Source organism: Oryctolagus cuniculus, chromosome 1 (genome assembly GCF_964237555.1).
Source record: "Oryctolagus cuniculus chromosome 1, mOryCun1.1, whole genome shotgun sequence".
Taxonomy (NCBI): domain Eukaryota; kingdom Metazoa; phylum Chordata; class Mammalia; order Lagomorpha; family Leporidae; genus Oryctolagus; species Oryctolagus cuniculus.
This window is the reverse complement of record NC_091432.1, coordinates 7,718,568-7,781,378: the sequence shown is the minus strand read 5'-3', so window position 1 is coordinate 7,781,378 and position 62,811 is coordinate 7,718,568. Positions and strand designations below refer to the sequence as shown.

General features: G+C 43.7%; 2 protein-coding genes and 2 long non-coding RNA genes across 5 annotated transcripts in view; 2 read left to right on the top strand and 2 right to left on the bottom strand.

Moving 5' to 3' along the window:
* Positions 1 to 2,096: 2,096 nt before the first annotated feature.
* Positions 2,097 to 3,361, bottom strand: LOC138848653 (uncharacterized). The gene is made up of 2 exons (XR_011386735.1): positions 3,233 to 3,361; positions 2,097 to 2,381 (listed from the first exon to the last, which is right to left on the bottom strand). It is a non-coding gene; the product is annotated as an uncharacterized lncRNA (long non-coding RNA).
* LOC100359247 (organic anion transporter 7) lies at positions 3,274 to 29,446 on the top strand. The gene is made up of 10 exons (XM_002721038.5): positions 3,274 to 3,675; positions 4,377 to 4,480; positions 17,094 to 17,248; positions 17,354 to 17,522; positions 18,999 to 19,122; positions 24,073 to 24,188; positions 25,554 to 25,768; positions 27,141 to 27,249; positions 28,066 to 28,269; positions 29,028 to 29,446. The coding sequence occupies exons 1-10, from the start codon at positions 3,274 to 3,276 to the stop codon at positions 29,086 to 29,088; spliced, it is 1,659 nt and encodes a 552-aa protein (XP_002721084.1). The 3' UTR covers positions 29,089 to 29,446.
* Positions 29,447 to 34,331: 4,885 nt separating this feature from the next.
* LOC138848656 (uncharacterized) lies at positions 34,332 to 39,333 on the top strand. Its single transcript, XR_011386738.1, has 2 exons — positions 34,332 to 34,508; positions 37,744 to 39,333. It is a non-coding gene; the product is annotated as an uncharacterized lncRNA (long non-coding RNA).
* A 12,478-nt stretch (positions 39,334 to 51,811) lies between these two features.
* PLAAT5 (phospholipase A and acyltransferase 5) overlaps positions 51,812 to 62,811 on the bottom strand; it is a 21,630-nt gene continuing 10,630 nt past the window's right edge. The window contains exons 4-6 of one of the 2 annotated variants that reach the window (XM_002721037.5): positions 57,252 to 57,360; positions 54,341 to 54,603; positions 51,812 to 52,505 (exon numbers count right to left, since the gene is read on the bottom strand). In XM_002721037.5, coding sequence (XP_002721083.1) covers positions 52,413 to 52,505; positions 54,341 to 54,603; positions 57,252 to 57,360 — 465 coding nt within the window. In that variant the 3' untranslated portion in view covers positions 51,812 to 52,412. Of the gene's footprint in view, positions 52,506 to 54,340; positions 54,604 to 57,245; positions 57,361 to 62,811 lie in introns of both variants that reach the window. The other variant, XM_008274340.4, reaches the window with a different exon arrangement.

Sequence of the window (62,811 nt, the reverse complement as noted above, 5' to 3'; positions counted from 1 at the left end):
TTATGACAAACCCACAGCCAGCATCATACCTCATGGGGAAAAATTGGAAGCATTTTTACTAAGATCTGAAATCAGACAAATCTGCCTACTTTCACCATTCCTATTCAACATAGTCCCAGAGGTTTTAGCCAGCACCATTAGGCAAAAAAAAAAAAAAAAAAGAAAAGAAAAGAAATGAAAGATACAAATTGAAAAGGAGGAAGTCAAACTATCCTTGTTTGTATATGAGAACATTGGAGAAATCCTGTAAGACACTGGCACAGGCAAAGAGTTGGAAAAGACCCCAGAGGCACAGGCAGTTAAAAATTGACAAATCGGATTACAGAAAATTGAGAATCTTCTGCACTGCAAAAGAAACAATCAGCAAAGTGAAGAGGCAACTGACAGAATGGGAGAAATTACCTGCAACCACGCAACTGATAAAGGATTAATAACCAGAATATATAAGGATATCAAGAAATGCAACAACAACAAAATAAACAATCCAGTTAAGAAATGGGCAAAGGACTTCAACAAACATTTTTCAGAAGAGGGAAAACTGTGGACACAGAGGAAAAGCAAAAACATACACAACAATATGGAAACACAGCAAAACGACAACACGCAGGGCAAAGATCAAAGCCCAGGAGAAAACAATCCTACTAACCTTGACCATGGACCACTGGCCTCCAAAACTGAAAGAAAACACATTTGTGCTGTTTATCACCCCTCAGTATGTGATATTTGTTATGCAAGACCTAACATCTTCTGTGTAAAAATCCTGAAGAAACCACTAAAATGTATTAAAACGAATGAATGTATTAATCAACATTTCAGGATTCCAGATAACTTACAAAAATTCATTGTTTAATATATACTAGTAATAGACAAATGGGAAAAAAAAACATGGAATAAACAAAAACATTTTCAACAGCACCAGAAAGAATAAAAAATTTAGGAAACATTTGCTAAAAGGGATGCCAGAATTTCATGCTGAAGACCATGGGGCCAGCACTTTGGCACAGTTGGAGAAAATGCTGTCTGCAGTGCCGGCATCCCATATGGATGCCAGTTCAAGTCTCGGCTGCTCCACTTCCAATCCAGATCCCTGCTAATGGCCAAAGCAGTAGAAGATTTCCCAAGTGCTTGGGCCCCTGCACCCCCATGGGAGATCCAGAGGAAGTTCCTGGCTCCTGACTTCAGACCCACTCAGCTGTAGCTGTTGTGGCCATTTGGGGAGTGAATCAGCAGATGGAAGATCTCTTTCTCTCTCTGTAACTTTGCCTCTCAAATAAATAAATAAATCTTTATTTTAAAAAAAAGCCACAAAGCACTGTTGAAAAAATCATCAATCTCTAATTAGTTGAAGAACTATCTCATGATCTTCTTTCAGAAGGTTTAATATTGTTAAGATAGCAACATTCATTATTTTCTTAAGGTTCAATACAATCTCTCTCAAAGCCCTTGTGGATATTTCTACAGAAATTTATAAGCTACATTCAGAATTAATATAGAAATTCAAAGATAAAACATAAACAAGCTTGAAAGAGAATATAATATAGGGTGGACTCATACTAACCAATCTTAAATTTCCAGCAAAGTTACAGTAATCAAGACTGTGGTTCTGTTGTAAGGATAGACATAAGAAAAGACACAGAATTAAGTTTCAAGAATTAACATTTACACATGTGGTGTTACATAACGGCATAATAGAATTTAGAGTAAGTTTATCTTGGAGCCAGTGCTGTGGTATAGCAGGTTACACCTCTGCCTGTGGCGCCAGCAACATACATTCATGTCCCAGCTGCTCCTCTTCCAATCCTGCTATGGCCTGGAAAAGCAGCGAAAGGCGGCCAAAGTGCATGGACTCCTGAGCTCATGTGGGAGACCTGGAAGAAGCTCCTGGCTCCTGGCTTCAGATCAGCCCAGCTCCAGGCTGTTGAAGCCATTTGGGGAGTGAACCAACATATGGAAGATCTCTCTCTCTCTGTCTCTGTGTGTGTGTGTGTGTGTGTGTGTCTCCCTCTCTCTGTCTGTAACTCTGCTTCTCAATAAATAAATAAATCTTAAAAAAAAAGAAAAACAGTTTATCTTTGACAAAAGACCAAGGAAACTCATTGGTAGAAAGAAAAGTCTTTTCAAAGAACAATTTAGATCTGTATATTACACCATAAACCAAAATGAGCCATACACCTAAATGCAAAACTCCATAGTCCAAAATTTCACAATTTGCTTTCCATAAAATACCCAAAGCAGGCAAATCCACAGAGACAGACAGTGGAAGTGAGGTTTCCAAGGACTAGGTGTGGGGTAGGAAGTGGAAATCACTGCTGATGGATGTGGAATTCTTCTGCAGTGACGAAAATGCTCCGTGGGGAGATCACGATGCTGGTTGCACAACCCTGTGAATGACCAAAACTCACCAATTAGTACATTTCCAGGGGGTAACTTATGTGATACACAAGTTGTATCTCAAAAATGCTGACAAAATGAAATTCTGATGGAAGTTTTGGCGCTAATCAAGGTGACCTATTCTCCCAGATTTCCTCTCCAATTCTTTCATAACACACTGTGCACCTGCCATAGATATTTTTCCAAATATCAGAGTGTGGTTAATAATGTACCTTTCCCTTGTACAGCTGTGGCTCTAGAATTAGCCAAGAAAAAGTCTCACAAGTGCTGTTTGAATGAACCAGTAGACCAGAGTCCAGGATATCAACACCCCATCACTCTGCACCCAGCCCCTCTCTCTGAGCCACTCTTTTTCAGGGTGAGTTAGTGTGAGCAGATGGAAGGATTGCATCATGCTCCATTTGCACTGATGTAACTCGGGACTGTGTTCATTAATTATCCTTTTCAAAGTCAGGACTAAACAAACAAATCACTTCCTACAAGGAAAAAAAATTTTTTTAAGCCACATCTCACAGATCACGGCTTCTGGAAGGGCCTGCACGCTGCGCAGTGGCTGTATTCCAGTTTATTTACAAAGAATGCACAGATCAATGTCCAGTGACCTTGGGGCATTGCTGAGGACAGGATGTTAACAAAGTAGATTTTTAACAGACTTAATTGCAGGCAGTATCTCAGAAAAACGATTTCTCTCCGTGGCTTTAAGGAAGAGAGCTGCCTACCTGATCTGAAATTACGAAGATATCGCAGTTCGTGGCCCAGCTGCAGAGGGGAAAGTGTCAAGGTCAACACCCCGCGTGTGACTCGGTGAGCGGAAGCATTTTCTCTCTCCCTCTGAACTTACGTAGCTACGTCCGCTGGATTGCGAATGATCACTCAGCCCCGATGGCGTTTCAGGACCTCTTGGATCAAGTGGGCAGCTGGGGAAGATTCCAGATCCTGCAGATGATTTTCCTCATGATCTGCAATGTGGCAGTGTATCCTCACATCCTATTGGAGAACTTCACTGCTGCTGTCCCTGACCATCGCTGCTGGGTCCCCCTCCTGGACAACCACACCACCTCTGACAATGACACTGGACTCCTCAACAAAGATGCCCTTCTAAGAGTCTTCATCCCGCTGGACGCGAACCTGAGGCCAGAGAAGTGCCGTCGCTTCACCCGTCCCCAGTGGCAGCTCCTTTACCTGAACGGGACCTCCCCGAGCACGAATGAGCCGGACACAGAGCCCTGTGTGGACGGCTGGGTGTACGACCGCAGCTCCTTCGTCTCCACCACCGTGATGCAGGTAGGAGACCCTGTTTTCTGGCCTGGGGGTGAGACCGGGGTGGTTGGAAATAACACGTCGGGAGCGTGCTGTGCAGGTGCCAGTTGTTCATTCCATCAGCAACTCTGAATCGCTCCTCTCCTGACGTCAGGAGACTACATAGGTGAGAGACTGATGTATCCAAAAATGGCATGAACCGTGTTATCATAGTATTGGGGTTTTTTTGGTGGGGGCGGAGAGACCGAAGTTTATGTAAGAGACCAAAGTTTATGTAAGTACTTTATATAGTTGCTTAAATATGCAAGATAGCAATGCTCAACTTCTGGTTGCAAATTATGTAGGAGAAACACTTAAAAATAAAAAAACCCTATGCCCAGCCTGCATCCCACAACAGTCAGATGAGAAAGTCCTGGCATGAAATTCAGGCATCTGTACGTTTTTAAAGATCCCTAATGACCTCACTGCATGGTCAAGGTTGAAAACCAGTTGGTATGGAGTAAAACGGGACGTTATTAAAACCCATGTGTTTAGCAGAGGCTTGCAGGAGGAAATTGAGTTTAAGCTAAGACTGGAACAAGAACAGTCACGAAGTGCTGAAAAGGGAAGCTAGTGGGGAAGATAGAGGGCAGACAGACTGAAACTGGCAGCTCGGATGAAGGGGCTCTGATCTGGTTGCACTGTGAATTTCTAAGCTCTGCTCTCCTGGCTTCCTCCTCTTACAGTGGGACCTGGTTTGTGACTCTCAGTCACTGAATTCAGTGTCTAAATTCCTATTCATGGCCGGAATGGTAGTGGGGAGCATCGTATTTGGCCATTTAACAGACAGGTGAGTGGTGCTGGTTTAGCAGTCCCTTTGCTATTGTGTGTTTTATTAAGCTTGTGGGTCAATCATCCACTATAAAATGCAAATCACAAATGGCCCTGTACTGCAGCAAATTTGCTCCCCAGGAAGCTCCAAACACAAATGGAAAATTGCAGTCAGCGTAGTGAGGGCTGCTTTCTGAAGTTTGAACACTGTGTACAGTGCGGGACGCAAAATGACATCTCTGAGATACTGGGGATATCTTAGGAGAAGGCTTAGACAGAAGGTACCACGGCGCTTAGTTTGGAAAGATGAGAAAGAGTTAATTATGGGAACAGAAAGAAGATGTTGTACCACTTGGACTTCAGCTTTTTGAAGATACCAATATGGAAAACAGGGTGGCCAGTTGTGGACAGGGGTACCTCATTCAGTCTCTCCTAGACACAGTACACTGAATGTTTGAGAATGGGCATCGTGTCTTAGTTGCACAAGTATGATGAGTAGACATTGCTACAAAACCTGCTGGGTACATTTTGAGATATCATTGGTGGTATGTTGGAAAGTGTATGGCAATAATCTTGACTTTTGCTTTTGCTGATCTTAGATTAATTTACTGAGCTTTTCACTACTGAGTATGATGTCAGCTATAACATTCTGTTAGATGTCCTCAATAAGGTTTCTTATACTTTCAGTTTTCTGAATGTTTTCCTCATGAAAAACTTAAATTTGATATATAGGGTGCTTTGGAAAATCATGTGTTTTAGTCAGATTTTCTGCTCTAATGAAATATCTTAGGTTGGGCAATATATAAATAAAAGAATTTTATTTCTCACATTTCTGGAGGTTGGGAAGTCCAACATCAGGGTCCCAGAAGTTCTGGCGTCTCGGAAGGGCTCGCTCTCTGCTCTGCGGATGGCGCTGCATCCTCTCCTGGTGGAGGGGTAAACGCTGCTTCCTCACACCTCCTTTATAATGTCATCAATTAGTGTCACTTTCTGAAGGTCCCATCTCTCACTTCTGTCCAACATATGAATCTGAGGAAGACATTCAGACCATAATCACATGTGTTCTGTTCTTCATAGAAGTAGCGTTCTCATTCATATATTCTAAGTTTGTTGTGATATATTATCTACTTGATGCATTGACTACCAAAAGAGTAATGTTCAAATCACCCGATCTTTCCCATGGGATTTTCTGTTCCTCCCTTTAATTCTGTATTGCTTTACTTAATAACTTTTTAAAAATATTCCCCCTATCACTCACCATTTATAAAAGTTAGTTCCAAATGCATTAAAGACCTACATACAAGACCTGAAATTTTGAGGCCATTAGAAGAAAATCTAAGGAAAACACTTCAGGACATTGATTAAATGGGCAAGGATTTTCCTTGATCAGACCCCAAAAGCACAGGAAATATTTTTTTTAAAAAATCAAATGAGATTTCATACAACCAAAGAGCTTTGCACAACAAAGGAAACTGAAGAAACAACCTAAACCACATAAGAAAATATCTACAAGCTATTCATATAACAAAGGGCTAGTATCCAGAATATATAAAGAACTCAAACAACTCCATAGCAAAAAAAATCCAATTTAAAAAATGGACAATAAATCTAAACAGACATTTCTCAAAGAAATACAAATGCCCAACAGGTAAATAAAAAATGTTCAACAATGTAAATGTAAATCAAAACTATAATGAGATGTCAAAACTATAAAGAAGAGTTCAGTGAGTACACAGAATTAACATTTTTTCATATGCAAAGTTTTTTGCTACATATGCAACATATACATATATATATACATACATACTATTTTTCTTGAAAGTAGGAGCGAATATATTAATATAATATAAATAAGATTCATAACAAAGATCATAAAGGGAGAGAAGAAGGCTATATTATTATATAAAGAGTGTAACTCCATGAACACAATATTTATAAATGTCTGTATATCAAATAATATAGTATCCACACAAGTTTATATATAGTTATCTATATATTTATATATATATATATAAATGAATATCCACAGATGAAGGAAAACATGTAGTATTTGTGTTTCTGTGTCTGATTTATTTCATTGAGCATAATAATCTATGGTTACACCCATTTAATGCAAATGTCAGGGTTTCATTATTTTTTAATGCTGAATAATATTCCATTGTGTATATATACCATAGTTCCTTTATCCGTTCATCCATTGATGAGCATCAAGGTTGATTGTGTATCTCTGCTATTTTGAATTCGCTATAATAAAAATGGGAATGCAGGCTTCTCTTTCATGTGCTTACTTCATTTCCTTTGGGAATATTCTCAGAAGTGGAACAGCTGAATCCTCTGGTAGATCTATCTTCAGCTTTTTGAGGAATCTCCAAACTGTTTTCCATAGTAGCTGCATTTATTTGCATTCCTACGAACAGAGTATTAGGGCTCCCTTTTCTCCACATCCTTGTCAACATTTGTTATTTTCTGCTTTTTTGATAATGGCTATTTTAACTGGACTGAAATGAGACTTCATTGTGTTTTGTTTTGTTTTGTTTTGTTTTGTTTTGTTTTGACAGGCAGAGTGGACAGTGAGAGAGAGAGACAGAGAGAAAGGTCTTCCTTTTGCTGTTGGTTCACCCTCCAATGGCCGCCGCGGCCGGCACACCGCGCTGATCCAATGGCAAGAGCCAGGTGCTTCCTCCCGGTCTCCCGTGGTATGCAGGGCCCAAGCACTTGGGCCATCCTCCACTGCACTCCCTGGCCACAGCAGAGAGCTGGCCTGGAAGAGGGGCAACCGAGACAGAATCCGGTGCCCCGACCGGGACTAGAACCTGGTGTGCCGGCGCCGCAAGGCGGAGGATTAGCCTAGTGAGCCACGGCACCAGCCTCATTGTGGTTTTTATTTGCATGCCCTGATAGATAATCATACTGAGCATTTTTTTTCATGTGTTTATTGGCCACTTGTTTTTCTTCTTTTGAAAAATGTCCATTCAGACCCTTTTCCCATTTCTGCATTGGATTGTTTGCTTTGTTGTTGAATTTCTTGAGCTCCTTATGTATTCTGGATGCACAGTTTACAAATATTTTCTCTCATTCTGTCCATTGTCTCTTCAATCTGTTGATTGTTTCCTTTGCTGCAGAGAAGTTTCTTAGTTCAATATAATCCCATTTGTCAATTTTTGTTTTTATCGTCCTTGCTTTTGGAGTCTTATCCAAAAAATCTGTCCCTAATCCAATGTCTTGGAGAGTTTCTCCTATGTTTTCCTCTCATAGTTTCATAGTTTCAGATCTTAGATTTGGCTGCAAAAATCTTCAACAAAATAGTAACAAATCAAACCAAACAGCACACCTAAAAATAAATAAATAAAAAATAATTCACTCAGCCTGACCAAGTGGAATTCATCCCAAGAATTACAGGACTGGGTCAACATATGCAAATCAATAAATATGATAAATCACATCAACAGAATGAAGGATAAAATCATACTATCATTCTCAATTGGTGCAGAGAAAGCATGCGATAAAATACAACATCCATTCATGGCTTTAAAAAAAGAAAATTGTGCACAAATAAGGTGTAAAAGGAACACACCTCAACATAATAGAGGCTGTATGTGATGAACCCATGGCCAACATCATATTAAATGGGGAAAGACCTAAAGCATTTACCCTAAGGTCTGGAACCAGACAAGGATGTTGACCCCCATCATCCTCATTCAATATGGTTCTACGAGTTTTGGCCAAAACTATTAGGCAAGAGAAAGAAATCAAAGGCACACAAATGGAAAGTCAAGTTATCCCTGTTTGCAGATGACACAGTTCCATCCGGATCTCCCACGTGGGTAGCAGGGGCCATCTTCTGTTGCTTACCCATGCACAGTAGCAGGGAGCTGGGAAGGAAGTGGAGCAGCTCAAACCAGTGCTCACATTGGATGCCAGCATGGCAGGCAGCAGTGTAGCTCACTGCCTCGGTGCTGGCCCCACCTTTTAATAACTTTTTAAATTTTTATTTTTAACTGATAAAAATTGTGCTTATTGATATAGTACTAAGCGATGTTTCTATACATGCATTTTATTTATTTGTAAATGTGTTTGTATACACACAGCTTTGACATTTTACCATGATGATGTGTCCCTCCTTATCTCGACTAATTCACTTATGGCTAAGTCCATTTTTATCTGATAGTAACACAGTCTTTCTGCTCATATTATTATGGCTTGCATGACACATATGCAGCCTTTCATTTACTTTCCATTAACCAATGAACTGTGCTCAAATTTGGATCTTTGTTTTTAATTCACTCTGATATTCCCTACCATATTCTTTTTTAGTTTTTTATTTTTATTTTGTTTAAGAGTCAAAAAGGGGCCAGTGCAGCAGCTCACTAGGCTAATCCTCTGCCTTGTGGCGCCGGCACACCAGGTTCTAGTCCCGGTCAGGGCGCCAGATTCTTTCCTGGTTGCTCCTCTTCCAGGCCAGCTCTCTGCTGTGGCCAGGGAGTGCAGTGGAGGATGGCCCAAGTGCTTGGGCCCTGCACCCCATGGGAAACCAGGAGAAGCACCTGGCTCCTGGCTCCTGCCATCGGATCAGCGCGGTGCGCCGGCTGCAGCTCACCGGCCGCGGTGGCCATTGGAGGGTGAACCAATGGCAAAGGAAGACCTTTCTCTCTGTCTCTCTCTCTCACTGTCCACTCTGCCTGTCAAAAAAAAAATTTTAAATTTAAAAAAAGAGTCAAAGAGACAGGAAGAGAGACAGAGGCAGACAAAGAGCTGCCATGCACTGGTTTACCCTCCAAATGTCCCCAATGGCTGAGGGTAGGCCAGGGAAAAGCCAGGAGCTGGGAAACCAATCCATGTCTCCATGGGATTAGCAGGCACACAACTGCTTGAGCCATCACCTGCTGCTTCCCAGAGTATGCATATTAACAAGAAGCTGGAATCAGGAGCAGAGCCAGTACTCAAACCCAGGAATTCAGGTATAGGATGCAGTAGTCCCAACTGACAACTTAGCCTCTAGACCAAATGCCTGTCCCTAATCCCTTCCTTTCAGTTGGATATTTTAGCACATTCACATGTGATGTAATTATTGATATCACTTTATGCTCTATTTGCCATCCTCTGTATTTATTTATTTATTTATTTATTTATTTATTTATTTTGATTTTATGTTCTTTTTCTCCCTTGGAGAATAATTTGAATATTTGACCATTATAGCTTCATTTCCCTGTTGACCTGATCTTAATTGTTTATAATTATAGTGGTTTCCTCAGAGATTACAATGTATATCATTAACTTTTCAAAGTTAAAAATATACTTTTGAAAGTAACAAAATGAAAACTAAGAATCTCCAAGTAAATTCCTCTATAGAAATATTACAAAACAGTAAATAAAACTGCTTAAACTAACACTGTTGGTTCTGGAAAGCAGTCAAGGCACTACCTCAAACAAGTGAATACCCACTTGAGGAAAGAGACACCCTCAAATTGATTTTTTTAAAAAGAAAAGACATTGTGTGGCATTTTTACTCCTTCTTGCCACACCCCCATCTTTGCACATTAGCAATCCTGGTCTTGAAGTGGCAGCTCAATTTCCAGTTTCCTTCCTCACACTGGGAAGAGCAGAGATCATATTTGCAATCATCACATACATCAATAACATAAGGCATTCATTTATGCTTAAACTGAGTTGGATCCATTTTGCACACTGTTCCAAAAAGTTTCTAGATGAATACAGACCCATAGACACCTAAGAGAAGAAATTTGGGGTGGAGATATACAATATATATCTTCCAAGACCCAGAGGAGAAGCTTACGTGAAACTTCTTATGAAATTAGGATATTCAAAAGGAGCAGAATATGTAGATTAATACAGATGACTGGGCAAGAACATGTTCAAAAAACCCAAGATCCTAAGTTTGCACATGAGGCTGACCCCTAGCCTCAGAGTAACATGATTTTAATATTTAAGGAGCGCCATAGTAAAAAAACTGATCTGCAAAAAAAAAAAAAAAAAAAAATAGGGAGCTCCTAGCACTCAAGGAAATATGTGTCAAAACTGTACCTGAGCATTATCTAAATGAAAAATGACTTCAACGACCACACAGGATGAAAAATAGAATAGTTTGATAAACATTCAAAAATATGGACTACTATACCCTTCAACAATTAAAAAAATAAAACAGAAATCCCTATAGATTTTGATGGAGAAAGGAATTCCAGAGTGTCCATGCAGTAACATTCAAATGCATAATTTTTTACAATGACAAAAATTACAAATTATCAAAACAAATTAGGGGGCCGGTGCTGTGGCATAGTGGGTAAAGCTTCCACCTCCAGTGCCAGCATCCCATATGGGTTCAAGTCCCAGCTGTTCCACTTCTGATCCAGCTCTCTGCTATGGCCTGGGAAACAGTGGAAGATGGTCCAAATCCTTGGACTCCTGCACCCAAGTGGCAGGCCCAGAGGAAGCTCCTGGCTCTTGGATTCATATCAGCACAGCTCTGGCTGTTGTAGCCAATTGGGGAGTTAACCAGCAGATGGAAGACCTCTCTCTCTCTCTCTCTCTCTCTCTCTCTCTCTCTCTGCCTCTCCTTCTCTCTGTGTAACTCTGACTTTCAAATAAATAAATAAATCTTTAAAAAAATTAGGGGCCAGCACTCTGCCTTAGTAGGCTAAACCTCTGCCTCTGGTGCCAGCATCCCATACGGGCATAGGTTCAAGTTCTGGCTGCTCCACTTCTGATCCAGTTCTCTGCTTATGGCCTGAAAAGGCAGTGGAGGATGGCCAAGTGCTTGGGCCCCTGCAGCCATGTGAGAGACCCAGAAGAAGCTCCTGCCCCCTGGCTTCTAATAGGCCCAGCTCCAGCCATTGTGGCCGTTTGGGAAGTGAACCAGTAGATGGTAGACCTCTATCTCTCTCTCTCCCTCCCTCTCTCTATCTGTAACTCTACCTCTCAAATAAATAAAATCTTTTTAAAAAGTGTGGACGTACACTAAGAAACATTATACTCAATATGTTGAAAATCAAAAATGGAAAGTCTTTAATGAAACCCCAGAAGAGTGTTCCTTCAGATACAAAGAATGCTCAATAGATTACTGACTGAATTTTCATCACAAAACATAAAACCAAACCATTTTCTTCCTTTCAGTAAGGGATCACTTTAAGATGTTACCTATGCTTCTTTAAATTCACATGTGTTTTACAAAATGTGACATTGTTTGTTGACATATACGTTAACTTACATTAATGTATTATTTCATCCTTTTTCTTTTACACAATGACCACTATGTTATTGAAATACATGCACATTTTGTGTGTACTTTTGGTTCATAGTTCTGTTTGCTACATGTGCTTCACAGTTAGGATGCATGAGAATGTTCCAGATCCTTCTTCTGGGAGTGTGCAACCAGAAAACACTAAAAATTTTCCACCCAAACATCACTATATTTAACAACTTTATATATAAATATACAGGATATATTATTTATATGTATATATATATATATATCTGCTCTTTGTTTTGATAAACCAGGTATATAAATAATTGCTACTATATTATGTAAACAATTATAGTGCTTCTTCCTATAGATTCTTTCCCATTCTAACAGAAACACAAACTTAGGAATACAGTGTGTATTCTATTAATACTAATGCTATAAAATGTTTAGGTAAGATTATAATATGCTGTAACAGATGCATAGATTGCAGGACAGTTAACCAACCCCAACTTCTGTCAATAGGACAGATCATATAAAATAAGCACAAGTGCTTTTGTCCAAGTTGACAAAAATGTTCTCTTTCCCAGAAATCTATGGAAATGAGAATTCTTATTCCCTCTTTTTAAAGTGCTTTGTTCTTTTTTGTTTGTTTGAGAACAAGTTTTACGTTAAATCTCATAATACAATTGAGGACAGAGATCCTGCATGGAAAGTTAGGGCTCAATGACTCCTCTTGTTAATTTAACAATTAACACTCTTCTGTATGACATCTGTGACCACCTGAGGCTCTTGACATGAGCTGCCTAGGCTATGGAAGCCTTTTGAATCCACAAACTCCATCAGTATTTAGAAAAGGCCATAAGCAAAGTAGAAGTTCTCTCCTCCCTTCAGAGAAAACTACATCCTTCTTTGACAGCCACTTCTTTCCGTTGGGGTCTCACTTACAGACAGCCTTCATGTAGAACATTTTTTGCCACAGTGTCTTGGCTTTCCATGCCTGAAAACTCTCATGGGCTTCTCAGCCAGACCAGGAAGACTTAAGTGCTGATTCTGAGATCAGATTGCTACTTAAAGCAATTGTCATTCTATGAATCTGCTGTGTGGACAATTTCCCATGTTGCAACATTCTCAACTTTATAATTCTATTATTATTAGATCCTATTTATATGAGCACTTTAACACTTAATCATATCTATATGTTCACTTTAACACTTAATATGATCACCTTAACGCATAAGATGGCATTTTTACCACCCAACTTAATGGGACCTGGGGTCCCATGGCAAGTTTTTAATCTGTACCCTTAGAAGTAAGTCCATAGTATCTATGCAGAACTATACAGCTTTACAGTTACAAACTTCCTTCTACTCTGTTACTCATAGTCTTATTTTATTTTTATGGATATCTCTTTTCAGTTACTTTATACACATACGACTAACTCTATGTTAAGTAAAGAATTCAACAAATAGTATGAAGAAAAAAAAACTGTTCCTGAACAGTCAAGACAAGGGCTGTTCAAGTCATTACTTCTCAAAGTGTCAATTTAACTTCTATAGATTATATTTTAGGTGCTCAATTAGTATTATCACAGATCAGGGAGAACATTTGGTATTTGTCCTCCAGGGATTGGCTTATTTCACTAAGTATGACGTTGTCCAGTTTCATCCATTTTGTTGCAAATGGCCGGATTCTTTTTTACCATTGTGTAGTATTCCATGTATACATATCTCATGATTTCTTTATCCAGTCCTCAGTTGATGGGCATTTGGGTTGATCCATGTCTTAGCTATTATGAATTGTACTGCAATAAACATGAGGATAAGGATAATTTTATTTACTGATTTCATTTCCCTTGGGTAAATTCCCAGGAGTGTGATAACTGGGTGATATGGTAGGTCTATATTCAGATTTCTGAGGTATCTCCACACTGTCTTCCATAGTGGCTTTACCAGTTTACATTCCCACCAGCAGTGGATTAGAGTACCTATTTTCCCACATCCTCACCAGCATTTGTAGATTTCTGTATGAAAGCCATTCTAACAGGGGTGAGGTGAAACCTTGTGGTTTTGATTTGCATTTTCCTGATGGCCAGTGATCCTGAACATTTTTTCATGTTTCTGTTGGCCAATTGGATTTCCTCTTTTGAAAAATGTTTAAGTCCTTTGCCCATTTCTTAACTGGGTTGTTTGTTTTGTTGTTGTTGAGTTTCTTGATATCCTTATATATTCTGGTTATTAATCCTTTATCAGATGCTTGGTTTGCAAATAATTTCTCCCACTGTGTAGCTGCCTCTTCACTTTCATGAATGTTTCTCTTGCAGAGCAGAAGCTTATCAATTTGATGTAATCCATTTTTTAAATTTGGCTTTGATTGCCTGTGGCTCTGGGATCTTTTCCAAGAACTCTTTTCTTGTACCAATGTCTTGCAGGGTTTCCCCAACATTCTCTAATAATTTGATGGTGTTTGGTCATAGATTTAGGTCTTTAATCCATGTTGAGTGGATTTTTGTGTAAGGTGTAAGCTAGGGGTCTTGCTTCATACTTCTACATGTGGAAATCCAGTTTTCCCAGCACCACGTGTTGAAGAGGCTGTCCTTGCTCCAGGGATTGCTCCAGGGATAGCTCCTTGGTCAAATATAAGTTGAATGTAGATGCTTGGATTGATTTCTGGCATTTCTATTCTGTTCCATTGGTCTGTCCATCTGTTTTTGTTCCAGTGCCAGGCTGTTTTGATTGTAACTGCCTATAGTATGTCTTGAAATCTGGTATTGTGATGCCTCCAGCTTTTTGTTGTATAAGACTGCTTAAGCTATTCGAGGCTTCCTATGTTTCCATATGAATTTCAGCATCATTTTTTCTAGATCTGAGAAGAACGTCTTTGGTATTTTGATTGGTATTGCTTTGAATCTGTAAATTGCTTTTATAAGAATGGACTTTTTGATGATATTGATTCTTCCAATCCATGAACATGGAAGATTTTCCTTTTTTTTTTTTTTTTTTTTTTTTTTTGGATTTTCTTCTGTTTCTTTCTTTAATGTTTTGTAATTCTCATCATAGAGATCTTTGGCATCCTTGCTTAAATTTATTCCTAGATATTTGATTCTTTTTGTAGCTACTGTGAATAGGATTGACCTTACAAGTTCATTCTCAGCCTTGACATCGAGTGTATACAAAGGCTGTTGATTTGATTTTATATCCTACTATTTTACCAAACTCTTCTATGAGTTCCAATAGTCATCTTGTCTTCCTTATTCTCGTTTCTTGAATTGGTGTGTTTGTTATTCAGCATTTGTGGAGTTACTCTTTTTTTCTTTGTTCTTTCACTGTGGCAGCTTTTATCTTTATACTATGCATCTGTAGATTAGTGGACTGTCTGCTTTCAGTGAATGTCTATAGGCATGTCGTGGATGTGGGCAGGGAGCTCTGTTCAGTTCTCCAGGGTGAAGGGCGTGTCTAAGGTGACACACCCAGGTTTGGAGTGGTAAAACTCCTTCTTTTTTTTTAATCATAGGGGAGGTTTATTCTGCTCAGCTAAGCTCCTCTCCTCAAAGGAGACCAGTGCCTGAGCACTGTCTTCTGTGAGTATAATATTCGTCTGCTCTGCCCCAAGGACTGCACAAAGGATCCATTCAGTCCTCAGTGTAATCTCAGATTCTCCAATAATGTCCCTCACCAGGTAACCAGGGAACCCTGAGCATGTGGAGCCTTCCACAGTGACTTCCCAAAGTCCCAGCCACACTCTGAGCCCTCCCACATAGCCTCAGTTTTTTCACAGTCCCAGAACACAAGCCTCCCACAGTCATAGGCACCCAGCTCCCTGTCAGTTCACCCAGCCAGACTCAGGAGTCCACACTCAGCTGGTTGCTGGGTACAGACATGAGCTGGTGCAGTTGTTACGTATGTCAAAAATGGCACCTGCTCCCTGTCAGCTTGTTATAGGATGCTGTTGCAGGGTGATAGGGAGAGAGAAAAAAACATGCCCCTCCTTTTTTTTCTCCTCTAGTTTGGCAGGTACACTATCCCCCACAGGGCTCCAAACCAGATTCCCTCTAGGCACTTCCTCCAGCTTTATCATCAGTGGCTTGGGCTGTGCAGTCTGGTCTCACCTCACTCTCCAACACTGGTGTGGAGGCTCTCAGCTGCTGGGGTCCTGAGCTGTGGGCGTCCACGCTCTCCATGTATGTCCACTGTATCCCCCCAATTTGTGTAGAGTTTCCTCTGCCATTTTCTCCATAACTCTTCCTTGAGACTGCACTCTCTTCACTTTTTTTTAAAACTACCTTCTCCTAGACGAGAGCAGTAAGCTCCCTCCCTACTCCACCATCTTACTCCTTTATTACGGATTAAGTGTTACATCGCTTTCATTCTGTATTTCGTCATTCTCCATGTTACCTAACTCTTTCTTCTGAGAACATTCTTCAGATGCCAGTGAGTTGTGATTTTCCTTGTATCCCAATCTAGAAGCAGTGCACTGCCCACAGCCAACAAACCCAAACTCAGGAGAGGGGAGACAGTCATGCCACCCACGAGAAATGCTGATGTACTGGTCCAACATGTTCCATTTTATTTTTTCACAGTTTTTGTTTATATAAGGTGAAAAAATGTCATTTATTTCATAAATATAGATTTAGAAGCATAATGATGCTTCCCACCCTACTCTCCCCCTTGCCCACACTCCCACAACATGTTTCTTTTGCACCACTTTAGCCATGAGCTGTACAGTCATAGACTTCTAAGTGCCAATGATCATATCTTGCCCTGCATACACAGTGTATACTCTAACATGCTAAATGCTTGCTTCTGTACAAGGGATATATTTGATGTGTTAAAAACCCTAATATTGCGACCCTTATCACCTGGTTAAAATTGGTGTCAATTTGAGGCTGGCATGGTATACTGGGTTAGGCCACCACCTGCCATACTAGCATTCCATGTGGGTACAGGTTCGAGTCCTGGCTGCTTCATTTGCAATCCAGTTCCCTGATACGCACATAGAAAAGCAACGGAAGATCACCCAGGTACTTGGAGCCTGCCACCCATGTGGGAAATGCAGATGGAGTTCCAGGATCTTGGCTTCAGCCTGAACCACCCAGCCCCAGTCATTGTAGCCATTTGGGGAGTGAAAGAGCGGATGGAAGATCTCTTTCTCCTTTCTCTCTCTCTTTCTCTCTCTCTCTCTCTGTCCCCATCTCTCTGCAATTCTGCCTTTAAAATAAATAAACAAATATTGTTTAAAATGGTGTCAATTCAACTGGTAACAAATTGGAGAAGAATCTTAGGTCCACTAGGTTTTTATTTACAAACAATGAGAGTTGTTTTTGAGAATATCTGTGTTTGACTATTGGTTGTTTTTGCTATTTTCAAAGTGCATTGTTTTTGCTAATTTTTGTAACAGTTGTTCTTATTCCATAATCTAACCTTGTGCTTTGTCTCAGGTATGGGAGGAGGTTAATACTCATATGGTGCTTATTACAAATCGCCATCGCTGACACCTGCGCGGCCTTTGCTCCCACCTTCTTTGTGTACTGCATTCTACGCTTCTTGTCTGGAATGTCTACTGCAGCGATCCTAGCAAATAATTCCATGCTTAGTAAGTCAACAAGTTGAATCCTGAACATTTTTCAAGCCTTGACTTTGACTTCGTTGATATTCCATCTTTGTTTGAAATCAAGATTCAGTTTATGTTTCCTTTCAGTCATAGAATGGACAGTGCCCCAGTTCCAAGCTACGGGAATGACATTGGCAGTGTCTGCTGCTAGTATTGGACAGATACTATTGGGAGGTCTGGCTTTTGCTGTTCGAAACTGGTGCACCCTCCAGCTAGTGATGTCTGTGCCAATATTTTTATTATTTATAATTTCAAGGTATGAACTTCCTTTTTCCCTTTGTCTCATGGGATCCTGGGATGATGATCTGGGAACCAGGACACAAGAATTCCATTCAGTCCTTAGTGTACACCTGAGTGTGCGCCCTACGTGCAATTAGAGAAGCATAGCAGGGGTGCGCAGCTGGCCTAGCGGTTATGATGATGGTTAAGATGCCCACATTCTATGGGTTAAGCAACCACCTGCAGCACCAGCATCCCATATAAGTGTCAGTTCAAGTCCCAGCTGCACCCCTTCCATCCAGCTCCCTTCTAATACGACTGGGAGAACAGTGAAGGATTGCCAAAGTGCTTGGGCTCCTGCACCTATGTGAGAGAAATGGAAGAAGCTCCTGGCTCCTGGCTTCAGCCTGGCCCAGCACTGGCTGTTACATTAATTTGGGGAGTGAACTGGTGGGTGGAAGATATCTTTCTCTCCCTCTCTCTCTCTCTCTCTCTCTCTCTCTCCATAACCCTGCCTTTCAAATAAATAAATCTTTTTTAAAAAATAAGCCCACATCCCATGATTCCAGGTTCCTGCTAATACAGACCCTGAGAGGCAGCAGTGGTGGCTCAACTAACTGGATATTTTCCACCCAAGTGGGGAACCTGAACTGAGTTCCTAGTCCCTGACTTTGGCTACAGCCGTGAATGTTATGGGAATTTGGAGAGTGGGCCAGTGGATAGGACACCTCTCCCTCTTCCTCCCTGCCTCCACAAAATAAATTATTTCTATTTTTTTAATGCAGCCAGATTGAATGACTTGCATTATTTGTTCTGCGGGTTATCTTTCCTTCCTCTCTTTAGCAAACTTTAGAAGGGCTATGATGTTCCACCTCCTTTGAAGGCTAGTTTAATGGATGGAGCCTATTTGGTTAAAAATAACCCTCAGAGAGATGGTTATATATTTACTACAGTGAGATGAGATTACACAGGCAAGACAGTGTACGCTAGGGCAGGCTCATTCATCATGTCATTTTATCTCATAACAAATCTATAAATTTCATGGCACTGCTTGTCCCCGTTACATATATGAGAAAACAGGCAGCTGTAGCTTGCTTCTGTGCCAGATTTCATCAATAGTAGAGGCAGCAAGAGTGGTTCCAGTACAAACAACACACTTAGTGTACAAAAATAATTTGAGGAGTCTTATTTTAGGAAAAGAATACATTATGCATAAATATTTCTATGCCCTTACAGGAGCTTGACAGAAGCCTGTCTAATTAGAAGCTCCTCATGGTCCAGTTTTGTGAGAACTTGTATCTGCATGAGAAGGGAGCCAATGAGACTCCAACTCTGAATTCCCAGAAGTGAAAGTGTCCTTCATGGAGGGGTCACTTCCTGTTTTTCTAGTTTCTCAGCATAACTGAACAAGTAATAACTATTATATCAGAGGCACAAAACATCACAGGATAAAGGTTATATGAATAATGAGTGGATGAGAGTCGATGACATTTCCATCATCTCCTTTGGTCAGATGGGTACTGGAGTCTGCTCGGTGGCTGATTATCAACAACAAACCCCAGGAGGGCTTAAAGGAACTTAGAAAAGCTGCCAGTAGGAATGGAGTGAAGAATTCCGAGGACATCCTAACCATGGAGGTGAGCAGGATGGGGGCTGATTATTACATACAGGGAAGCTTTGGCCTCAAATATACATTCATGGATGTCCAAAAAATGTAAAACGCTACTGATAAAAAGATTGGACACAGATATTTTACTCAGAAGCACGAAAAGCACTTTTTCCCCCTGAACTCCTCCAACTGAATTTACTCAAGCTCCCCAACAGAATTTCATCCTTTGTTAAGTTTAAAAATTTACTTTTTTGTTGACAGATAATGTTGTACATTTTTCTAGACCTTTTGTTTAAGGAATACAAATTTCATGCATTTCATAAGTACAACTTTAGAAATATACTGGTTCTTCCTACCGTATCTGCCCTCCTACCCCTCTTCCTCCTCCCAATCCTATTCCCATTTTTATTTCTTACTAAGATCTATTTTCAATTAACTTTATACACATATGATTAACTCTATACTAAGTAAAGAGTTCAACAAATAGTATTTAAAAACTGTCCCTCAACAGTCAAGACAAAGGCTGTTCAAAGTCGCTGCATCTCAAAGTGTCAACTTCACTTCTATAGATTATCTTTTAGGTGCTGTATTAGTTATCACAGATCAGGGAGAACATATGGTATTTGTCCTTTTGGGACTGGCTTATTTCACTAAGGATGATGTTTCCAGCTTCATCCATTTTGTTGCAAACAAAAGTGTTTCTTTTATTTTTAACCATTTTGTAGGATTCTGTGGTGTCCATATCCCATAATTTCTTTATCCAGTTTTCAGTTGACAAGCATTTAGGTTGATTCCATGTCTTAGCTATTGTGAATTGAGCTGCAATACATGGGGGTACAGATAACTCTTTCATATGCTGATTTCATTTCCCTTGAGTAAATTCCCAAGAGTGGGATGGCTGAGTCTATGGTAGGTCTATATTCAGATTTCTGAGGTATCTGCATACTGTCTTCCACAGTGACTTTACCAGTTTACATTCCCACCAACAGTGCATTATGGTACCTTTGTACCCACATCCTCACCAGAATTTGTTGTTTGTTTATTTCTGTATTTAAGCCATTCTAACAGGGATAAGGTGAAACCTCCTTGTGGTTTTGATTTGCATTTCCCTGACAGCTAGTGATCCTGAACATTTTTTCGTGTGTCTGTTCACCATTTGGATCTCCTCTTTTTTAAAGATTTATTTATTTATTTATTTATTTGAAAGACTTACAGAGAGAGAGAGAGAGAGAGAGAGAGAGAGGTCTTCTATCCGTTGGTTCACTCCACAATTGGCCGCAACAGCCAGAGCTGCGCTGATCCAAAGCCAGGAGCCAGGAGGTTCTTCCCGGTCTCCCAGGCAGGTGCAGGGTCCCAAGGACTTGGGCCATCTTCTACTGCTTTCCCAGGCCATAGCAGAGAGCCAGATCAGAAGAGGAGCAGCCAGGACTAGAACCAGTGCCCATATAGGATTGCCAGCACTTCAGGCCAAGGCATTAACCCACTGAGCCACAGCACCGGCCCCTTTGATTTCCTCTTTTGAAACTGTTTCTTCAAGTCCTTTGCCCATTTCTTACCCGGATTGTTTATTTTGTTGTTGTTGCATTTCTTGATATCCTTATATATTCTGGTTATTAATCCTTTTTCAGTTGCATAGTTGCAGGTAATTTCTCCCATTCTGTCAGTTGTCTATTCACTTTGCTGATTGTTTCTTTTGCAGTGCAGAAGCTTCTCAATTTGCTGTAATCTGATTTGTCAATTTTGGCTTTAACTGCCTGTGCCTCTGGGGTCTTTTCCAAGAACTCTTTGCCTGTGCCAATGTCTTAGAGAGTTCCCCCAATGTTCTCAAATAATTTGATGGTATCAGGTCATAGATTTAGGTCTTTAGTCCATTTTGAGTCGATTTTTGTGTAAGGTGTAAGGTACAGGTCTTGGTTCATACCTCTCCATGTGGAGATCCAATTTCCCCAGCACCTATGTTGAAGAGCCTGTCCTTGCTCCAGGGATTGATTTTAGCCCCTTTGTCAAAGATAAGTTGGTTGTAGATGCATGAGTTGATTTCTAGCATTTCTCTTCTGGTCCATCCACCTGTTTTTTGTACCAGTCCCAGGCTGTTTTGCTTATAACTTCCCTGTAGTATGCTTTGAAATCTGGAATTGTGATGCTTCTAGCTTTGTTTTTGATACATAAAATTGCTTTAGATATTTGGGGTCTCCTGTATTTCCATATGAATTTCAGCATCATTTTTTCTAGATCTGAGAAGAATATCCTTGGTATTTTGATTAGTATTGCATTGAATCTGTAAATTGCTTTCAGTAGTATGGACATTTTGATGACATTGATTCTTCTAATCCATGAACATAGAAGATTTTTCCATTGTTTTTGTCTTCTATTTCTTTCTTAAAATTTTGCGATTCTCATCATAGAGACCTTTGACATCCTTGATTAAATGTATTGCAAGGTATTTGATATTTTTGTACCTATTTAAATGGGATTGACCTTATAAGGTCTTTCTCAGCCATGGCTTTGTCTCTATATACAAAGGCTGTTAATTTTTGTATATTGATTTTATATCCTACTACTTTACTAAACTCTTCTATGAGTTCCTAGTCTCTTCATGGAGTCCTTTGGATCCTCTATATATAGAATTATGTCATCTGCAAATAGGGATAGTTTGACTTCTTCCGTCCCAATTTGTACCACTTTGATTTCAGGTGCAGGTCCCAAGGACTTGGGCCATCTTCTACTGCTTTCCCAGGCCATAGCAGAGAGCTAGATCAGAAAAGGAGCAGCCAGGACTAGAACCAGTGCCCATATGGGATTGCCAGCACTTCAGGCCAATTTGTTTCAATTTTGTTTATTTCTTCTCTAATTTTAATTATTTTTTTCTCCTACTAGTTTTGGGTTTGGTTTACTATTGTTTTTGTAGGTCTATGAAGTACATTTATAGCTCATTTATTTGGTGCCTTTCCATTTCTTGATGCAAGCACCAATTGATATAAACTTTCCTCTTAATATCGCTCTTACTGTATCCTGTAGGTTTTGATATGTTGTAATGTTGTCTTCATTTGTTTCCTGAAATTTTTTGATTTCTCTTTTGATTTCTTCTATGAACCACTGTTCATCCAGAAGCATGTTGTTCAGTTTCTGTGTGTTTGCATATGTTCTAGAGATTCTTGAGTTGTTGAGTTCCAGCTTCATTCAATTGTGGCCAGAGAAGATGTATGGTATGATTTCCATTTGTTTGAATTTGCTGATGTTTGATTTATGGCCTAGCATGTGGTCTATGCTAGAGAAAGTTCTAGGCACTGATGAAAAGAATGTGTATTCTATGACTAGGATGAAAATTTTTGTAAATATCTGTTAGGTCCTTTTGGTCTATAGTGTCGATTAACTCTGTTGTTTCCTTGCTGATTTTCTGTCTTATAGATCAGTCCATTGCTGAAAGTGGGGTACTAAAGTACCCCATTACTATTGTATTGGGGTCTATGTCTCCCATTAGATCCACTAATATTTCTTATAAATAACCAAGTGTCCTGTAATTAGGTGCATATACTTTTGTAATAGTCACTTCTCCCTGTTGAATTGATCCTTTAATCACTACATAGTATCCTTCTTTATCTCTTTTAACAGTTTATATGTTAAAGTCTATTTTGTCTGATATTAGGATGGCTACACCAGCTCTTTTTTGGTTTCTGTTAGCATGGAATATCTTTTTCCATCCTTTCACTTTCAGTCTGCATGTATTTTGTTGGTAAGATGTATTTTGTATAGGCAGCAAATATATCGGTTTTGTTTTTTAATCCATTCAGCCAGTCTGTATCTTTTAACTAGAGTTGAGGCCATTTACATTCAAGGTAACTATTGCTAAGTAATGACTTGGCCCTGCTGTTTTCCATAAATATTCCTGTTGCTTATTTTGGATTTCCTTTGTACTTTTATTGGGAGATTTGCTGCCCCTCACCTTCTTTCATAGTGATGACCATGTTTCTGTATTACCGTGTGTAGCATCTTTTGTAGGCCGGATGAGTTGTGAGAAATGCTTTCAATTTCTGTTTGTTATGTGGTCATTTGGGGAGTGAACCAGCAGATGGATGACTTCTCTCTCTCTCTCTCTCTCTCTCTCTCTCTCTCTCTCAGCCTCTCTGTAATTCAGCTTTTCAAATAAATAAATAAATCTTTAAAAAAGTATGAGCACTTTCAGAATTAGTTTTGTCATATTAACAAAACAACTGATAAGTGATTAGACTGAAAACTCAATTTCTTTATAAGCCACTTAAATATATTTTTACTTCTGTATTATGCAATAAAAACAACATGGTAAATCAAGAATTTAGATATCATAGACAAGACTTGACTTCGGGGCTTCAGAAGGATGTGGAAACTTCTTCTAAATAAATTTTTCATTCTTCTCTAAATTTTTCTCCCTTGCTGTGATGCAGGCTTCTCAAGTTTCAGTCTGACAAAACGTTCCACATAAGGCATTGTATAAATCTTTTTTTTTTTTTTTTGACAGGCAGAGTTAGACAGTGAGAGAGAGAGACAGAGAGAAAGGTTTTCCTTCCATTGGTTCACCCCCCAAATGGCCACTAAGGCCGGCACACTGCGCCGATCCAAAGCCAGGAGCCAGGTGCTTCCCCCTGGTCTCCCATGCGGGTGCAGGGCCCAAGCACTTGGGTCATCCTCCATTGCCTTCCCAGGCCACAGCAGAGAGCTGGATTGGAAGAGGAGCAACCGGGACAGAACTGGTGCCCCCACTGCATAAATCTTTTTGTAAATTAAATAAAATTTCCTTGATGTGTAACTTCCCTGAGGCTCCTTCAGCTACCAACTCACATTTCATGGTGCTTTTCCAACTGCAACTACATTTTAAGGTCAATATTTTCCACGAGACAGAAACAGCAGTCATCTGTGTTACACTTTATTGGATGTCCATTGCTCTCCATCATGTCTACCAGATTTTGATAACTGAAACTATTTATCATTGTTGTTGTTGAAGGTTCTGAATTCTGCTATGCAGGAGGAGCTGGAGACGGCACAGAAAAAGCCTTCTGCACGTGACTTGTTCCGTTCACCCAACCTGCGGAAACGGATCTGGTTAATGTCCTTTGTGAGGTAGGCTTCATACAGGGCCTATTAAAATAGTGGAGATGTGGGCTGGCGCCGTGGCTCAATAGGCTAATCTTCTGCCTAGTGGCGCCGGCACACTGGCTTCTAGTCCCAGTCAGGGCGCCGGATTCTGTCCCAGTTGCCCCTCTTCCAGGCCAGCTCTCTGCTGTGGCCCAGGAAGGGTGTGGAAGATGGCCCAAGTGCTTGGGCCCTGCACCCCATGGGAGACCAGGAGAAGCACCTGGCTCCTGGCTTCGGATCAGCACAGTGTGCCAGCCACAGCACGCCAGCTGCGGCGGCCATTGGAGGGAGAACCAAAGGCAAAGGAAGACCTTTCTCTCTGTCTCTCTCTCTCTCTCACTATCCACTCTGCCTGTAAAAAAAATAGTGGAGATGTGAGTTTATTTCTTATTTCAAAGGATAGAGTATATTGTAGGAATAGATTTGGAGATAAACGACAAGGAGGACATTAAAAAGAATTGTGATGGTTGAATGTAGTCAAAAAATTATGCAAAGCTGGACCCAGAACTCATTGTACCGTGAGGATCTTTGTTTATCACATAACCCTGCCAGGCTTGTCACTGGAGACTGATGCTGAGAACTTCAATCATGACAAAGACTTGGGCTCTAACTCTCTTTATTTGTTGGTTTCCATTTTCATTGAGGTAAAATTTCAAACAGCAAAATACACACATAGATACAGCTCAATGAAAATATTTGCATATGTTGAAATACAGCCACAACTAAAGTCATGGTATAGAAAAAAACTCTAAAACCCTCCAAGGCCCTATCATGTATCTTCCATGACAATACCCTGTACCCACCCAATAAAAAAAAAATTAACAACAACAATGGCTTCCATCTTCATGTAACTGCAAAATTTCTTCTTTTAAAGATTTTTATTTACTTTATTTGAGAGTTAGAGTTACAGACAGTGAGAGAGAGAAAGGTCTTCCTTCCATTGGTTCACTCCCCAAATGGCTGCAACGGCTGGAGCTGCACCAATCCAAAGCCAGGAGCCAGGAGCTTTTTCTTGGTCTCCCAAGTGGGTGCAGGGGCCCAAGGACTTGGGCCATCTTCCACTGCTTTCCCAGGCCACAGCAGAGAGCTGGACTGGAAGTGGAGCAGCTGGGACTTGACCCGGCACTCATATGGGATGCCAGTGCTGCAGGCGGAGGATTAACCTACTGCACCACAGCGCCGGCCCCAACAAAATTTCTTAAATCATCCCCTGCATGGAAGTATTCCACAAAGTAAATGGACATGCCTTTATATTTTCACACCAACCTCTGGCTTTGGCCAACATGGCTATCATCCATTGGAGGTAAGTGCTAAATCTCATGATGTGTCTTTCCTCTATATTCACTACAGATTTGCAACGTTCATGCACCTTTTTGGCCTGAGCCTCCACCTCCAGCACTTGGGGAGCAATGTTTTCTTGTTCCAGGTTCTCTTTGGTGCAGTCACCCTTCCTGCCAATTATGTCGCACTTTTGGCACTGAATCACATGGGCCGTCGAATCAGTCAATTGCTTCTCATGTTCCTGGTGGGACTCTGCATTCTGGCCCTCATATTTGTACCTCAAGGTGAGGAACGAGCACAGGGTGAAACAAGGAAATACCCAAACACACACATACACACACAAATACACACATACACACATACACACACATATATACACATACACACATATATATACACATACACACACACATACACACACACACACACACACCATTTTCCTGAGGGATTGTACAAGTCACAACTATTTGAAACTGTAAGGAAGTGAATTGGGTTTTTTCCTGATATCAAGCTGGGTTTTTAGTACAGATTCTGTCACTAAGCTGCTGGGAAAAGAGAAAAGCTCAGTAAAATTCAGCTGAAATGCGTGATTGTCTCCCTAACAACCAAGAAGTATCTGGAAACTGATGCCGTTTATGCCTGATGGTTCCCCCTTTTTAGAGGTACGGAGGGTCTAGAGCTTGTATCGTATCCTGCCATGACCCCACCAGAGTGCCATGTCCTCTGTCAGCCCCTTCCTCTGCCGGCCACTTCCTCCATCAGGCTCTAACTTATTGCCATAGATCCAGCGACAACTTATTCCCTGATCTATACATATCCACTAACAAGTCTCATATTAAGTCATCATAGCTGCAGCTCTCGTTTGAGGAGTTATCTTGATTTAAGGAAATAAAAATTCCTTGGCTTCAAGCAGGGAATACGTGTGCAGTTATAGCAACATAGTAAGTACTTGAGAGTCTCTTAGAATTGATTTTCCTAAGTTGAATGATCATATGCAATGTATAGGGAGCACAAGTGGCCACCATGCTTCATATAATTCCCAGCATAGTGCTGTGTTTTATAAAACCCACATCAGTGGACCACACTCCTCTTGAATGTTACCAGTGATGTCAGCTTGCTGCCTTACAGCTGAACCCACACCAGTGTCTCTAAACCCTGATATTTTAGTCTTAACAGAGGTCCTAATATTTAATCCCTGAAACATTACTCTAGATCAAATTACACTCTAGATGGTCCACTGAGATGGGCCTCCTGTCCTTTTATGACTGTGCATGTTCCCCAGTGCTGTGCAAAAGTCTTACACAAGTAATCACCCACATTTCATTCTATATGAAAGGTGGAGAAGACACTGTATAGAAAAGAAAATGACAGTGACATCCTAGACTCAGCTTCTCCTCTCCTTCTTTGGCAAATCTCAGAGAAGTGGAGAGAGTGAATGCAATAATTCAGAACTTCTTATTCACCACAAAGTGAACGTGTAGACAAGCCACGTTTCGGCTTAGCGGTCCCTGCGCACATTCTTCCTCTGTGCGATTTCCCTGTGATGTATTTTACAGCTGCAAACGCTTCCAACAAGGTGTTTTCCATCCACCACTTTGGGGAGGCTCGCCCCTTCCGCTCACTTTTCCTGAGTCTCACTGGTCTTCCTCTCTCCAGAAACACAGACCGTGCGTGTGGTTGTGGCAACATTGGGAGGAGGACTTTCTTTCGCCTCTCTTACCAGTTCTCTTGCCCATGGAAATGAGCTAATCCCCACCATAATCAGGTACAAAATCTCTTGGATGCTCTGGTGGGGTCAAAATAGACTTTTCCTAGCTAATGGATACTTATCAAGGGAAGAACAAGAAGATTCGATCGCTATCAAAGCAATCAGTTGTAATGAGGAAAATAAAGACAGCAACACAGCAGTAACCATGACCAAAGGTTTCTGAAAGCCAACTTTTTGCCAGGCACTGTGTTAAGGCCTCTAAGGTACCATCTCATGTGCTCCCAATCACCCAAAAGGTGGCCCTTTAAACAACAGTACTTTTTAAATGATAAACAAGGTGTCATTTTTTAGATTCGTTTTATTTATTTGAAAGGCAGAGTGATGGAAAAAGAGAGACAGAGAGGAAGAGATCTTCTATCTGCTGGTTCACTACCCAAATGGCCACAATGACCAGGGCTGGGTCAGGCAAAAACCAGGAGCCTAGAACTCCATCTGGGTCTCCCACCTGGGTGGCAGGGGCCCACGTACATAGGCCAGCTTCTGCTGTTCTCTCAAGCACATTAGCAGGGAGCTGCCTTGGAAGCAGAGCAGCCAGGACTGGAACTGGTGATCTGATAACAGGATCCCAGCACTACAAGCAGTGGCTTAACCCAATGGACCACAATTCTGGCCCCAACAAAGTGTCTTAATACACTGTGAGATTGAGACAAATTTCTAGCAAATAAGAGAGAAATTTCAAAAACAAGAGTAGGTCGTCAATCTCCATATATCTAAATATACCACTGTTTGCTGTCTCCCATATTTAATGCACAATGGTAAGTCACATGTGCAGACTTTCACCACGTTTTCTTGTGCTGCTGTTTGTATTCCAAGGGCAACAGTTGCCGGAATCGCTGGAATTGCAGGCAGTCTTGGGTCTTCCCTGGCTCCCCTCTTGATGATCCTCACCGTGTACTATGCACCCTCACCCTGGATCATCTACGGAGGCTTCTCCATCCTCGCTGGCCTTGTTGTCCTCCTCCTCCCTGAGACCAGGAACCAGCCTCTGCCTGACTCCATCCAGGATGTGGAAGATGAGTGAGTGACCCTCCAGCTGCCCCTGAAGGAAGTTGTGTGCTACACACCCCTAACCAGGAGAGAAAACATCAACCAGGGGCCACTGTGCCCTGGGCTGACTTAGACCCGGGGTATTTCTGTGTAGTCACTGCCTTTGGTTTACATTTCTTCCACAAGTTCAGTGGGAAAGCAGGTTTAGAGGTGGAGAGACCACAAGTAGGTGTCCTTGGCCCTCAGTTCCCTAGGGTGACACATACACCCCTGGGAGTATTTCACAAACATCAGACCCTCATCCCCCAGTCCCTGGTACCACAGCCCCATGAGTACTGGTAAGCTCTTGGCACTGCCAGTTCATGAAGGTCTGAGGTCTTCCCTCGTCAATGAAGAGTCTGGGGGGGGGGGGGGACCAAGGTCAGGACTGCCTATGAGACACGTTCCATCTGGTTTTCACTAAGAATGAAAGTGCGGAAGAAAGAGAAAAAAGGAGTAGCACAGTATTTTCAAATAATGAAGAATGAGACTGGATTCTGAAACCCTTCTCCAACGCCACTGGGTCCAAGCTAAGACTAGAAACTACCAAAGCTGCCTGCCCAGACCCTGCCCTGTTGGCCAGGATTTAATTTATGATCAATTCGAACACTCAGGTGAAGTTCATGAATTTTACCAAAGCTGCTGGGTAAAGGACCATCTTGCTCTAAAACACACACTGTGTATGCTTTCCAGGTCTTTTCACTTTTGTGCTGATATGTTTGTTTTGTTTTTTTTTCTATTCATCCCAGGAAAAACGTCTCAAGAAAAACAAAGCAAGAAGAAGCCTTCATCAAAGTGACAAAGCTTTAAAGACGCCAAGGAGGGACCTGTGCTATGTGTAGTGGGCTAAGCTTCTGCCTGCGGCGCCGGCACCCCACATGGGCATGAGTTCATGTCCTGGTTGCTCTCCTGACTCAGCTCTCTACTGACAGCCTGGGAACGCAGTGGACGGTGGCCCAAATGCTTGAGCCCCTGTCCCCATGTGGGAGACCCTGAAGAAGCTCTTGGCTCCTTGCTCCTGGCTTCGGATCGGCCCAGCTCCAGCTGTTATGGCCATTTGGAGAGTGAACCAGAGGACTGAAGACCTCTCTTTCTGTCTTTCCCTCTCTCTGTCTGCAACTCCACCTCTCAAATAAATAAATAAAATATTTTTAAAATTAAAAAAAAATACTCCAAAGGAACTGACTGTTAATTACAGCAAGATAAAAAAAATCAAGATATTTTCTAAATGCTAACAAAATTTGGAAAATAAATGTCATGAAAAACGGATGCCATTTATAATTATGCTAATTAATAAACATAAAACACATGCAAGTAATTGTAGTAAGAAGTTTAAAGATAATTGTAATACTTTAAAAGGAATCATGGTGCATAGCGTGCTTAGGATAAGAAAATTAAATAGTTTTTAAAAATTAATTCTTCCCCCAATTAGCTAATAAAGTCATTGGTGGAGTAATTACAATGAAAAGTCCATAAGTTTACAAGAACTTGAAGGATAGCTCTAAATTTATATGGAAACTGAGTGTAAGCAAGATGATTTGGAGAAAAGAGGTTCATGGATGAAGGCTGGACTGGTTGCTATAGGGAGAGCATCTGTAGGACTTTATTTTGAGCCGTGATAGTCAAAATGATAATAAACAGATACAGTGGGGAGTGGGAAATCAGAAGAAACCCAGTAACAGACTTAGGATTATGTATCTATCTGCATAAGTAGCCTCAAATTTTTTTAAAGTAAGAAATTTCCCAGGGCCAGTGCCGTGTTGTAGGGGTAAAGCCGCTGCCTGCAGTGCCGGCATCCCATATGGGCGCCAGTTCAAATCCTGACTGCTCCACTTCCCATGCAGCTCTCTGCTATGGCCTGGGACAGCAGTGGAAGATGGCCCAAGTCCTTGGGCCCCTGCACCCATGTAGGAGACCCAGAGGGAGCGCCTAGCTCCTGGCTTCGAATCAGCACAGCTCTGGCTGTTGCAGCCATCTGGGGAGTGAACCAGCGGATGGACGATCTCTCTCCCTCTCTCTCTCTGCCTCTTCTCTTTCTCTGTGTAACTCTGACGTTAAGGTAAATAAATAAATCTTTTAAAAAAGAAATTTCCCAATAACTTTATTTATAACTTTTGTTTTAAAAAGTATGAACCCTTGGCCGGCACCACGGCTCAATAGGCTAATCCTCCACCTGCGGCACCAGCACACTGGGTTCTAGTCCCGGTCAGGGCGCTGGATTCTGTCCCAGTTGCTCCTCTTCCAGGCCAGCTCTCTGCTGTGACCCAGGAGTGCAGTGGAGGGTGGCCCAAGTGCTTGGGCCCTGCACCTGCATGGGAGACCAGGAGAAGCACCTGGCTCCTGCCTTTGGATCAGCGCAGTGCGCCGGCCGCAACACGCTGCTGGAGCGGTCATTGAGGGGGTGAACCAATGAAAAAGGAAGACCTTTCTCTCTGTCTCTCTCTCTCTCACTGTCCACTCTGCCTGTCAAAAAAAAAAAAAAGTATGAACCCATACTACCCTCTTGTCTTTATTGTCACAATGTCAGATTTGCATATTTTAACTTTTTTCTATATGAGATACAAACATGAAGATTTCGCTTACTATAACACATTCTGTTAAAAACTTTTTATATTAGTTAATGAATGTTTAACCTATTTGAAAGATAGAGAGGGAGAGACAGAGAGCTTGCATATGTTGGTTCACTCTCCAAATGTCCATAACAGTCAGGTCTGTAGCAGACTGAAGCCAGGAGCCCAGAAACCAAACTCTAGCTCATATGTGGATGGAAGGGACCAACCATTTGAGCCACAACCTCCTGCTTCCCACAGTGCACTTTAGTAAGAAGCTAGGATTGGGGGCCGGCGCCATGGCTCACCTGGTTAATCCTCTGCCTGCGGCGCCAGCATCTCATATGGGCACCAGGTTCTAGTCCCGGTCGCTCCTCTTCCAGTCCAGCTCTCTACTGTGGCCCAGGAGGGCAGTGGAGGATGGCCCAAGTGCTTGGGTCCTGCACCCGCATGGGAGACCAGGAGGAAGCACTTGGCTCCTGGCTTTGGATCAGTGCAACACCGGCCATAGCGGCGGCCATGTGGGGAGTGAACCAACTGAAGGAAGACCTTTCTCTCTGTCTCTCTCTCTCACTGTCTATGACTCTACCTTTCAAATAAAAAAAAATAAAAAATAAAAAAAAATAAAAAAAAAAACTAGGATTGGATGCAGAGCAGGGACTCAAACCCAGGCATTCCTATAGGAAATGTGGGCATCTTAAGCAATGTCTCAGCCACTGTGCCAAATAACCACCCCAACAGGCCCATTCTTTACTTGATTATAATTGGGCCAGAGTTTCATTTTTCTGGTTCCTGGATATAGTTGTATATAAGTTTAGAACAGATGAGAGAGAGAATGAGAATAAAGTGAGGACTAATGAACAAGATATTGTTTATTTTGTTCACACACAAATGCTAAATAAATTCTGATTAGCATTATGGTGGAGTAATGAGGATGGTATTAGTAGTTGACTGATTTTGTTAAATGGGCATTCCAAATATATCTATAGTGCTCTTAAATTAAAAAGACTAATTACTTATTTTCTCCTTTAAGACTGTTGTTTGGACTTCAGCTTGATCCCTGAGGCTATGGACTGAGCCATTTTATGATCTCAGTACTCCTGGTAACAGCAGCTAAGCCAGAAAGCGAATGAAAACCTCATGTAGCCAGACTTTCACCTCCAACCTGAACCTCAGCACCAAACTGAGTACTTCCAAACTAGTTCAGATTTTTACCTTAGGAATAAAAGAAGCATTTACTGTCTCATAGTTTTTGTAGGTCTGAAAACTGGGCACGCTTAGCTGAGAGCTTCTTGCTCAAGGTCTTTCCTGAGGTCACAGGAGAGTTGTCACCTGGAGCGACTACAGTCCCACCTGAAGGCTCACCTGAGGAAGGATAATCCCTTTCTAATGTCGGGCATGGGGAGCGTGGCAAGACCAGGTCTCTATCCAGGTGAGTGTCTCCTCGGGGCTGCCTCAGAACGTGTTGTCTTTTACAGGTAATCACAGAAATGAAATCCCATATGGAGTGTTTTTCATCCTCTTCAAGAGTTTTTTTTTATAAAACTAAACGCAAAAAAGTTTTCCCTGTTAACGTTTCCTTCAAGAACTTTAGATCTTTCACATATGTACCTGATTCTGTTTGATTAAGTTTTGCATACAGTGTCAGAGTCACCCAGTTGTTCTAACACCATTTATTGATAGAACAATAGCTCTTCCTTGAATGCCTCTATCAATCTCTTTTTTTCAAGAATGTCAATTGGTCATGTGGGTATTAATCTCTTTCAGGATGATCTATTTTGTTCAATCAGTCTACACACGTCTTCTAATGCCCATACCACTCACTCGTAATTCCTGTACCTTTATCTGTCTGAGGTGGTAAGTCCACCATATTTGTTTTCCTTTTTCAAAATTGCTTGATCAGTTCTACTTATACCAAGTAAAATTTATTTTCAGCTTGTCATTTTCAATAAAACATACCATGTTTGTGATTGAGGTTGCATTGAAACTCTAAGTCAATTGAGAGAAGCTTCCCGCCGTAATGATATTGAATTGTGTGATTCATAAACCTGCTATAATTGCTTCACGTTATTTGTTTTATCTGCCGTAGAAATTTTTTCATCTTATTTGTTTATAAAAGACAATCCAATCATATCTTCATTATGTTTATTCCTGAGTATTTTAGTTTTCTGATGCCACTGAGAATGCAGTAGTTCCTTTTTATGTCTAATGATTACTTACTAGCACATAGAAGTAGTCTACTTTTTATATTGGCCTTATGCCAGGCAACATTACCAACTTGTTTTTCTGTCTACAAATATTAATATAGATTCCTTAGGCTTTTCTTCCATGTGATTTTGACAATTGCAGGTGAGAAGCCTTTGAATAACTGCTTTCCAAGCTATTCACCTATTGTTTATTTTTCCTGCAGAGATAGGAAATCAAAAGTGGGGCACTTTATGTTTATTCTGTGGAAAGAATAGAAAGCAATAATTTAGTCTGTTTGGTATGATTTTTTATTCCAAATTTTAATATGAACAATCCTACTTATAATTAAGGCAGAGTAGCAAGTGACATGATCACTGTGTTTTGTTTCCTGATAATCCACTCTGGTTCAGATAATACCAGGAACTCACAGCGATTTTCAGTTCTCAGAAATGGGAGGATCCAGACAGAGACCGATGATCAATCTGGATGTCAGTGATGTCATCCTTAGAAATGAGCCTTTGAGGAGGCAGACAGTACATTCTGAGTTTCTGAGGAGACAGAGATTGTGCCACAACCACAGGCCTTCTTCCGCAAAGCCCCACCAAGCACGTAAATCATCAAAAAACAGTGAGTTAAAATTACCCAAGTAACACACGAAAAGAATAGGAATGACTGTTCTTTGTAGGAAACCATAACACGTTTTACAAGAAGGAGAAACGATGTGGAGCTACAGAGGAAAAACCATCAACGACGCAGTAAAGACGATGAGCACTGATGCGCTCAAGAGCTGAGCTAGGGTCCTTAAACACCACTTGCTTACCATGTGCTGCTCCCAACAATGCTATGGTACAGGTGATGTTTGTTCCCCATTTTATAGGAAAGATGCAGTGTTTATAAGCAGACAGGGCCAGTGAGGTATAAGCCATGTGGACAGTGTGAAATCCAAAGGTGCTTAGGCAGTGGAAGATAAGGCAGTAGGCAAGGGTAGATAAAGAAGTCGAGACGGAATGTGCTTCTTGAACACCCACCTGTACAACTAATTATGGGAGAAAAAAACTGTACAAGCAGTTCCAATGACACGAACAGGGTGCAAGAATCCCCTCTCTCAGTCCCAGGAGAGTAGATGGAGCAGATATTTGCTTTCTCATCATGACTAATTTCCTGCCAGGTTCTGGCGCCCCATTCTCTCTAGATTCTAGGAATGTTGGCTCCAGTTCTGATCCGGTGGTCAGCTTTCTTCACGCTCCATCTAACATCACTGGCTGTTTCTGCAGCTAGGTTGAGGGTTCAGTGACCGGTGTTTTGTTTGCATTTATTGGCAGAGCCCGAACTTACCTTTGTTCCCATTGATAGCCTCTACCAACACGAGGGATAAAGCCTGGTTTCCCGCAGAGACTGATCAGCAGTGAGAGCGTCTGGGCCCTGAACTACACCAAGAAGCTCCTTCAAGTTCAAGTCTGGCCTGGAAAACTGAGGCCCCGAGCCGGCACTCTGGTAAGGTGCCTAATTCTTCAGTCCCACAAGCCTTCCCCAGGAACAATGCATGCATGCATGGTTTCAACACTTGGACAAGAAGGAAACCCGAGCAGAGGCACAAGGGATCTGTCGCAGAAACAAGTCCTATCCCAGAAGCATCAAACACCAGAATGCACAAAAAACGTCTCCCACGTTGAAACAAACACCTCGGCTCATCCCACCTTCTTGGGTGCTGCCCCTCTTCCCGCCACCCTTCTGGCGAATGACATACCTCACCTCTCAGTTCTCTCTTACAGAATCATACAACGTGGTTTTTTTGAGACAGACTCTCTTAGCATAATGCTTTTGAATTTCATCCATATTATATCATTCCCTTTTTATTTCCAAATGCCATTCCAGTGTTTGCATAAACCACATTTTGTTTATCCATTCATCTGTTGATGGACAGTTAAATTAAGTCTGTCTTTTGGCTGCTATGAATGTTTGTATGTGGTTTTCCTGTGAAGTCAACCTGTCAGTTCTCTTGGACATAAACCTACAAGTAGAGTGGCCAGACCGTACGATAACTGTGTGTGGAACTTTTTAGGGAATTGTCGAACAGTTTGTCCTGGTAGCTGTTGCATTGCAATCCCACCCGGATCATATGTGGCAGAATTGGGCTTCTGTCCTCCAAACACGCGTTATCTGTGTCTGGATTGTAGTCACGCTAGGATGGGGGAGGTGTTACCAGTTGTGTTTGGATTTGCATTTCTCTAACAACTAATGATATGGAGCATTTGGTTCATGTGCACCATGCCCATTTGTATGTCATCTTTGAAGCAAAGTCCATTCAAATCCTTTCACCATTGTTTACATGCTGATACTTGTCTTTTAATTGTTGAGTTATGAGGACGCTTTATAGGTCCTGGGCATAAGACCCTTAAGGAAGATATGATCTCAAAATATTTTCTCCCATTCTCTAGGTTGCCATTTCACTATTTTAATTAACTATTTTAAGCACAGCAGTTTAAAATTTGAAGAAATTAATCTTTTCTGAATATGGGTTTTGTTTTTTGTTTTGTTGTTGGTTTTTTTTTTTTTTTTTTTTTTGACAGGCAGAGTGGACAGTGAGAGAGAGAGACAGAGAGAAAGGTCTTCCTTTATCACTGGTTCACCCTCCAATGGCCTCTGCGGCCAGCACACCACGCTGATCTGAAGTCAGGAGCCAGGTGCTTCTCCTGGTCTCCCATGCAGGTACAAGGTCCAAGCACTTGGGCCATCCTCCACTGCACTCCAGGGCCACAGCAGAGAGCTGGACAGGAAGAGGGGCAACCGGGACAGAATCCAGCACCCCGACCGGGACTAGAACCTGGTGTGCCAGTGCTGCAGGCGGAGGATTAGCTTATTGAGCCACGGCACCGGCCTCTGCTTATGGTTTTGATGCTTGCCTTTTTGGGAACATATCCAAGAACCCACTTATGAACCTTGGATCAAGAAGCTTTACCACAACTTTTCTTTAAGGAATTGTATGACTTCGTGCTTATTCAGATCTGTTTTTCATTTTATGATGGCCCCTCTAAAAGTTCATGGAAAAATGAAAATTATGAAAAAATGCATGAATTTCAAAAGCTTTTGGCACCAAAATAAATACATCTTTCAGTTCCATTTATCCATGAACTTTTTGAAGTACCTTGCAAGTTAATCCATGGTGTGAGGCACAGTTTAAGTTGGTTCTTTTATATGTGAATATTCTCTTGCCCCTGGATTGCTTGGGGAAAAGACCATTCTTTGCCCCAGTGAACTGCCTTGATCTCCTTATTAAAATCAATACACCATAAATGTATGAATATATTCTTGGACTTTCAGTTTTATTCCAAAAACTCTTTTTTTTTTTTTTGACAGGCAGAGTGGACAGTGAGAGAGAGAGACAGAGAGAAAGGTCTTCCTTTACCATTGGTTCACCCTCCAATGGCCGCTGCGGCCAGCACACCACGCTGATCTGAAGCCAGGAGCCAGGTGCTTCTCTTGGTCTCCCATGCAGGTACAAGGTCCAAGCACTTGGGCCATCCTCCACTGCACTCCCTGGCCACAGCAGAGAGCTGGACAGAAGAGGAGCGACCAGGACAGAATCCGGAGCCCCGACCGGGACTAGAACCTGGTGTGCCAGTGCTGCAGGCGGAGGATTAGCCTATTGAGCTGCGGCGCCAGCCTCCAAAAACTCGTATGATCCTACAGCCTCTAACAGTAACTGCCTTAAATTTCCAATCCACTACCAAGGGCTGTCCCTCTCCAGTTTCTAAGAATCTGTCCCACACCATGAGGCATTCAAATTCACCAAAATTGCTCTTTTCAAGGTCACCAATGGCTTACACATCATCAGGTCGGGTTTTTTATTTGACCTGTTTCTTCTCCTAGAAGCACTACCTGCAATTCCCCCACTCTTGGTCCCAGGCTATTCTCTCTCCTTCTTCCACACAGGTTCATCTTCCTGATGCTTTTTTGACACTTTCTCAAATGCTGTGAAGTCTCCAAGGCTCAATACTCAAACCTCCTCTTTTTTCTATCTACTCTTACCTCCTAGGAGATCTTATCCAATTCCACAAACTTTAAATATAATGTCTTTCATAAGAAATTATAGAGGCTGGCATTGTGGCACAGCAAGTTAAGCCACCACCTAGGATGCCAGCATCCCACAAGACTGGTTCGAGTCCCAGCAGTTCCACTTCTGATCCAGCTCCCTGTTAATGCACCTGGAAAAGCAGCTGAGGATGACTCAAGAACTTAGGTTCCCAACACCCACATGGGAGACCCGGACAATGGAATTCCTGCTTCCTTTGTCCTGGCCCAGCCCTTCCCAACCACTGCAGACATCTGGGGAGTGAACCAGCCGATGGAAGATTCTCTCTCTCTCTCTCTCTCTCTCTCCCATCCCTCCCTTCCTCCCTCCCTCTCTGTGACTCTACCTTCCAAATAAATCTTTTGTAAAAAATAAAGCATTATATATAGCAATTTCCAGACTAAAGTTTTCAAATCTAGAGTTTAATATTCAACTGCTCAAAATGTCCATTCATCTGGAGACAGCTTCTCATGTTGTTCTCTGACAACCTCTTCAGAGTATTCTTATCTCTGCAGAATCCCCATCTCACGAGGGTGGCCTGGACTTGTGAATTGGCTTCTAAGGTATACAACAAAGCACCAAATATGCTATGACACGTCTGGGATAACATAAAAAACTAGCATTTATCTTATGACTCTCTCTCTCCTCCCTCCCCAGTTTCTACCTCTACCTCTTATACCATTCACTGTGGGAGAAGCCAGCTGCTGCGTCATCAAGCAGTCCTCTGAGAGATGTCTCTGGCCAAAGACCAAAGCCAGTCAAAATATCACGTGTGTGATGACTGAAATGACCACGATCTCACAGATCAGCATTCAGATGACTCTGCAGATCTGGTGGCCACCTGACTGAAACCTGAGGAGGACCTTGAGCCATAAGCAACCGGTTAAGTCATGGACTGTTTCCCGAATGATGGAAGCAGTGTAATGAATATTTATTGTTTCTAGCTGCTGTGTCAGAGTAGCAATGTAGTCAATTAGTAATGGATAGCTAACACAGATTTTAAAACCTGGACTTTGAGTGCTTTCGTAACGAAAGCCTAAAATGTGTGAGTGATTTGGCAACCATGTATGGGGCATGAGAACATAATGAAATACTGAAATGCCTTGGACACACTCTCAGTGGCGTTTTGATTTTGTGGAGATTGCCAGGGATGACCTCAAGGAGACTGAGATATTGTATTTGCAAACAGGAAGTTGTGCAAGGCATAATTTTGACAGCACTGTTTCTTGTGGTTATGTAGAAATTAGAAAATGTGACCAAAGGGGCTGGCGCCATGGCTCACTTGATTAATCCTCCACCTGTGGTGCTGGCATCCCATATGGGCACTGGGTTCTAGTCCCAGTTGCTCCTCTTCCAGTCCAGCTATCTGCTGTGGCCCAGGAGTGCAGTGGAGGATGGCCCAGGTGCTTGGGCACCTGCACCCGCATAGGAGACCAGGAAGAAGCACCTGGCTTCTGGCTTCGGATCGGCGCAGCACAGCGCCAGCCACAGCGGCCATTTGGGGAGTGAACCAATGGAAGGAAGACCTTTCTCTCTGTCTCTCTCTGCCTGTCAAAAAAAAAGAAAATGTGACTAAAAAACATGGTGTTGTGGCCAAAGATGTTTCTAAGAAATATGAAGTGGCCACATTGTGGTGCAGTGAATTAAGTTGCTGCTTACAACACTAGCATCCCATATGGGAGCACCTGTTCGAGTCCTGGCTGCTCCACTTCTGATCCGGCTCCCTGCTAATGCACCTGGGAAAGCAGTGGAAGATGGCTCAAGTGCTTGGGTCCCTGCATCCATGTGGGAGACCCAGAAGTAGCTACTGGTTTCTGGCTTTGATCTGGCCCAACCCTGGCCATTGTGGCCATTTGGGGAGTGAACCAGTAGATGGAAGAGTCTCTCTCTCTTTCTTTCTCTCTCTCTCTCTCTCTCGCACTCTCACACTCTTGCGTTCTCATGCTCTGCCTTTCAAATAAATAAAATAAAATTTTTTTAAAAATTGTTATCCACGCAGAAACATCATTACTTTCTACTGAGAAGATAGCTAAGAGTCTAGAATGAGGAAATGCCTAGAAATCTAGAATCAGGAAGCAAGATGAGAGGTTTTTCAGATAAAAACACATGCTAACTCTCATGCAGAAAATATGATTTGGAGGAAAAACACCTCCAACCAAACATTTGACAACTAAAAACAGAGGAGATGAGAAATAAAAGCATGAAAACTAAAATGAGAGTAGCCAATCGTCAATCTAAGGAAAGAAATTTTTTAAGAAACAAACAATTTTATAATAAAAATCTGAACTGCACGTTTCCATGGAAGAATATACTCAAATGAAACATAATACGGGACATCTGTAAAGAGCAGTGAAACATCGAAGGGAATGAAAACCGGACAAAGAAAGAAGTTCAAGCAAGCCAAGGGAAAGTGGCTGAAATGGAAGAGCATCAAATGGGATCCAATTTATATATACTGGGTCAGGAATAATTTTTATAAACTTACCAGAGGCAGGCATTTGGCACAGCAGTTAAGACACCACTTGGGGGGCTGACACTGTGGTATAGTAGGTTTAACCCATATGGGTGCCAGTTCTAGTCCCAGCTGCTCCACTTCCGAGCCAGCTCCCTGCTAATGCACCTGGAAAAGCAGTGGAAGATGGCCCCAAGTGCTTGGGCCCCTGCCCCCACATAGGAGACACAAAAGAAGCTCCTGGTTCCTGGCTTTGGTCTAGCCCAGCCCTAGCTGTTGTGGCTATTTGAGGAGTGAACCAGCAGATGGAAGAACTCTCTCTCTCTGTCTCTCCCTCTCTCTGTCTGTAGCTCAGCCTCTCAAATAATAAAATAAAAATAAATTTTTAAAAAAAGGCACCACTTGGGAGGCCTAGATCCCATTTTGGAATGCCTGGGTTCAAGTCTGGCTCTGCTAATAATTTCATTCTCCTGCTAATATGCACTACAGGAAGCAGCAGATGATGGCATAAGGATTTGGGTCCCAGTCACCCACAACAGAGAGCTTTTTGAGTTCCCAAATCCTGGCTTTGGCTTGGCTCACCGTGGCTGTAGGGGCATTTGGGATGGGAACCAGAGGATGGGAGATTGATCTCTTCTCCTCCTCTTTTAAATAAACTGTAATTATTAGAAATAAGTTTAAAATTAAACTCAGATAAACTTTCTAGCAGCATCCCTGAGTCATGAGCCTACATGTGAAAGGACCCCTTGAGTATCAGGGTAAAGCAATTTGGAATGGTTGATTCATGACTGTATTAGTGATCGGCTCCAGAATAAAGTTCCCGCAACTAACTAGCTTACAACAGCACATTTATTATCACAGAGTTTGTGAATGTCAGAAATCTTTGCATGGCTTGGTTGGTCCTCTGGCTCAGTACTCAAGAAGTTGGCCAGGGCAGCCTGTTGGCTGTTCTTATGCCGTAACAAATTACTATCCTCTTAGCAGACTGGAACAGCATACATTAATTACGTCACACCTTCTGCGGGCCAGGAATCTAGCATGGCTGAGTTCTGTACTTCTAGGTCTCTCCTGAGGCTGCAAGCAAAGTGCTGGTCTGGGCTGGCATCTCCTCTGGAATCCTGACTAGGGGAAGGCTGTTTTATTGAAGGCCTTGACATCCCTGCTGGCTGAGGCCACTCTCAGTCATTGCTTTAGTGCTTTAGTTCATCAAAGTCTGCCGGAAAGAGATTCTCCTACCAAAATTGAAGTCCAATCTTATCAGGAAAGACAAATCCATTACATTGGCCCGTCGTCTGTCCATTAAAAAGAAATCATATATCCTGTTGGCACTCAGATCCTCAAGGATTTGTAACCTCCCACATGCAAAATGCACTCTCCTCCTCCCAAGCTCTCCAGTCCCATCTTCCCATCATGGCGTCCTGAGAGCCCGAATCTCACCATCTAAATCAGGATGTGGACGAGGCTGCTCTGCTAATCCCTAACATACTCCTGGAGTACAGCTCCTCCAGTCTATAAACCTGTGAACCTACAGAGGGACACATTTGCATTTCAAATACCCAACACACATTGGTGACACAGAATACAACAACCGATACAGAAATTCCTGACCCCGAAGGGAAAAATGTGAGAAGCACCACAGACTCAGGGGACGCCATCAGTTCTGAAAACCAAGCTGCAAACGTCGGAAGCTCATTAAGTCCAACTTCTTCGAGGCTTTTTGCTCTGCCCTCTGGGATCTTGTTTCTAGCCTTGGCCAATCTCCCTTAGTCATGAAATTTAGCCAGTGTTTGGCAGCTGAGGGAATTTCCTCTTCCGAATTCCTGCCCCTAGGAATTAGGGCATCAGCCTTTATCACTGTACCGTCTGCATCACTTTCAGTCTGAGTTTGAAGCGGTTTTGAGATTTTGAATTCTACCAAATTTTGTGGGCCTGCCGTGAGTTACCTTGTGTTGCATTCCATTTGGGAAAAAAAAAAAAAAAACCCACACTCATGAAACGCTTCAAGATAATTATGGTGTGACTAAGACAGCCGGATGCAATGCCCTGATCTTCTTAGAGGTTTTATTGTGTAGGAGCATCTGTGGGATACAATACTAATCTTTTTAAAATTTCCTTTGGGCCACTGAATAATATTTTGAGGTGCCACCGTTGAGCTTCCTGTAATGGGAACTGCTACTTGACAATCCCACTTTCCGCTTTATCTTTACAGCACATGACCGAGGCAATGCCCTCCATCATTAATCGGCAGCCATTTTTTAATTTTTCCATCTTTTATCATTTGGAGAGGCTTCGAACTGTCCAAGACACTGAACTTGCGCTTTATCAGTCTTTTTCATTTTACCACGAGAGGCGAGAAGAAAGCAAGTGACACCCTCAACACAGTGCTTGGGAATCTCCCTCGGTGAATCACCAAGTTCATTATGTACATTCGCTGCTTTTCACGTCACCACAGAAATCACTGTTGCTAAGTGTTCTGTGACTGGGTGACAAGGATCCCCTACCCTCCAACTTTCTATTTCATTTTCTGATTTCCTCGTGAGCCCTCATGGACAGAATCCTCAATGTTCAGGTGCTCTTGGGAAGGACATTTAGCTATACTAAATAAGAAAGTGAGACAAAACAAAAATAAAACCAGAAGTGGATGTCTCAGAGATGTGAGACATGTCTTGGAAATGGGAAGGATCATAAGGAACTAGTAGGAGCAATTATTGGATATTAGATATATAGCCAACAAATTGGATAACATAAAAGAAATGATAAACTCTAGGAGCATACAGGCTAAAAATCAAGAAGAAATAGAGAGCCTGAGCTTTCTATTGGTTTCAATAACAGACAAGAAAATCAGATCAGTAATTCTTCCTAAACTCTCCAGCCAGGATCCCAGAACTCCATCGGGGTCTCTGCCATGGGTGGCAGAGATCTGACTCCTTGGGCCATCACTGCTGCCTCCCAGAGTGCACACCAGTGAGGGAATGGACATAGTGTAACCAGCACTGATATTCCTATGCAAAGAGTTGATGCAAACCAAAGAGAAGTCACTGATTGATAACAGTCCTGAAATCCAGCTAGGGAAGGTTCCATGATTGCGACTAAACTATATCCTCCCCAGATGACTATCCCCTCTGGGCTCTTTGTTCTGCCTCCTAAGTCATTCTTTCATTTTTAGGGATGGAGAGGTATAGTTTCCTCAGTCTGATCCTTACCCATAATATTTGGAGAGCCAATGAAATATTCTCTTTTGTTACTGTCTCTACCACCTTGTGTCCAAGCTAGTGGTGCTTCTGCTGGTATAATTCTATTAAAAAGCTTCTGAAGCTACTGTGAATCTTATTGGTGTGCCACTGATTAGACAAAAGACAACCAAAAATCTCAGGGAACCTCATCTCTTTCCTGTGCTTCTATCAAGGGGAGAAAAAAGTGTCCTTAAGCTTGTATCTGTAGGGGAATCTTTAAAGATCAAAATCACAGTGATAGGGCTCCCTTGCTGGGAAATGGCTGTCTTGCTCCTGCCCCATCTTCCTGGCCCCTGAGCCTTCTGGGAGAAACCCCGAGGTTTGGGTGGGTTTGTGGTCATTTAAAAACCCGGCTCTGAAGAAGCCAACCTGGTGCACAGCACTAAGATGTCTTCCCTTCATTTATCATGTAACTGAGACTGTTCGGTGAGATCATACAATGGCCCTGCGTTTGGTTTTAAGCCACCGGCTCCTCGCATCAAGTTTGCTCCTGTTGCTCTCTTATTTTAAAATGCGAAGAGCAGCCGGAAGGCACTGACCTACCCTTGAGTCTTTCAGTGCTTCATTAGCTGTACCTTGGACAGCAACATCACCTGCTTTCCCTCTTGAGAACACAGGACAACCAGAGACTGGTTTGCTACATCAGGAATGAGGAAGGGGAATCTCACTGATGGCTGAAACATCATAGGAAAAATAAATAATTCCTGAAAATCAAACAGGATCCAAATTTGTTTGGAATCTGCTAGCTGCAAACAGCAGAACCAGCTGGCTTGGGCACAAAAAGAAGTGTTTTGTGAGAAGAGATTGTAGGACCTTAGGACATCAGACGCGTACCTGATGGATTAGGTCTCAGGAAGCCAGGGGTAAGAGCTTCCCCAGGTCCTGGACAGCAGGAATCTAGAACCTTCTCTCTGAAGCCATTGAAATGACTCAGCCACCATTTCTCCTTTTATGCATCTCTTCTGCTGAGGTTTGGATTCTCAGGAAAAAAGCTGTTTCTGGTTTGTTTTCAGAATGATTCTCTAATGACCATATATGTGTTTCTCAATGTTGCCTCGCTCACCGTGAATGATTAATCCAATGACAGATATTTTTCATTTAGGGCAGGTCAGTTTAGCTCAAGTTTATTTAGGCTCCACTAGGGACAGATGGAACTTTTTTTTATGTAACTTACCCTTTGCTCACTTCCTACCTGTTGGAAGATTAATATATTCTAGGGTAGACATTATAATGCTACTTAGATGAGGGAAGGGAGCAGACTTGAGTTTCATTTATCTGCACCTTCACGTATTAGTACACTGATGCCCCAACTCACCTTTTTCTAAAGATTTATTTATTTATTTGAAAGGCAGAGTTACAGAGAGAGAGAGAAAGAGAGACAGAGACAGCTCTTCCATCCACTGATTCACTCCCCCAAATGGCCACAACAACTAGGCTGGGTCAGGCCAAAGCCAGGAGCAAGGAGTTTCTTCCGGGTCACCCACATGGGTGCAGGGGCCCAAGGGCTTGGGTCATCCTCCGCTACCTTTCCAGGCACATCAGCAGGGATCTGGATTGGAAGTGAAACAGCCAGGATTCGAACCAGCACCCAGATAGGATGCAGGTACTGCAGAACACGGCTTTAACCCACTGCACTTCTGCAGGACAGTGTCACCCACCACCCAACCCCCCACCCATATCACCTTTCACATGTTCATACATGAATGGATGAGTGCTTTCAGCTACCCGACAATTGTTAGACAAACACCAGACCAACAATTCCACTTTGGTGGCACCACTTTAGACTAGACAATGAAGTTTGTGTACTTAGATTGTACATTTTTCATAGTCTACTCTTATATATTTAAATAACCATTACCTTCTCTCTGTATACTACAATATCAAACAAAACTGATGGAGTATGACTTGGGGATGAACTGACCTAAAACATTAGGCCATTCATAGACATAAGAATTTTTTAAAGATTTATTTATTTATTTGAAAGGCAGTCAGAGTTACAGAGATGGGGGGAAGAATCAAAGAGACTTTGTTTCACTCCCCAAGTGGCTGCAAGAGCCAGGACTAGGCCAGGTCAACGCCAGGAACCTGGAACTCCATCGTGATGTCCCACATGTGTAGCAGGAGACCAAGCACTTGGCCATCTTCCACTGCTCTCCCAGGAGTATTTGCAGGGAGCTGGGCCAAAAGTGGAGCAATTGGAACTCAAGCTAGCACCTATATGAATGCCAACGTCTCAGGTGGCAGCTTAACCCACTGCACCACCACACTGGCCCCAGCCATAAGAATCCTCAGAAGTATCTCCAAGGCAAAGGTAATGCTCTGTAGAACTGCAGGATCTGAAGCCCAAAAGGAAGCCACAGACAGGTGAAGCAATGTGATTTAAATATGTTATGGTGCAGGGAAGGACTGGGATCCTTGGGTACACCATTACAGTTGAACAGTAGGAACGAGTTCTGATGTTCCATCCCAAGCAGGGTGACTGTTGTCAATAGTAACATATCATACATTCCAAAATGTCTGGAAGAGAGGATTTTGAATGCTTCATCACAAAGAAATGATACATGTTGGAAGCCAAAGTTATGCTTACGATTTGATCATTCCATAATGTATGCATGGATCAAAGCATCATATTGTACATCATAAATATAAGCAATTATTACATTACATGTCAATTTAAAATACAAGTAAAAAGGGCTAGTACTGTGGCACAGTGGGTTAAGTCAACACTTGTGATGCCAGAATCCCTTATCAGAACACTGGTTCAAATCCCAGGTGCTCTGCTTCTGATACAGATCCCTGCTAATACACCTGGGATGCAGTGGATGATAGCCCAATTTCTTGGGCCCTTGCCACCCATGTGGGAGACTCAGATTGGATTAGTTCCCGGCTTCAGTCTGGCCCAGTCCCAGCTGTTGCAGCCATTTAAGGAATGAACCAGTGGATGGAAGATCTCACCATCTGTCTCTCTCTCCCTTTGTGTGTCTATCACTCTGCCTTTCAAATAAATCAAGTAGTCTCTTTAAATAAATAAACAAAAGTTTTTAAAAATGGGAAAAGTATAGCAAATCAAAGGGCTCAAAAACACTAGTTCTGAATGACAGGTGCTGGAATTGGGAATCCCGCTGCTTTTCACAGGGCAACTCTTTGGAACTTGTCCGGATTGAGGAGCAAACTTATTCAGGATGGCTGATGAGTTTCCTGAGCAGCATTCAGAAAGCCAGCAGAGAATTCTACAGAAGTGAGTAAAAAGCGTAAAATTAAAAGTACTGATGGAGGGCTGGCGCTGTGGCGTAGCAGGTAAAGCCACCCCTTGCGATGCTGGCATCCCATATGGGCGCCAGTTCAAGTCCCAGCTGCTTCACTTCCGATCCAGCTCTCTGCTATGGCCTAGGAAAACAGTAGAAGATGGCCCAAGTGCTTGGGCCCCTGCACCTGTGTGGGAAACCTAGAAGAAGCTCCTGGCTACTGGTTTTGGATCTGCCCAACTTGAGTCGCTGTGGCCATTTGGGGAGTGAACCGGTGGATGGAGGATCTTCTCTGTCTCTCCCTCTCTCTGTAACTCTGCCTTTCAAATAAATCTTAAAAAAAAAAAAAAAAAACTTCTGGGGAAACACAGGGTCTCAGGAAAGTGTCGCTGAGGAAACGAAGAAAATTATCCACCATTCATGAAAACTAGAAATTAGGTGATATTTTGGCTTAGGCCAGCAGATTCTGAATTTAATACAAAGAGAAAAAGCATAATTCAAAATGATATATAGCATGCTAGAACTATACCAAGAATGTATCTAAAAGACATGAAGTAATTAGCAGTGTTGTATGTTCTAATTTTGTGCAGGACAAGATAATATTTTGGGGCCAGCACTGTGGCGTAGCAGGTAAAGCCAACCCTTGTGATGCCACCATCCTATATGGGCACCAGTTCAAGACCCAGCAGCTCCACTTCTGATCCAGCTCTCTGCTATGGACTGGGAAAGCACTAGAAGATGGCCCAAATCCATGGACTCCTGCACCCATGTGGGAGACCCAGAGGAGGCTCCTGGCTCCTGCCATCAGATCAGCGCGGTGCGCTGACCACAGCGCGCCGGCCGCGGCAGCCATTGGAGGGTGAACCAACGGCAAAGGAAGACCTTTCTCTCTGTCTCTCTCTCTCACTGTCCACTCTGCCTGTCAAAAAAAAAGATAATATTTTAAGCATTAATTTATATGTTGTTTTCTCCACCCTCAAACACACCACACAGACACATGCACACACACATCCCTCTTTAATTTATTCAGTTATGCACTTGGGCGATTATCCGGACATCCTGGTTGGGCCAGGATGGGCCCAGCTTACACCTGTTATCTAGGCATAATTATACTTTAACTGTCAAAAACGTCTCCATTTAGTTTTAATGATGATCCTACCAAAGCCTTTCTTCGCAGGTCAGGAAGCTAAAAGTGAATAATTAACCCGAGACTGGCATCAGACATCATAGGAGGGAAAGAATTGAAGTGAGACAAGCAAATATTTGACTCTGAGTTACAAAATATTTGCCCAAGGATCAGAAAGATTTATTAAGACATTTCACATAGTCCATCTTCTGGGCTGAGGCAGGAGAGAGACAATGGAAACTGGTGAAGAATCTGGGTGTGTGCCCCCACCTCCAAAATGGAGGGAAGGAGCGCTTCCACTCCGTGGGAAACCAAGGGTGTGTGGGGTGTTTATGCGGAGAATGTAAAATTGAAAGTTGAGCTCCATTTTATTATCACCATCCATCAGTAACTTTAATACTTGAAGGGGCAAAATCCTCCTACCGGAAAAAAATATTTTGTCTAAATTCTAAGCAATTGTGACCACAACTAACTGCAAACATTACATGTGTGGGCTTCAAACTAGCACACTTTCATTAGCACTTAATAAATGTCACACTCCACTTGGATGCTGATTTCAAGAACTCCCAGTGACCCAGTTGGCCCCAGTTACCTCTGCACTCAACACACTCATTTGTTCATGAATAAGTTCACAGGATTCAGAATCATATCAGCCTACCTCAAGCACTATTATGCTTTCAATCCCGGTGGTACCACGTGTTCTTGTCTTTGGTGGGTTCAAGAAACAAAGCAAGCACAGTGATAGGAAAGATTTGTTTAAAACTTGAATTACTGTACTTATGTTATTTTGTGTGACCTCATGGGGTTTTATCCATATGTAAAATGAAACCCAGTACAACAGAATGCAAACTATAAGCTGGAGCATTTTTGTTGGAAAGTGAAAAAAAATCTTGATGTATACAGGAAATAGCTTCCTGAATTTCAATAACATTAACTTGGAAATGTACTGTTTTTAAACTATTAGCTCTGGTCAGATAAAAGAATAAATTAAGGAAGCCAAATGCTGTATCCTGTAGTAACAGTTGCCTCTACTGGATTTTTTGCAGATATTCTTGTACCTTTAAATTCACTCACTAGACAATTACACACAAAATACTATTATGTCAAGCTGTTTGTTCCCAAATGACCAAAGTTCGAACTGTAAAGTAGAATAAAAACTACAGAGTAAATAGTTGTGCCTTGTAATATTCCATTATGCTTCCTCCACTGCTCCCATAAACCTCCTACCCACAAACCTCAGGCCCAGAATCTGTTTCCCAGCGAGCCTGAACTGCAACAGTAGCCTCTCTCCAACACTGGATAGAACTGAAACCACAGAAACTGTACACCCCAAAACACATTGTTTCCTATGGAAGAACCCAAAGGGGTCAATGTCTTACAAGGGCTGCGCATGTGTTTCGCCAACCAGGAAGCTTCTCCAGAGAATCCCAGTCGTGAGTGTGGACAGAGGACCCATTTCTGTGCCGTCAGAACGTGTTCTGGATCTGCCGAGCTCAGGGGCATTCTCACCCACTCGACTCCTCCCCTTGCTTCTCCACAGTGATCACGTGGCTCTGGAGGACTGAGCCCTCAGGTTGTTCAAAGCCAATGCCATGTGTTCTAAATCCCCTCTACCGTTTTCTGCTCCAGGATTTGGCTGCCACTTAATCCAGTAAGTTCCTCACTGCTTACGCTGCTTAGTTCTGCTTTCTGTCCCTTGCAACTGAGAGTCCTAACACAGGTCTTCTTGTAGCTTGGGTATACCTAGAGAGATGAGACTGATGGAGTCTCCAATGGGTTCTTCTTCCATATTTAGAGATTGACAGGTCAACAATGCCATACACACCTTTCCTTTCTACACTTTTCTTAATATTGTGCATCTGCCAGACTCCTTGTACTTGGAGTCTGGGCGTATGTTCACAATGATCACACACACACACACACACACACACACACCCTTCCTGAGCCCTGCTTGGCATAGTTGTATTCCTGAGTGTGAGCCCCAGGGACTCCTTTGCCAGTGACCTATAGGCAGTTACTAGAGCATTGTTTGCCCATTGCCCTGTGAAGTCCCAGAGTTTGGGGGAAGGAGCTTCTGGGCTGCCCTGGATGCCCATCCATGGGGTAAAAGACACGGAGGAACACAGCCCTCAGCATCAGCATTCGAGTGACACAGATACAAACTCTTAGCCGCCTCCTCTGGAGATGACACTTGCTCCTGCCACATCTGAGACAGACTGGTGTCCACTGGACACCAGAGCTGCCCTCCTGATAAGGCTTTGCGTCAGTGCAAGCTCTGCCATGGTCACAAGGTGGCGGTCTCTGTGCTGATTAGCCCTGAAGAGGTCCTGAGGTTCCACAGCTCCCCTCTTCCTCTGTGGACTGAGTGCTGACCCCACCTCACCCTCGATAAAGAGGTTACGCGTCGGCATAGGTATTTGGTGCAGTGGTTAAAATACCACACGCAATGTCCACATCCCATATCAGAGTGCCCAGGTTCAAGTCCAACTTCACTTCCCATTCCGTATCCCTGAGAAAGGGCACTCCAAGAGGCAGCAGGTGATGGCTCAAGCTCTTGGTTCTCTGCCACCACATAGATCTAGATCCAGTTCTCAGCTCCTGGCTTCAGCCTGGCCCAGCCCCAGCTGGTTCACACATTTGCTCTGCTCTGTCTCCTGCTCACTCTCTCTCTCTCTCATAAATACAATATAAATTTTGAAAAAAATTTTAAATAGGATACACCTTTTCAGCACTTGTCTAATGCCCACATTCAGTGTCTGTATCCTTTTTTCAACTCAGAATTCAGCACAGCCAGCCCATACCACTCACTGCTCACAGGTTCAGGCAAAGGCGAGATAGCCACCTTTTATTTAGAAAAAGAAAACACACAGACACACACACACACACAATTGGGAGTTCATGGCCTCCATGGACTTTTCTCAAGTCTTTTAAAGTGAAACTGTATGGCTGTACCAAAAATTAATCAACTACAAATCACTTCCCACATTGCTATAAACTCAGAAACGCCTTAACTTCAAGAGTTTTTTTTTAAAGCCAATGTAAAAAACTTTTTGTGTTTAACCTAGCGAACTGGATCATCTGATTCATCGAAAATATTTTTAGAGCAAATTCCACCATGATCAAACAAAAGAGCAAAACAAAAGTCACTTGCTCATTCCCCGGCAGCAACCTGGAGATCTTCAATACCTGGCTTCTCTCGACAGATTCTGCCTGGTTGAAAGTTGGCTTTGAAAGCACTGGGGACAGAAGTTTTGAGAGATCAGAACTTTGAGCATCTCACAAAGCCCTTTTAGAGTCTGTGTGGCTGCTCATTGTCCTGTTAAAGTGACGAAAGTTTTCACAGGAACAGTGTGGGCACCGAAAAGGTCTATGAGCACCGGAAGGCTGTGTATCCAACTGCAACGCCCCCTGTGCTGTGCTTGTCTGTGTGTGATGTGAGCGTCCATGCCCTACAGGTTCAGGAACCACCCTTCCCTGTGAAAATCTGACTTTGTTAGCCAAGCTCTCCTCCCGCGTAACTGCAGGAAACCCTGTCCTCTCTCGGAGTATCCCAGTGCAGGCTGCTTCTGTCCTAAGCCATTCCAGAACCCCTGCGCTCCGCCGACATCAGGCAGCCCCTGAAACCCTTCTCTCCAGAACAGCAACCTTCTAGGTTCTAACAAACCCCGGACAACGGCTCCTCCCCTTACTCTCCAAGCACAGCTTACTCTCCAAGCAAAGCTTAAAGAGAACAAAAGGTGACTTTGAGACCAAAATTTAAAACTGGGAGCCAGAGAGCAGCTTCTCTCGCCTCCTGGCTTCATGGGGGCTCCCCTCTGGCCCTTTCTCTGCAGCCTCTGGCCCACTCCCCAAGTAGCAGGGTCCTTTCTCCCTCTTACAGATGGCAACCCTGACTAACACTTTCCCCACCCCCACCCCCAACCCCCAGATCACTTTGCAGCCATAATAATCTCTGCCGGGGTGCTTTCCAAAGTCAGCTTTGTATCGCGGAACAAAACATCTGGATTCATGCACCTGCTAGCTCATGTAACACTAACTCACCATGAAGAAGCACAGCAAGTTCAAGTTCTCTGAGTCTCCATGGGCCATTGAGCAAACCAACGCCACCACTGCCCCACGTGCCCACCTCACCAAAAATGAAAAAGAAAACACGTGAACAAAACACCCGTGTTCGACTAATCTCAAAAACACTCACGTCAAATCACTTCCCCCTTGGAATGTCCTCCCTCCCCCACTGCCCACCCCACTTCTGTCCTGGGCATGAGCCTTGCATTCCACAAGATGAAAAAGGCTCATCCAGGGGCTGGTGCTGTGGCTTGGCAGGTAAAGCAGCCACCTGCAGTGCCGGCATCCCCTATGAACGTCGGTTCAAGTCCCACCTGCTCTACTTCCGATCCAGCTCCCTGCTAATGCACCTGAGAAAGCAGCAGGTTCTTGGGCCTTTGCTACCCATGTGGGAGATCTAGACGGAGCTCCAGACTCCTGGCTTCAGCCTGGCCCAGCCTCGGCTGTTGCGACCATTTGGGGAGTGAACCAGTAGATGGAAGATCTCCCTCTCCCTGTATTACTCTTTCAAATAAGTAAATAAATCTCTAAAGCCAGTGAGAATGGAAACATCAAATTTTCTGGCAATTCTAAGATAGAAAAGCAATAAAGAATAAAATTGATGTATAGTTTTAAAAAAAATATTTCTTGGAAAATGTGTACCTAGATTAAGGTACAGGTGGCCCTGGGCGGCGAGTCACAGCATTCCTGGAAGTCCTCCTCCCCTGGACTACACCGTGGGTTGGAAGGGGCAGGACTAAGGGGAGTGGAAGGAAGCGGGAGACGTTTTCATGCAAGACAAAGAATTCTGGAAAGGGGTCTTCATTATGGGAAAGGCTCGGGTGGAGGCTCCGGGATATTTCAGGGGGTGTTGAAGCATCGCAGACCACCGTCAACCTAAGAAACATGCAAGGCCCCTTCCTACAAAGAACGTAAAATCAAACAAGCGCGTACAAGGCCTTATTGATGGGTGGCAGAGCACCGTGCCTGGCACGTAATACGTACACAGTAGATAGCTGTCCTTGCCCTCCTGAGAGTCCACCGGTCTCTGGTCACATATATTGGATGTATTTCTGGAGGGGTAATCGGATACATTCTAGATTCTTCCGGAAGCTCACAATTCTCTTAAACAAGGTCATGGAGAGAGGAAGGCAAGGGGAGGGAAAGAGGCATGTTCTCTCTGCGAGGGTCAGGAGCCCTTCCTCTGCTCCGAGTTCCCGGCATGCTCAAGCGATCACTGCTTTGGGCCTCATGCTATCCACCACAGCTGAGATCACCGCGCCTGCAGCCTTCGCTCCTTCCATCAGTGCGTGTTCAACCTGCAATACATATCGATCGCAGAACAGTCAGAACCAACCCTAGGCGTGCACCCTCCTCCCCCACCTCAACCTCCTCATCCCCCTTCAGGGAACAGCCTGCCGAGAGTGTTTTCCTAGGGAAAAGGATCGACCATGATATTCTGTATTTCCAAAAATCCTGGAGCTGCTAAAGACCAGGAGAAGCCAGGACTGCTGGCGATGGACACCCAAGGCGCCCAGCCTCCTGGCTCCCTTGCTCCCTCAGAGCCATTCTGCCCAGAAGCAAAGGATCCCAGCATGCCACAGCATTCTACAAATGTGGGAGCCGAGAACCAGGAAGGGAAGTCTTGAGACACAGCCACACAGGGAGACGCTGTCCAGGCTACCAGCCTTGGGTCTCAGGACTCCAGGGCCTAGGCCTTTTCTGAGGGCCTCCTCTCCTGCCCTCGGTCCGTGGGGGTCTTCTCTTCACGCCCCTGGGAGCCCTCACAGCAGAGCCTGCCAAGCCCCTGGCACCGGAGCCAGAATGGAATACAGGCCAGGGGACAATGGAGAGTGCAGAGGAGGAAGATATGGACAGCAACAGCTGGGAGGTGCGCTGCCAGCGCTGGCTGATGGGTGGGAGAGCAACGGCGGAGAGACCCCCGCTGGCATTTCAGAGAACTCAGCAAACACTAGGGCAGGGGATGACATGGAAAAATTATGCTCCACCATTAATTCTTGATTTTTAATTAATGATTTATTTATTTATTTGACAGAGTTACACAGAGAGAGAAGGAGAGGCACAAAGAGAGAGGTCTCCTATACACTGGTTCACTCCCCAAATGGCCACAACAGCCGGAGCTGTGCCGATCTGAAGCCAGGAGCCAGGAGCTTCCTCCGGGTCTTCCCATGTGGGTGCAGGGGCCCCAGGACTTGGGCCATCCTCCACTGCCCTCCCAGGCCAGAGCAGAGAGCTGGATCGGAAGTGGAGCAGCCAGGACTGGAACCAGCACCCATATGGGATGCCGGCACTGCAGGCAGCGGTTTTACCTGCTATGCCACAGTGCTGGCCCCTTTTTTCATCTATTTTAAAGGAAACAATAAGACAATAACTACTTCCCCTGTTCATCTCATGGAGTCGTAGTCAAGAACCAGCTATTGGGGCACAGCTCAGCCGGGCACAGGGCTGGCAAGCGGGACACCAACCCTGGGTGTGGCCTGGTAACTGAATGCTCAAGAGAAGCTGGGAAACCAGACCCTCTCATATAAAATTTCTATATTTTCACATATTGGCACGTGATTCAAATTTGTTTACAAAATAATAATAATAATATAGTCATCATCCAAGATGTGGCCCTCAGGGTGCTATAAGCAATAAAGGGAAGTTCAGAAAGTTCGTGGAAAATAAAATGGAAAGGTCAGTTTATTTTGGTGCAGAAAAAAAACAAAAGTTGAAATTCACACACACAAGAAGAAATCCGGGGAAAATGCATCTCATGAAGAAGCTATGCACGGATTTCAAAACGTGTCGCACCGAAGTAGACTGAGCTCTTCGCTCCCTCTTGCAAAAATGTTCGGAGACACTCTCCTTTCTGGCTCCATCCACCCCACTGTGTAAAAGGTAGAAACAGGCTCAGCCATTGGGGGACCTGACCCAGGAGACCAGCTGAGTTCATGGCCAAGCTGGGGCTCCAACCAGGCGGCTAGCACAGGGCCTTTTCTCCTCCTGCCGGGGACAGGAGGCGTGGAAATCCCTCCTGAACCACAGGAAGGCCCCACAGGTGCAGCAGACTCTGGGATGGAGCCAGCATCACCGCTCTGGTCACCGAGGCAGAGACAAAGCCCCAGGAAGCCCCAGGAGAGGGCGGCCGCACCTGCTGGCTCCTGGCCACGCCGTAGCGGAGGTCGTTGACGAAGTGCTCGCAGTTGCCCTCGATCAGGCTGTACTGCACTGTCTTGTTGACCATCTGCTTCGTGCGCTGGATGATCTTGTCCACGGGCAGGGGCAGGTACGTCCTGTCCAGCTTGTTGTTGACCTTCCAGGAGCAGCCGTGCAGCACGTCCTCCAGACGACTGTATTTCACCACGGCCCGGTTGCTGAACACAGAAGTGATGCTGCCAGCCTCAAACTCCTCACCTGGAGGTCAAGGAGCAGCACAAGTTGGGGGGCTGGAAGGCCGGGGTGGGGGAGAGGTGGGGGCACTGGTGCGGTCTCAGACTTCGGGTCCGTTGCTTCCCTTGGGGGCCCCGATTTCACCGACCATTACAGGCAAAGCACAGGGAGGGGAGTCGGATCAGACACACTGCACGGCAGCCGCTTTCCTGAGAAGCCTTTGCCCTGCCCCGGCCTCCCTGCTTTCAACCTCAAAAGAGGAGTCTCTTATTGTTAACCCTGCCAGTACAGTTCAGTGTGGGCCTAGACTGGGTTTACTGGCCTAAGAACATTCTGTGCTGTGTTGGCCTGATGGAGTCCCGGAACCTGCGCCTTGTTTCCTAACCAAATGTTCAGTGAGCATCCCCTAGCCAGGGCCAGCTCCCAGGGCAGAGCTGTCATGGACAGAGTCAAGGGAACCCTGAGACACGCCTCCCTCTGTGGCCACAGTAGGGGCACAGGCAAGGACAAGCTCATGAGGCCCTGAGGCACCCACTTCCACCTGCTTCCACCCAGAACCTCTGGCCCTTATCTCTACTCAAATTCAGGGATTCAACAACTTCGAAGAAAGAAACCTTTGGGCCGGCGCCGTGGCTCACTTGGTTAATCCTCTGCCTGCGCGCCAGCATCCCATATGGGCACCGGGTTCTAGTCCCGGTTGTTCCTCTTCCAGTCCAGCTCTCTGCTGTGGCCCGGGAGGGCAGTGGAGGATGGCCCAAGTGTTTGGGCTCCTGCACCCACATGGGAGACCGGGAGGGGGCACCTGGCTCCTGGCTTCGGATCGGCGCAGCGCCGGCCGTGGTGGCCATTTGGGGGATGAACCAATGGAAGGAAGACCTTTCTCTCTGTCTCTCTCTCTCTCACTGTCTAACTCTGTCAAATAAATTTAAAAAAAAAAATCTTTGAAAGCTGCTACATTGCCCTATTCAGTCCTGGGAGGTGACAGACACTCAGAGAGGGCAAGGAACCCACCAAGGGCTGGGGGGTAGCATAGAAAACCAGCTAGACAAGAGAGCATTTTGGGTGCTCCCATCACAAAGAAATGACAGATGCTTTAAGGAATGTGGTAATTTCCCTAACTTGAGCTTGACATATTTTATACACACGTCAAAACATCACAGTGCACCCCATAAACACCTACAATTATTATGTGTCAATCAAAGACAACAGTGATTTTTCTACTTCCTACTTGTTGAATTCTTCATTTAGTGGAAGGGTAAGCTTGTGATAATAAGGAAACCGAAAGTATGCCATTATAAAAATTTTAAAAAATAAGGAAAGGAGGGTGGGAAGAATGAGGGAGGAAGGAAGGTACAGTGGGAAGTATTATTACACTCTTAAAACTGTATATAAGAAATAGATGAAGTGTTCCATTTATATGAATAAAAAAGGAAAAATAACAAAATAGTTACATAATTATATAACTATATATAATATATATTACTATATGTATAATAGTCTATAACTCTACCTGTCAAATAATTTTTTTTTAAATGTGAGTACCCTCCCCCTTTGTAAGTTGTCTGCGAGCAAGAAACCTTCCTTGTCCTTTCTTAAGCATTTGAAGAAAATCTACTGATTCTACAGAAGTTGGAGCAGGCAGCAGCAGAGACAGCAGAACCCCGTTGTTCGAGAAAGACCTGATTGAGGGGTTCCCCATCCCTGGGGTTACACAAGAGGGAAGTCCCCGGAGCTGGCCTGGGAAGGACCAGGGGAAATGAATGTGTACCTTCTTCAAACACACCCCCAGGCAGCAAGGAAGGAAGGGTGTGAGGGGTGGAGGAGGGGAGAGAGGCCATGAAGAAGAGACTCCGCTCTGTGGAAAGAGCCCAGCAAGGTGAGAAACTGGGACTAGGGCACAGAAAGGAGAGATGCAAGCAAGTTGTGGTCAAAGGGTTTTCCCTGGCACAGCATCGCATGCAGAGGATACACAAATCAAAAGCATCGCAAGTGTGTCATGGAGCCACCCCCAGCCCTGCCTCCTCTTCAGGTCCCATCTCCTGAGGCAGCCAGTGTGACCACTGGTCCTTCCCATCCTGTTGTGGTCTTCCTCTGTTACTGCCACCTCCCCCCGTCAAGCTCCACTACAACTCAGTGAACCACAAGTTCAATGTCAGCCTTGTGTCCACGCTGCCTTGAGCACTGCAGGCCACGTAGAGGGAAGTGGCCTGGAACAGGCTGGAACAGCAGGAGACAGGCGAGGAGAAAGGTGCCGGAGGTGATCGGGAAGCTGGGAGCAGCACTGGCGGACAACAGGAAGCAAGTGCCACGTGGGCACTTGCACCCTTCCCAGGCCACCCCCCGAAACTGGAGGAGGAGGCTGACCTGTTACCAACACACACTGGAGGCCCTCGGTCTTCAATGTGTATTTTCAAAGACAGGATGTCATGGGAGGCCAGGGCACCTTGGGACACTCCTTAGTGACTCATGTCATTTGTAGGGCTGACAGGGGGCAAGCTCTGTCACACAGTTAATTTAAAAAAAAAAAAAAAAAAAAAAAAAAAAAAAAAAAAAAGGACCCAGGAATGCTTCAGGTGTTTTGTTGCTACCAAAAGCAGCCGGCAAGGGGAACACAGGCATTGACTGCCCTGCCCACTTCGATACCAGTATTTCAATAGAGTATCCACCCTTACTCGGTGGGGCCAGATGGACCACACAGTCATTCTCCACGTAGATGGCCCAGTGCTCGTAGCCAATTCGGAAAATCTCAATCAGGTCTCCAGGTCTGGGTCTTGCTTTGCCCTACAATAGGGGGAAAAAATACAAACACAGATGAAATTGCCACCTGCCCGGGGAACTCTTGAAACCCTGTTTGCGGACCAGCTACAGCTCAACCCCGAAGATCCCTTCACCGTGGTTTGTCGCTGGAGAAAGCTCTCATCACACAGAGACCCAAAGGACTCCCCACCTCCTGTGCCACCCCCACTACCACAGCTACCAGGGCCATCAGGGCCAGGTTCAGGTATGCGGCCTCTCAGCTGGGAATGCACCTGCAACAGACGCCTGTGAAGACGTCCAGCACTTCCAGTAGAGGGCGCTAGATGGGCACGGCAGGAGGAAGGGTTCCCGAGCAGCTTCTGCCTGGCAGTGGGCAGGATGCCTGTCAGTAGCGTAGGGTAAGAACACCTGGCAGAGCTGCCTCGGCCCCAGCGACCTTGCAGCCGTGGCCTGGCCATCTCTAGGGCCCACCTACCAAGGAAACCAACGCCCAACACCCTGCTGCCCTTGCTGGAACCCTAGTTCCCTCTGTAGCTCCCCCGCCTATAGCCTGAGGGGACTCTATCCATCCTCTGTCCACCCACCCCACTCACTGCTGGTGGTCACTCTAGTCCTGCTTCCCAGGATACAGACCGGCTCCAGCCCGGCCAAACCAGTGAAGCTCACCCGTCAACCAGGCGGCTGAACCACACTTCCCCAGTGAGGTCTGGTCCCTTACAAGCATGGCCTCTAACCATAACTTATGGTCACTCTTCTACCACCCGTTAGTAATTCTGCAGGGTTTCTGTAGGTGACCCATTTCAGGGTGAGAAGCTTTCTTAGATTCATAGTGTAAAACAAGTTTTAGGCCAGCTCTGCAGCTCACTAGGCTAATCCTCCGCCTGCGGCGCCGGCACCCCGGGGTTCTAGTCCTGGTCGGGGCGCCGGATTCTGCCCCAGTTGCTCCTCTTCCAGTCCAGCTCTCTGCTGTGGCCCGGGAAGGCAGTGGAGGATGGCCGGCCCAAGTGCTTGGGCCCTGCACCAGCATGGGAGACCAGGAGGAAGCCTGGTTCCTGGCTTTGGATCAGTGCAGCACACCGGCCGTAGTGGCCATTTGAGGGGTGAACCAATGTCTCTCTCTCTCACTAACTCTGCCTGTCAAAAAAAAAAAAAAAAAGTTTTATCCCAAGTGGCAGTTAGATTCTGTCAGATGCTTTTCTAGGGATACTGAAACAGTCATATGGTTTTTGTTCTCTACTAACATTATATTCACTGATTTAAGAGTGTTACATCAAACTTGCATTTCTGGGATAAATCCCAAATCATTGTGTTTAAAACCTTTTCTATGTTGCCAGATTCAATTTGCTGGTATTTTTCCAAGGATTTTCACATAAATATTCATAAGTTTTCTTTTCGGCTTGGATGATCTCTATTGATCCAGCTTCAAGTTGCTGATTTTTCTTTTTGGCAGTTCAAAATTGCTTTTGAAGCTGAAAATAGATCTACCGTCTGACCCAGCCTTCCCACACCTGCAAATTTACTCAAGGGAAGTGAAATCAGCATATGAAAGAGTGACCTGCACCCCCATGTTTATTGCAGCTCAATTCACAATCCTTAGATAAGGAATCAACCCAGATGCCCATCAACCTAGGACTAGATAAAGAGACTGTGGTATATATACAATATGGAATATTATTCATTTGTAAAACGAATGAAATCCTGTCTTTTGCAACAAAATGGATACAACTGGAAACCATTTTACTTAGTGAAATAAGCCAGTCCTAAAAAGACAAATACCACGTTCTCCTTCATCTGTGGTAACTAATCGAGTTCAAAAAAGATGTAGAATTATTTGCATTGCAATGTGCATAGATTTATTCCTGCATATCAACTGTTGACAGGAAATGGCTTAAAGTCTAAGTGAACGTAACTATTCCCTAGTAACCATACAGCAAATATTTAGAGGTTACACTGTCATTGGTTCTATTTCATTGAAAGGAATTATGAACAACTAATTGACAAAAAAAAAAAAAAACCTGTATATATATGTGTGAAATGGTCATTTTTCCATCCCATTACTGTTTATCGCTGTTGTCTTTATTCCTACTAAACTCGGGCATTTTTGCTTTTTACTTGTTAAACTTCTTATTTGGTGAAGTATTAATCCTTATTACTGTAATATATATTAAAAATTAGTTATCTCAAAAGCTAAAAAGAAGAAAGAAAAGTGGAAGGAGGGAGGGAGGAGGGGAGTATCATTACATTCTTTGACTTGTATCTCTATCATGTTGAACCTGGTAAAAAATAATCAAAATGAAAATTTTTAAAAATCGCTTCTCAGTCTTTTGACTAAGATCAATTGTAAAATTAAAATAGAAAATTTTAAAAATGGTTTTGAGCCCCTCTAGTGAATTTATTTCACCATTGTACTATTCAGTCCCAGGATGTACCCTGTTGCTTTTTATAATTTCTGCCTCCTTATGGATATTACCTATATGTTCAGTCATTTTCATCCCACTTTCCTCTTATTCTTTCAACATGACTTCATTTACTTCTTTAAACGTGTTCATAATAGCTGGTAAGAAATACAAAGGTTACTTCAAGTTCTGAAAAAATGGAATTAAAAGGTAAGCTAATTTTGATGCAAAAAAAATAAAAATCCATACAGTTTTTCACAATATGCATTTTCTTGAACTTTTTAAAGATCCTTCATATGGATACATTTCCATTTTTGCACCAAAATAGAGTTGTCTTTTATTTTCAATTTCCATAAACTCGTGAGACAGAAAACAGTGACCCGCACACAAGAAGAAAACCATAGAGCAAATAGAGACTGTTTCCTAGTGGCTCCAGATACTGCCCACTCGATTCCTGATTCCAGTTTCCTGCTGGTGCAGATCCAGTAACGGGGTTCCGGCTGCCCACGTGGGACACTGAACACAAAATTGTGTTCACAGCTCCTGGCTCCACGCCCAAGCCAACAAGGGCACTTCTCGGCACTGGGGCATGAGCCAGCACGCCCATCTTTCTGCTTCAAACTTTTGTTTTAAAAAGGGAAAAGTGCAATAGCAAGCAAGTTCCCACTAGAGGGCCCCCCAAACTAGGCGTCTCACTCGGAAGGCAGAACTACCGCCTAGGAGACTGCAAACGGGACTTCATTTTCCTTCCTCCTAGGACCAGGCACAGAGATGCAGAAACGCCTCTCCCTAGAACCTGGGAGGTGGCTGTACACTGGGCTTTCTACTAGCGTTGTGCATGAGGGCCACGGGCTGTGAGAACACACTTGAAGGTCGGCACAGATCAGAAAGGATGAGAGTGGTGACCGGGTCCTGCAAGACCAGGAAGAACAGGGGACAGGAGAAGGCAAGAGAGCCAGCGGCGAGGAGAGAGGAGCTCTTTCTCTACTCTGATTAAAAAGGAACGATGAGCCAATCAAGGGCTTCCCTGTGTGGTTCAGCTCCTCCTAAGAATCCACTGTTTCACACAGTGCCCGTGTTGATCAATGGCAAGGGGAGGAGAAAGCAGCGTCCCAGATGTCCACAAAGAAGTCTGATCTGCAAACGCTTTGAAATTCACTGTTCAAAGTTCACTCGGGTCCAGCCTCCGCGTGTGCCGACACAGGTGGACGCTTAAATCACCTTTCAGTTTCAGTTTAGGTGGACACACAGGTATACAGTTTAGGTATACACACAGATCTTTGGCTCACAAACTTTCTAATTATCTTTGCCTTCTGCACACAGGTGAACTAGAGGAAGCAACCTCATGGAGTCGAATGTCTTCCCACGCACACACACTGAGCCAAGGCCACGTCTGTTGTTAGCGTATTCGTGACACACGAAAGCCTGCAGGCCCGTTCTCACGGATGCAGTGGCCTGAGTGCTGACCATGCAAGGCCTGTGGACAAAAGATGAACAATAAATGTAGGGGGGCCGGTGCTGTGCTGCAGCGGGTTAATGCCCTGGCATCCCATATGGGTGCCGGTTCAAGATCTGGCTGCTCCACTTCCGATCCAGCTCTCTGTTATGGCCTGGGAAAGCAGTAGAAGATGGCCCAAGTACTTGGGCCCCTGCACCCATGTGGGAGACCCAGAAGAAGCTCCTGGCTCTTGGCTTCGCATCGGCACAGCTCCAGCCATTGTGGCCAGCTGGGGAGTGAACCAGCAGATGGAAGACCTCTCTCTCTCTCTCTCTCTCTCTCTCTCTCTCTGCTTCTCCTCTCTGTGTAACTCTGTCTTTCAAATAAATAAATAAATATTTAAAATAATAATAATAAATGTAGGGCCAGAGTTCAAGTCAATCAAACTGGCACAATCAGGTTGGAGCGGCGGTAGAGATGGAAGTGGAGGAAACAGAAGCCTGGGCAGATAGCTTAAAGTTTTAAGTGGGGCCGGCGCTGTGGTGCAGTGGGTTAACACCCTGGCCTGCAGGGCTGGCATCCCATATGGGCGCTGGTTCAAGTCCTGGCTGCTCCACTTCTGATCCAGCTCTCCGCTGTGGCCTAGGAAAGCAATAGAAGATGGCCCAAGTCCTTGGGCCCCTGCACCCACGTGGGAGACCCAGAAGAAGCTCCTGGCTCCTGGCTTCAGATCAGCTCAGCTCTGGCTGTTGCAGCCATTTGGGGAATGAACCAGCGGATGGAAGACCTCTCCCACCACCACCACTCCCTGGCGCTAACTCTCTCTGTAACCCTGTCTTTCAAATAAATAAAAATAAATATTTTTTTAAAATTTTAAGAAGTTTTCTCCCTTCTTTAATACTGTCTCATCTATCGTATTGCAAGTGGCAAGGCAGAAAACTGAACAAGAGTCACACAGGCTTATCACACACCCCTACTCTCTAGCTAAACTTTCTCCTACAGTAAACTTAACTATGTTGAGTGTTGGTTCTCAGTCTTGGTGAAACACTGAAATCACCCACAGTGGTTTATACAGTTCAGGGTGAGTGTTTGGCATAAGAAGCCACTGGGATGAAGTGCCAGAGTTCTAGTCCCAGCCTCACTCCTGACCCCTGGTTCCAGTTCCAGTTGCTGTGCGCCTCAGGAGGCAGCAGGTGATGGTTCAACTACTCGAATGCTTACGTAGGTCCCCGCCACCCACCTGGGAGACCTAGATTGAGTTCCTGGCTCCTGGCTTCAGCCCAGGTCCGTGCCCCCAGCAGACAGAAGGGGCGGGGGAAAGAAAGATCCCTTCCTCTCTTTCAAATAAATAAATAATAAAAATACACAGTGCAGGGGCCAGTGCTGTGGGGTAGTGGGTAAAGCCGCTGCATGCAGTACCGGTATCCCATATGGGCGCTGATTCAAGACCCGGCTGCTCCACTTCTGATCCAGCTCTCTGCTATGGCCTGGGAAAACAGTAGAAGATGGCCCAAGTGTCCTTGGGCCCCTGCACCCACATGGGAGACCTGGAAGAAGCTCCTGGTTCCTGGCTTCAGATCAGCACAGCTCCAGCCATTACAACCATCTTAGGGAGTGAAGCAGCTAATGGAAGACCTCCCT

Coding starts and splice junctions, on each gene's coding strand:
- LOC100359247 (XM_002721038.5), top strand. CDS start 3,274: ATGGCGTTTCAGGACCTCTTGGATCAAGTGGGCAGCTGGGGAAGATTC. Junction 17,523..18,998: donor TTATTATTTATAATTTCAAG/GTATGAACTTCC, acceptor TCCTTTGGTCAG/ATGGGTACTGGAGTCTGCTC. Junction 28,270..29,027: donor ATCCAGGATGTGGAAGATGA/GTGAGTGACCCT, acceptor TATTCATCCCAG/GAAAAACGTCTCAAGAAAAA.